We start from the raw sequence: 72,089 nt of genomic DNA, 5'->3' as shown, positions 1-72,089 counted from the left end.
GCTTATAGAATAGAAATACATTTTTTAAAATTAAAATAATTTAACTTTTTATACTTTGAAAATTTACTATAGCGCAATACATATAAAACTATAATACAGATAACGTTGTGTGTTGCTTCACATTGTCCGACAATGTTTTCTAGAAAATTATTTACAACTTGACTGCACTGTGACTTTTTCATATTTATTTGTCTGCAACTACGTATAATTGTTTCATTCGTTAGGCCCGTTAAAAAATATGTGCATGGAAATGAACGGCCCAATAGTTAGTTCAAGTAAAATTGAAATCCATAATTTCATATCCCCATGCATGGCAAAAAGACTAAAAGTTATGTAATCAACATTGCCAAATGTATCAATGGTTAACTTTAATCTATACTTTAGTCGCCTTTTCTGTCCCTTCGTCAAACAATTAATTATGTTTGTTACCCTTTCCCAGTAACTACTGAATGAATTCATATTTGGCTTTTTCACGATACAAAGACAACATTTTGTACTCGAGAGATGTTTCAACTTTATGTAGTCCCTTCTTATTTATTCTACGACACGAGCTGAGAAATGAAGCCTCTAATAGTTTTAGCCAAATTTTCAGTTGAAATTAAACTTCACCCTCCCTTTTTTTACAACCTACCTGTTCCGTTTACAAAGACTCTCTCTCTCTCACACTCTCTCGCCTCCTCTCTATATATAGTATCATTATACAATAGTGTTAAGAATGCTAATCAGAATACAGTATAAAAGATAATGTCAGATTTTAATGGGGATCCTCCCTCGATGTCGTTCAAGCATAAATCAAATACTCTTTGCTTTTGTTGCGATGATCAGTAAGATCTTTCATATTTGGGAATTCCTTACGAAATCATATGCTTGTCTGATATGAGTATATAATAGATATTATGAATACACGGTACACCCTTACATATTACATCTCTATCATCCTTTCATTAAAAGATTAGGTATATTAAAGACTTGGATATTTTCTCTGAAAGATGGCCTACAAATTGTTACCTACAGACAAAGACATACGCTGTGCTAAAGATTCCTTATTGTAAGTGTTTTATAAAGGGTATATTTAGGAAGTATAACATTTTCCCATTTTAAATACCCTGGTACACATAGTTTCTCTGTGATATATGTATCTATAAATTACTCCATTTTTTAAATACGAAAGGGACGTTGCGTTTGTTTAAACAAACTGTATTATTTATTATATTTCCCTAATAATAATTATATATAATCTTCACAGATGGTATTCTTTTCTTGTACATTTTTCAATATCAAGAATTTCTTTATAATTTTTAAAAATAACACACCCAATTCTATGCTATATTTGAGCTAGATAGACAGCTTTTTGAACAGGTGTTAATGAACAATGGCGAAGTACTGTACATAAAATTCATAATAATAATATCATTGATAACGATAAAAGCATTTAAAATGTTTCTAGTTTTATTAATGTGAATAGTTGTATTCATTTTTTATTTATTTTTGTTGACTATCTGTCAGGCTTATATCTAATCAAATATTTTTTGTTTGTTTATTTAAACATTCCAATGCTAGTTTGTGGATGGAATCAGGAGATTCATAAATACTGATTTTTTTAGCAGTGAACAGTAAAATAATTGCATTCTCCCTTCTCCTAAAAGCCCAATGAAAATGTATTTAAAAGCATGAACACACGAACCTCTGATACTTGAACTAAATCAATGGTTAATTCACAGCTTAGTTATACTTTTATTACTTTTTAGAAGTAGTTTTTAAACGACTTAAGTGTACTTAAAAAGATTATTTTTGGCGCGATGTCCATCATAAGTAAACATATACGGTATGACTTTAAAGAACTTTGTGTTGAGACGTCCCTTGGCCACTTCAAAGACACTTTCATTTCAATAGTTGACGTGTATACTTTATAAATTTCTGTATTTGTAAAACAATTACCATTGAAAAATATAGATAAAGGGTAGATCAGAGTAATACGTCACATTAGCCTCAGACATCAACAACACACTACTTTTTTTCATTTTTCTTTCTTTCTTATCATGATATACCTATTTACTAGAATCTAGTTGTTTATCCTTAATAATATGATTCAAATATATAATGGAGATCTAACTTCAAACGATAACAACAACAACAATACTTTATTTTAAGAGGGTTGCACAGTTAGCTATATAACTAATCTTCCCTGAGGCCCTCATGAGAAATCAAACAAAATGCAAACATAAACATTGCATACATTAGTATAAAAAGTCAAGTATGATAATAATGTTCGATACAACTTGATAAAATGTGATGAAAAAATAAACATGATGACATAATCAGTTTTTAATATTATTTATACAGCTAAGTAATAAAACAATAACAAAGAGATGAATTCGGGTTTTCATAATTGTAAACTTTCGGTTTCTAAAACTTTAAGATTCAAAGAGAAACTCTATATAGAGTATCTATTTCTGCGTAAGTATAATTTCATTTGTTATAACATAAGCAACACGACGGGTGCCAAATGTGACGCAGGATCTGCTTACCCTTTCGGAGCACCTGAGATCACCCCTAGTTTTTGGTGGGGTTCGTCTCGCTTATTCTTTAGTTTTCTATGTTGTGTCATGTGTTCTATTGTTTGTCTGTTTGTCTGTTTTTCTTTTTTTTTATTTTTAGCCAGGCGTTGTCAGTTTATTTTCGATTTATGAGTTTGACTGTCCCTCTGGTATATTTGGTCTATATGTTTTGTACAATGTTCAGGCTTCAACAAGGAGAAAACTGTATTAAATCTACAACAATAGTAGGTCAACAATAGTAGGTCAAGAACAGAATGCATCATAGTGTGCATACATAGTAAAATTACTTCATAGAAAATCATTGCCAACTTGATTGCGTGAACTTGGTGTTTATACAATGCTGGGTTAATGTCTCAATAACGTTTTCATAACGCATTTTATATGTATAGAAAGAGCTAAACTATATGCAACTCCTAAAAATCCTTATATTTATTTAGTCATCACGCGGCCTTCAACAATGAGTAAAACCCATCGGTATGCCTGTAGTAACCTACCCAATCCCCAGTCTGATAAATGTGAAACGGGCTTTATCCTAAACCAATGTACAAAAAACAAACGTGACATACAAACAACGATTATCACTGGATTACAGTTTCAATGGGACAATCACGTACAGAAAAAAGAATATGGGTATCAACAGATGTTAGGACCATTAGTATTAATCCCTGGAAAAAATGCATGTTAGTTATGTATTAATCAGATTAACTCAGAAGCCGAGTGGTCTAAGAAGTCTAATAACTGTCAACACTAAGGTTTAGAGTTGGAATCTCGCACGTGGCAGGTGTACTCGACTCCTATATAAATTAAAAAGAATTGCCAGTTTTTCTTAACGAAGGTAGGTGGTTCTCTCCGGGCACTCTGGCTTTATATACAATAAAAAATGGCCGCCACAAAATAGCCAATAGTTCTAAAAGTGACGTTAAAAAAAAAACCACCAAAGGATCAATTACCGTATTTTTCGCTTATTTTTGCGGATAGATCAAGCCGCCTAAATAAGTTCTATCAATTTAAAAGTGCACTTGCAAAGGTATTGGTAAAAGTTTTGAATCCGCCAAAATATTAACCGCCAAAATATTTCGTATACCATATTCATTGCCGAAATCGCGAAAGTTTACACCCGCGAAAATAAACCGATATACGGTATTATATGAGATAAAGAGATATTCCATCAAACCTTGTGTTCTGGTTTTAAGATTCCATATCGATCTATTTTAACCTATACAGTACATATATGTCGATCATTCCTATGGTATTTACCTTTCATTTTTCTGAAGATTAAATCCTTCAAATCTAATTGAAAGATGACACTGCATTCTTTATGGTCATTTGAAGGTCAAGGTATTGAATTGACGTGCGTACACACATACAAATGGTAATCTATTCTATCTAAAACTACCATTTATCGTATAAAAACACATTCCATCACCAGCTGGAAGTCTATCTATTGTTGAATATTTTTGTCAATATTTAAATCGTTACAAAATATTTATATATACAAGTGCTACACCTCCATCAACTGTGAGAATTGCCTTTCACATAAATGGATTTTCTTTGTTATCATAATTTTAGAAGATCAATCTCAGTGGATATGGAGTGTTCTACTTGACGATACTACTTCAAATGTTAAATGAATCAGCGAATTCCGTAAATTTTCAGTAGTCTGCTATGATAGTCTAATGAAGCAATTATGATATAATCCCTGTTTTGTGGCGTATTTCTTTATATGGTGTATACTTTAAGTTATATTTGTTCATAGTGTACATACATGTAGACCACACCAGCTAGTTAGTTTGATGATTTCTTTTGACACTGATACCTTAAATAGGAAATATTTCCTGCAAAAATGATTGATTGTTGCAGATTTAAACTATCCCCACAAATACACGTTGGTATCCTGACGAATTAATTCTTGTTTAAGGAAGACACAGCTTGTAAGATATAGCAGAGAAATTTGCCTCTAAATAGAATTTAAATTTAATTCAATTAATATTAATTATTAAGTTATTATTGGAAAACTGAAGTATAAAAATAATTAAGGACATATCGAAAATGAACTTCTGGACGAAAATGATATATTTACATAAAAGAACAATTGTAAGCAAATTTAGTGTTAAAATTTTTCAAATTATGAAACAATTACTTCGATTGCATCCATGGTATGTAAATGCAACATAAATATCATTTCCTTGTAAATGATCTATCGGAAATATAAATGAAAAGTTTGAACTTTGCTGCTTCAAAAAAAAGTATCATACGATAAGATATACTTTTAGTATTACCTGGATATAATTAGATACACGAACTCGGCTTCATATATAAGAATACAAAAAAGAGAAGAAATCGCCCAGAAAGGTGCACAAGTATGTGCTTTGCTCATTGTTAAAGGCGTATATAATTGTTTATTTCTGTGTCATGTTTTCTATTGTGAATATATATAGTTGTGTCATTGGCAATCTTCTTTTGTACAGGTAGTATTATATTTACAATTTAATATGGACTGGTTTTTTTTTATCGATATCGTTTCAACAAACTTGGTCTGATATACTAACACAGAACTACATGAAAACAAAAAAAATATTGTTTGAAAGCACGCGCAGTAACTTTAAAAGGCCAACTCAATATAGCGAGGTCTAATCTTCTCGCCCCAAATAAAGCCACCAGAAATAATAAGAGAACACCACAAAATTCGAAAGTCATACAAAAAAACTTGATATGGAATCGAAAAACCAACTAATTATAAGTAACAACTGGAAATACGAAAGACAAAATCACCAATATCTTTAAGTATTAAAATAGGTCAATGGATTTTTAGTTTAAACGTAAGACAACCACCAAGTCTAACTGGAACACTGCATATCGCCCATAACCGATACAGTTGTAAACAACATTCGACAATATTCTTAAATTTCTTAACTACCTCATTTAGAGGCGATATAAACAACTGACAAGATTTTTGAATTGTAATAGGCATATATATATACTTGGATGGAGAGTTGTCATATTGACACTCATACCACATCTTCTTATATCTGTATATCACCTTGTAGTGGTTTTACAGGTGTATGCCGTCTTGATACAAAAACAGGTTCTTCAGAGTTGTAAGAAAAAAACGACTGAACTCGACATTACACTATATAAAGTGCTACAGTCACTTTCACAAATTAATTAACCGATACGCTGTGTTTTTGTGTCGCAGTTCAATTCACGGGGCGTGGTTTCGCATGGCGGGGGATACTTACTCTAACGATGCATCCGGTATCGCTCTTATTAGAGTTCTTGCAATTCCCTTAGAAATGTTTTCTCTCGAATTGATTTGTGCTTATGAGATTTGAATTACGGTAAAGTACTGTTGCTTCTAATGAAACTTTAAATTAGTTCAAATTGATCTTAAGGATGTTTGCTGCTCAGTTTCAAAATAAATAACTTTCCATAAAACTAGTATATATTGATAGGGGATTAATATAAGAATCAAAAAAGCAAAAAAAATATAGGGGTCAATGTGCTTGTTTTCGAGATATTAGCCATTGGAACTTTGGCGGGAAAATGTTCTCTCTTGATTTTTCATAGCTTTATCATTGACCAGTTAAAGTTCTCAAAAACTATTTAAAAATAAATAAGATTTTATAAGACTTTTACAAATGGCTTATAATTATACATGTAAAAGATTTATAAAAAGAAAAATGGGGGTTCATGGGCAAAATTTTCTAAGGCATTCAAATGGATAAAACCAGAGGATTTCGAAAATCTGACAAAAGTTCCAAAACATGACAAGCAGACATCCTTAATATATTTTGTAATAACGATGAAATGATACATCAACTACCTACCTATATATCAACTGACAATGACATTCGATAGTGTTAAAAAGTTAATAAAGTCTACAACAATTTCGATACTCACCAAAATACAAGTTGTAATGATTGACAATCTTGCATATCTTTAGGCATTTCGATTCATTTTCAATATCAAAATATGTCCAGACAAGAAAAGCACTAAAAGATAAGTCGATTAACACAATTTATATATAGTCACATCGACCGAAATTCACCAGCATACGTTATTCTAAAGAAACATTCGTGTTCGACTTGAAGTTGTTCTTTATATAGTTATTATAAATAAATCTCCACTTGTTTTCGAAATCAAAAGGTTTTGCTATGGCTTATTTTAATGGGCGTCTACTCTGTTTAGCCATTTGTCTTTTTATTCATGTTTTTGCTGTCTCTGACGCATTCTTATCTCAATATTACTTGACCGTGTTCTGATTTACCGAATATACTTTGTAAATGTCAAATTTTACAAAAGTATCAGACAGCCAAGAAGCCATTTCAAAGTCAAGTCTTTAAATAGGGACAAACTAAGATGATTAAAGAATTAAAATCAAGTTGTATGGTTCAGCAAAATTTTTATTTCTTTGTTAACTTCCTAGTTTTCTTAATTTCTAATTATTAGCTACTTATAATAAAATCGTTGCTTGCGGAAACATACCAAAGCTAAAGGGTTCCCTATAGAATATAATACCAAACAGGGTCATTACTGGAATTTAATCCGAACCATATCATTACAACAGTGAATTATCATAGGTTGTATTGTTCAAATTGCCTTATATCTGTTTAGAAAAATACCGTGGACCATCTTTAACACAGTTTTCCTATTTAATTCAATGTAATTAAAATATCTGCTGTATCATGATACGGGAAAAGACTTTGGTTTAAACCCTAAGGACATGCGTCGTATTTTAACAAGAATTTAAATCCTATCAACAATTTATATTTATTGCTAATATTAAATAACACGAAAACAATATCCCACATACGGTAAAAAGTATGTTGTAAAATGCTACCTTCAACTGATGGTTTTCGAATACAAGACAAACATTCGCGTTTATTTTTAAAAACCTAAAGGGTTATGTAACACGTTTTAGTAGTTATGTGAAACACCACCCGCTTTAATCATAATTACCAAGTTGCATAGTGTCAGAATGTCAAGTGTTCTAAGGAGGAAAAGGTTTCATCTACAAAGAAATGTAGAAAAAGTTCAAAGCGATAGGTAGGCAAACATCACCTCAGTATGACGCAAATTTTTACATCTATATAAAACATCTAACCATACAACCACTACTATGGAATGTCTACATAATAAATGCATCTTCGTCATTATTATAAAGCAGGTTACAATAGATATATATATAACGTTAAGGATTAAAATTTATAAAGTGAAAAAAATGATAACAATATATTGCACTGCAATCGGTATTAAAATATCAGCGATAGTGGTCCCCTAGGGTGACATTTATTCAATATTCAAGGACGGGGTTGAATGACATTAATTTACTTTTGCATATTTCTAAATTGTAAAGAAACTATGATGAATTCTAATGGATGGTTGAAATCATGCCACTAGGTTTGATTTAACATAAAACTACTATTATACATAGTTTCTTGCATTTAAAATCTTTATGATCGTCTTTAAAATATTAAAACGTAAATTATCTAAGTTAGTTTTTATTTATCTTTATTTGGTTAGTGAAATCGTGACTGAAAGTTGTACATTTTCTGTACATCTCCATCTGTCTACTTATCAATATTGGCCTTTTAATCATAGTGATGTCTGTTAAATCTCTATTTGACTGTTAATTCATTTCTTTTGTGAATATCTAGTTATTAGTTAATTAATATAACGGTCTGTTAATTTCACTACATCATGATCTCATGTGATTTCGACGTGCTTGCACCGAGTGTTGCAGGTTATAGCATGGGTTCGACACCCGACCAAGCACTATAATTTTGTAATCATTTCTGCTTCGATGCTAAGCACGCGAAATTTAGAAGTAAGAATCGCGACTGGTCGGTTTAAAGTTAAAATAATGTGTCTGTTTAGGATGACATGTATCCCTATACGTTGTTACCTTGTGATAACCATGATATAACCCCCCTGTTTTTGGTAGGGCTTGAGTTGCCTAGTCTTTAGTTTTCTATGTTGAGTCTTGTCTACTATTATTTGTCTGTTTGTTTTTATCTTTTTTAGCCATGGCGTTGTCAGTTTAATTTTAATCGATGAGTTTGACTGTCCCTCTAATATATTTTGCCCTTCTCAGTTCTTATATAAACGTTAAACAATTTATCCATCTATTTAGTACACATCATTTTTTAACTTATCGTGATATTTGTTCATCAACATTTGTCTGTTAAAATGAAAATAAGGAGCTGTGGTGTGATTGCCAATGGGAAATGAAAATAGGGAGCTGTGGTGTGGTTGTCAATGGGAAATCAAAATAGGGAGCTGTGGTGTGATTGCCAATGGGAAATGAAAATAGGGAGCTGTGGTGTGATTGCCAATGGGAAATGAAAATAGGGAGCTGTGGTGTGATTGCCAATGAGAAATGAAAATAGGGAGATGTGGTGTGATTGCCAATGGGAAATGAAAATAAGGAGCTGTGGTGTGATCGCCAATGAGTCAACTACCCAGCAGAGTCCAAACTACGGTGGCTGTAGGCATTTATAGGTCACGTACGGTCTTCAATAATGAGCAAAACCCTTGATGTATAGTGATTTGTAAATAGCCCCATTTCAGTTTGTTCATCCCCTTATGAAATTAAGTATACAGTATGTTGATTTGTATGTTTCTGTTAATATATCACTTTCTGTCAAATAGAGTCTGTTAATTTACCCCTATCTTTTAACTGCAGTGTCTGTCAATCACTATCTGTTAGTTAATAAATACTACTTATTAACATAATGACTGTTAATTTCTATTCGCCGTCTACCTATAAGAATATCTGTTAATCTACACACGTATGTGTCTGTTAAACTCCATCTGTCTGTTTACCAGTATTAGTCTATTCATCAAAATGTCTGTTAAACTTAATTTGTGCGTAAATCTATATTTGTCTGCTAAACTCTATTTGTCTGTTAAACTCTATATGTCTGTATTGAGTTCAATGATTGTTAATCCCAACAGTATCTGTTCATCTCCATCTTCCAGTTAATCAACAGTTACTTATGATTCACAAAATTTCCATTCGTGTTTTTTTTTTGTCTTTGTCTTATAATCGCTATCTGCCTTTAAATCAACATGTGTCTTTTAATAGAATTGTCTGTTTATCTCTGTTTTATTGTTAACCTCAACTTTTCCATTTACGCAAATTTATGTTTAAGCCCCTACCCCCTTTTCCCCCAATGTGTCTGCTAATATCAATTTGTGTTAATCTGTTGCTCCATAAACATATGACGTTACGCTTGTCTGCAGTATTATCATTTTCTGGTTCATTTTTGTCAATTTCAACAACTAAGGCTAATTGGAGTATATAAATAATGACTTCGGCCCTCCTGTCGTAAATCTAATGCTAGTGGTAGTAATGGGAAGATTAAATTCGACCCCTTATAGAGGAAATGTGCCACGCTCAACTCACATTAATCAAGCAATTGCAACAACTCGTTGACTGGATCATGGAGGATCCGTTGCAAAATAAAAATGTTGCCTATTCAAACAGTAAAATAACAAAAATACCGAACTCCGCGGAAAATTCTAAACGGAAAGTATAAGCAAATGGCAAAATTAAAAGCTCAAACACATCAAACGAATGGATAACAACTGTCATATGCCTGACCTGGAACAGGTATTATTGCATGTAGAAAATGCAAAGCGATATCTATGATTAACCTGTTTTTATAGCTAGTTAAACCTCTGACTTGACTGTATGACATAATTTCATTTTATTGACAACGATGTGTGAACCAAAAAAATAAAATAAAAAATAATAAACTTTATTTTCACAGTAAGTCGTTATCATGATCGACATATTTTGAACCTATCTATTGCATAAATTGTTTATCGTTCTGAATGTGCATGAACTATTTACCACTGGATGGTTAGCAGACAACAATTTTATAAAGATGGCGTCGTGTAACAAATTGTTATATGCTATACAACAGGAATATGATTTCAAACACTATTTGCGTGAGTTTAATGAACTACTTGAAATAAAATGTCTTCAAGGAATTTATTTATTAAAAATTTAAATAAAGTATAGTAGTAGATACCTGTATAACTTGAAGCTAAGGGGTAAATTTGTAAATCAGTCCTGCGTGGTTGATAAAAATATTGATATAACTGAAAAGATATGAATGTGCATTGATAAACACATGCATATGTATTTTGCCTGCAGTTTTAATATATTTTAATCCTTTTAAGGAGTAATTGAAAACACTAAAAACGAAGCAGGTGATGGCAACGTACTGCTTATTAAACGATGAGCACGTCTGATTCAAAGAGGTAAAATAGAAGCCAGATTAAGGAAGTCGAAGGAGGTCCACTGTGCAAACAGTAGAAACAAAATGTTAAATATATATTCTAACCATGAAAAAGTTCCCTATTTCAACAAAAAATAAAGTGTAAATGAAAACTAAAATTACGCTGATAATCCTCTGTACTTAAAAGTTAGAAGTACAAGACCCACGCATTGGCTGGAATGATTTATTCTTCGTGAACCGAACATATTTTATATTTTATAGTAAACATTATACGCGTAATTAAGTTATATTTGAAGGCAATAACATCAATAACCATAAATTATTAAAAACATCGTTTAGATTTTGCAAGAATTCAAAGGAGTAAATGACAATGCTAAATCTTTACTTTATTAGTATTTTTTTTTCTTTCTGTTCACAAGATGTTCGGTTCCAGAACACAAAGCAATGACAAATGTTAAAGAAAACAAGCTCTTAACAATTAATCTGATGATTTTTCTCACTTACTCGTATCAAAATAAATTCCGATAAAAAGCGCACACTCATGGTTTTCACCACGAACATTGTAATGAGAATCAGGTGCAAATATAAGAAAATGACACCGTTAATGGCAAAACACCCAATGGGTCAATAACTTAGCTTGTGGAGTGAAAGTCCCGACTGAGGTTATCATCACTGTCAGCCTAGTAGCAAGTGTTTTGGTACTGCCACGAAATACAGATGTTATGTTATCAAAATTTGCTGTTGCTTAATATTTTGTATGATTTTAAGTTGAACGATTCTTATCCATGATGCAAAACTTCTACTATGGAATATCATAGCTACGATGTTATATGCAGATGTTACTAAACCTAGCCCTGGACGGTACTTTTCATGTGGCAATGCCTCGTAAATAAATACTAGCACTTATGTGTTGGCATGAATTGTCATTGATATGGTCATAATTGTGAATTGACTGTTTACAAAAAATTTAAATATTTGAAATAATACAGGAATAGATTTCAATGCATGCTTGTCCATTAGTTTTTGATGTGTTTTGTCATTTGATTTTGCCATGTGATTATGGACTTTCCGATTAGATTTTCCTCTGAGTTCAGTATTTTTGTGATTTTACTTTTTGCAATGCATATGTACCTTAGCTCTATTTGGCTAAGCTTTTGGGGTTTTTTGATCCTCGGAGCTCTTCAACTTCGTACTTTTTTTGGCCTTTTTAACAATTTTTTATTCAAGCGTCACTAATCAGTCTTTTGTAGAAGAATCGCGCGTATGGCGCAAACAAAAAAATTCAATCTTGGTTTCTATGATGAGTTTATTTATGTGATTGTTAAAGCAGCACATCAAGAACCTTTAATGACAATAATCAATATCAAATAATAACATCAGCATCGATCTTAAAATGTCCTTGTGGCTTTTATATTCCTTTCAGAGTCGTCAGTTTTGGTCTATTGACTAGATTGGAATGTTTTACAACTTAAATGTTACTTTTATGATAATATCAATATTATTACACTGCATTTTTATTTGGGTTATAGTCAATTGAGTGTGAAATTATATTGCAGGTCAAGGATTTTCTGTATATGCATTTAAAAAATCATCAGTATATTATCTTCTTTCCTTTCAAATTGTTTAGCCCGCCTTCCATTGACTTTAGTTTTTGAAGATCAATTTTATAAAGAAGAAATTAATTGATAGATGTGCATTTTTTTCCGCATCAGCCCAAAAAGGCGTTATCGTTGCGAATATAAATTAAGAAGGAATTATAGCTGATATTAGTTTCACAAATGTACCGATGAAGAGAGATCCTCCACCAGCAGTGATATCGACCCAGTGGCTGTAAATACATTCACCATAGATACATGGTTTAAAACTTGTTCAAATTTTTTTACGCCAGACGCGCGCTTTGTCTATAGAAGACTCATCAGTGACGCTTGTATCAAAAAGTCAAAATGCTAAATAAGGTACTAAAAAGTAAAATCACAAAAATACTGAACTCAGAGGAAAATCAATTCGGAAAGTCCATAATTACATGGCAAAATCAAATAACAAAACGCATCAAAAACGAATGGACAAGAACTGTCATATTCCTGACTTGGTACAGGCATTTTCAAATGTAGAAAATGGTGGATTGAACCTGGTTTTATAGCTAGCTAAACCTCTCACTTGTTACTAAGTTGAAGATCAAAGCTTTCTTCTCGATACCAGAACCAACTCAACAGGTCATCTTATTGTGTACGTTTCTAGAGTTTCAGGAATGTTACAACTAAGGGACTTCGCGGAAGGATGATGCATTGTTGGTGTTTATAAATTACTTTGCACGTATTTTTATTTCTATATTTTCACAATTTATAATTCATATCGACCCTAGATTTCACAGCGAAGTTTAACTTGTTTATCTTGTTTGTCATTCGCGTTGTCACCTTTTTTTTAAAGGTGTATCGTATCGTAATTGTGGTTAAAATTAACTGCCTTTGGTTATTATTGTTTTTGTGGGAGGTTTTCACTTCTCTTTGCAATAAGCTTTTAAGAACACATTGTTTAAGGCTGGTTCATTACATAAAAGACAAATTCATCAAGATTTTTATTAATTAACGATCATGTGCGTTACATTGGAAAAACAAATATTTGTACTTTTAGTTTTAGTGACTGAATTTTGCTTGTATGGGTTTCTAGCTATTCTTATAGGGAAAAATGTTCAACTATCTAAGTGCATTCATAATGTAGATAACTAGTTTGCCCTCCTGTATCATGTAGAATACCCTGAAATAGCTCCTGCAAATTTTGGTGCGTTTAAAAGTACAGGATGTATAGATTAGATACACAGTCACGACCTATCTATATATGAACGTTAAATCAAATACGTATATGTGTATGACTTTGCCATAGTCTTTATTTGCACAATAGCCCACTCAGACTTCTCCTGCTTCCAAGCCTCAACTTTGCTGCTCATTTTGTTTATGAATAAAACAGATTGTTGGTTGATTGTGAGGGTGTTTCGTTACAACATTACATCCGAATCGGGACATACATTTTCAAGGATTTTTTTTTTATTCCACCTGCTTGAGTCTTATAGGAATTGAGTGATTGCCATGGCTGTAGGTGTTTAACGCCACTTGCATCACTCATGACTATTTGATAGCAACAAGCTTTCTTTGGTGGGGGATGACGGAGTACCCCGAAAGAAACTGACCTTCAGTAGCAAAACTAACTAACGTATTGAACAAGGAACAGAGTCGAACACACCGTGACACTTGTATGATTCAAAATCAAAACCTTTAATAGTATTGAAAGGTTAGTGATCACTGTTAGATCACTCCGCTGTCGAGGTACCATTTAATGGGAGAGGGTTGAGATCCGACACATGTTTATATGTCTGTTATATTTAAACAAACAAATAGATGAATAAATTAAATAACATGATTAATGATTTTTGTCTGTTTATAAAAGTGAATACACATTATTCTTCCCAAAATATAGTAATAGAGCAAATTATAAAAAGTAACTATAACAAAATGCATCCACAACAACAAACTTGAAGTAAAACAATAATTAAACATAAAAAATGGGGGGAAATTTGTGAAAACCAATCACTAATCAGGATACCCACATAAAGTGAAATTATCACCCATTTCCTGAAATAATACTATCTGAGGAAAGGTGTTATCAAATAATCTATGTCTGCATTGCCTTTGTTCCTATTCGCATCCGATTTCAGTTATTGACTGGTATCTATACAACATTCTCGGATCTATATCCGTATTTATCCATATACCTTCTTCAATACTTTATTGTGTTTACAACCCAATTATGTATGTATTATAATTCGATCACGTGTCTGTATCCAGGAATAACTTTTCCAATATATATGATCTTGAAATCTATTTTTTTTTATGGGGATGATTTATTATTCATAAAATTAATCACCATTTTATTCATTTTTAATTTATATTTCTGAAATATCAGCTCATACATTTACTTTAATAGTAATTTTAAGTTTCAGAACATAACATTTCTTTACTTGTAGCGGTTGCTGCATTTATACCCATATATGATTTACTGAAATTAATAAGTTTAGTTCTTTCAAATATTTAAATAACAGTACTAAAAGCAAGCTGTATATGTATTTAATATTATATTTATCTAAATGTTAGACTTATAGGTAGTTTGCTAACTTTAAAATGAAGTAGTTTTTATCTGAAGACCTACATTAACAGGTAGTGCTAATCTACTAAATATCTTATTCACACCTTACATAGGTATATATCACCAGAGAGGAATTAATGTGATTGATATATTGCAGTATTTCGAACTGTATGTGCGTAACATTTCATTGAAGTCAGTATTTTTATCGGTAAAACGAATTCCGCTGGAATAGCAGTAAGATAAAATAAAGTGCATCGGTTAAAAAAATCGACTCGCACGTCAGAACTTTAAAATACATTCAGACAAGGGTTTAAGGGGGAAATTCCTTATTAATGTACCTGACAACCATATCTTTTGATCTTATGTCAAAGCATTACCAAGTGGAATGTGTATTGCATATAAATGTAACAAGTTTAATACTGTTTAGAAAACGATAATATTATAAGCTTTTAATATTTTAAAATGTGCACTGTTTTCTTAAGGATAATCTCTGCTGACTTTTTAAAACTAGATAAAACGCAACAAGGTCAAATTGTATTCTATATGGGCGGCTGTCCATCTATAGATATATTTTTAATCTGTTCCACACGTTTGGTGTCATTATCAAGATTAGGATGAGACTCTTCCGTCACTCCATCCGACAAAACAATGATATTGATGGAGAGTAACTGTTAATTTAATCTCGTCCCTGAGACTCTTCCGTCACTCCATCCGACAAAACAATGATTAGGATGAGACTCTTCCGTCACTCCATCCGACAAAACAATGATTAGGATGAGACTCTTCCGTCATTCAATCCGACAAAACAATGATTTTGATGGAGAGTAACTGTTAATTTGTTCTCGTCCCGAACATTCATGATATTAGGACGAGACTCTTCCGTCACTTCATCCGACAAAACAATGATTTTGATGGAGAGTAACTATTAATTTATTATCGTCCCGAACATTCATGATATTAGGATGAGACTCTTCCGTCACTCCATCCGACAAAACAATGATTTGTATGGAGAGTAACTGTTAATTTGTTCTCGTCCCGAACATGCATGATAATAGGATGAGACTCTTTTGTCACTTCATCCGACAAAACAATGATTGTATGGAGAGTAACTGTTAGTTTGTTCTCGTCCCGAACATTCATGATATTAGGATGAGACTCTTCCGTCATTCCATCCGACAAAACAATGATTGTATGGAGAGTATCTGTTAATTTGTTCTCGTCCCGAACATGCAGCTACATTTGCCACTGGAAGTAAAGTAAACAATTACCAAACAAACAAACAAAGCAATGTATTTTCATGCATAATTATAGTTGTTAATTTCTGTGTCATTTTGGTCTCTTGTTGAGAGTTGTCTCATTGGCAATCATACCACATCTTCTTTTTTTATAATTAATTTGATTAACTGTTATGAACATTGCAGAGGCAAACACCAAATAACCAAATCCATTGAGAAGTTACATGGTCTTCATCGATTAATAAGCGTTCACTGTATGTGGCAAGCCATAATTTGCCTCTCAACTGGACAAGATTACGACAATTGCTTACCGGATCATAACTTGCAATCAGACGTATGTTAATGATAGACAGTTAAATAAGTTTTGGCGCGAACTTGTCCTTTGTCAGTGAAAGAACAACATACACAACTTATACACAGCTGCATCTGAATCGCATGATATGCGCGTCTTCAACATACTAAAATTGTTGCAGGGAATACAATGAAATATTTTAGAAGGAATTTTATCAGAAAGAAGTCAGAAAAATCGCCTTGCCGATGAACTGCAGAAGAATAATGTAAGAGTTCCGTTACTCAGGATGACAAATAAGAAAAAAAAATCACTAAAAAAATATAGCAGGCTATCCTTAACTTCAATAATTGTTTCAAATTTATCAATCCAGGCGTGCACGAGTTTGTTTGCGACATGTGAAAATTGTCTAAAACAGACTGTTATAGTCATGTTACAGTCTGTAACGACATCCAAAAAATTTCAAAACTGAGAGGAAGCTTTCTTTCACCAAATCAAATATTCCTTATAAAATAAGTAGATGTCATGTGGAATGATTGCAAATTAGACAACTATCTACTCGGGACCAAATCACGTAGATGTTAGCAACTATAGGTCTTTGTAGGTGGTTCAACAACAAAAAACAACATTCAATACATGAAGTTAGATTTAAAAGGCATAGACATTACAGAATGTTAAACAATTCAAAAGAGAAAATAACAGCCTGATATATATCTTCAAAACAAATATGATATGAAAAACAGCAACAAAAGACAACCAATGATTCACAGTCTCTTAAATTGGGACAGGCACATACAGTGGCAGAGTTAAACAGCACAAATCCCACTAAGCTCGTAGTTACCGAAAGCTAGTTCCAACGCATGACATTATTTATAACAATACAGGTAAAAGTCTGTTTGGAGGTAGACAGGGGTCGTAATTAATAAATAAAAAGCAACAGTAGTATACCGGTGTTCAGAAATCATAAATCGATTGAGAGAAAACAAATCCTGGTTACAAACCAAAACTTACGAAAACACATGAACTATAAGAGGAAAACAAAGGAACAACAGGAACGCCGAACTGCAACAAAAACAAACGCCAACACACATAGAAACAAACTAGTTGATAACAACTGCAATATTCCTGCCTTGGTACTGGACATTTTCAGAAAAAAATGGTGGGTTGAACCTGATTTAATGGAATGCCAAAGCTCCCGCTTAATTACAATGTTAAAAAAATATTGCTAAAACACTACGTGACAGAAATACAACACAAACACACCCAAGAACATTAATAACAGAGAAACGCACAAACAAATAATTTACCGGTAATAGTCGACACAACATGCAAACTGCAGAACATCAACTTACATATTCCATCAACGACAAACACCACAGGATATTAAAAACAGTGACGCGATTACATAACTAACATAAAATCTCGAACTTGAAATTTAAAGAACATTTGCTTTAGGTTTTCCGATTTTGTATATATTATCTCTGACCCCCGGAGAATCTAATTATTGCGTCCCAAATAATGTTTGAGCACTAAGCATGAACCCTTTTCAACTGACTTTTTATTGTTTGTTCTAATGATGTACTGTATCTCCACCGTCCGAGGTTAGGGAAGAGTTTGCAACAGACAGATACTGTCTCAAGTCAGGAGTGTTTTGTACATAAGTCAGGACGTTGTTTTTATCGTTTAAATTGTTTGAGATTTGCCATTCTGGGACTATGCAGTATGAATTTGTCTCACTGTTCAAGGCCGTACGGTGAATTTTAGTTGTAAAATTCTATGTCAGTTGGGCTCTAGTGGAGAGTTGTCCAATTGGCTAATATAGTCAATCTTTTATTTTTTGTATAAAAAATTATACATGAAAAATCCTATTTTGTGTAAGAGAAAGAAAACGAATAGCTCTTAAAATGTGCTCTTAAAATGAAAACCGATAAGGTCAACCGAATCATGTTTTGCTACAAAACACAATATGTAAATTCATTACACATTCCTTTATTAAAGATATATTATCTGTGTTAGCTCCTATTATATGGCAAAGTTTTAAAAAAATTGAGTCAAACAAAACTATTCTGTTTTTTTTTTTGCATAATTCTAATAAAGAACATAAAACACATACTCTTCTTCATTCAAATGAAAATTCTTACAAATAAATAGCATTCCTCTATCAAAATTTGCACATTTCTTTAAAGATCTAGACCCATCGTGGTCTGCTTTTTTTTGCAATTCTAAGATGGAGGAAGACTTCCGATGTACCTTAAAGGATCTCAATTGGAATATGACAGTTGTTGTACATTCGTTTGATGTAATTGTGCTTTTGATTTTGTCATTGATTAGGGACTTTCCGTTTCGAATTTTCCTCGGAGTTCAGTATTTTTGTGATTTTACTTTTTGGTACACATAGGAATACATACAACCTTTCGATAAACTAAACTATTTTCGATATACAAAGGTTGTCCGTGAGAAAAAAAATACAACTTTAACCATATCATCACATATCCAGAAAGTAGATCTGGCATATTGACCTTTTGAATTAATGAAGAAAGGTTTAAACGAGTTACAATAAATGAATGTTTCATGTTTCATTAATTTGATCGAAAAATATTTTTTCGATACGACGCGTGGACAGACTGCAACAGTATACTATAAAATGATGGCCGTATAAAAGCACACAACAAAAATAATATTTTTTTTTTTTTATATCTGTGACGTTTGTATTTGCGTCAACATAACATGCATTTTATAAAAATAGAATAATGAGTTTTTCTGTAATTGACAAACACAATTAATTCCAATGTTGTAAATAAAAGCTAATCATATTTGCAACAAATCTCTATTTAAAGAAGCAAAGGATAAAATATATAGTATCTTTACTATTTAATTGGCAAAGTTTCAAAAATAAATGAATCTCCATTGCAATCAACTGTATACAATGTAGGTTGTATTTACTTTTTAAAGCAATGAACACAGTTTTATAGCTCAGACAAAACACACGTCTGGCGTATTTTAAAAATTATAAGCCTGGTACCTTTGATAACTATTAGCATGTACTATTGTATTGTTTATCTGTGTATTTCTCTGTCCTGAATGTTCTTGCATTTATTTACACTGTAGTCCTGTCATGTAATGTCATTTTAGTGTTATATTTAAAATTGCCATAAAAGCGCGAGGTTTGGCAAGCCACAAAACCAGGTTCTACCCACCTTTTTTTCTTAAATTTCATGTACCAAGTCAGGAAAATGGCATTTGTTATCTTATAGTTCGTCTGTGTGTGTGTGTGTGTGTGTGTGTTGCATTGTCTTCAGTGTTTCTGTTGTTTCGTTGTCTTCCTCATACAGTTGATGTAAAATTGAGAATTGAAATGAGGAATGAGTCAAAGAGACAACAATCCAACCAAAGAGAAAACATCAGTTTTAGTTTGTAACCCGAATCTGTTTTCTCTCAATCGATTTATGACTTTCGAACAGCGGTAAATTGCTGTTGCCTTTGTTTAAATAAGAAGCATTAAAAGACAAAAAATAAACCAAAAGTGAAAAAGTCAGAAGATAAAACGCCACTATTAAAATTGAATACGTATGCATTGATAACGAAAACGAATTTGATAATCTCATATGATCAACCTAGCTGATAGGAATTAACTGTTTTTGTTATAAAATGGTATATTCTTCCAACAAACATTTGCGTTTCCAGATTTAACATATATGCCTTTAAAAATGTATCCCCTAGCATCATACCATTCCTGTTAAAATCTTGACATTGAGATAAGGCATAAAGATATAATAACGAGACAATTTAGAAATATCAAATAAATTGTCGTCGATAGGCATATACCAATGGAAGTGGTCATACCATACTGCATGATGTAAAGATATAACGTTAATTTATATCTTATAGTATCATTGCAATAAGTTTAACAGCTTGTATAATTTTAGACCAAACAAGAATGTGTACATAGTACACGGATGCCCAACTAGCACAATCATTGTCTTTGTTCAGTGAAATTGGGGTAAAAACTATAATGTGACATTAAAATTAGAAAGATCATAACAGAGAGAACAAATGCTAATAAGTTTGCAAGTTGATTGGACTTCAACTTCATTAAAAACTGCCTTTAGCATTAAAAACTGCCTTTAGCAAAATTTTAACCTGAAGCAGTACAAACGGACGGACGAACAGACGAACGGCACAGACCGGAAAATCTAGGTGGGGCAAACAAATAATTAAAGTTATTTAACATCAATAGTCATGTAAAATCTGGATGATTTTCTGAATACCACTTAATGTTAAAAAAAAAGGTAGTATATGCATAAATAGACAATGAGTTGTCTATGTTTTCGAATGGAGGTAAGATAATAATACAGTGTGTGCATCCATGTAAAATTATTGCCTGTAGATACGGTTATTTATCTAGAATGCATGATCAATCTAGTGAAAGTGGTGTTTAAAATCACGATAATTATAAGTGAGATATGATTTAACATATTTTCAGTATATTGTTCGTGATTAGTTCACCTTCGTTTGAGTGTTCTCTGAGTAATTTCTAACTTGAGACTAAGAAATCAAAAAACACAAATAAAGCATCCCATACACTTCTGTCAAATAAGATCATTTAATTTCCTGAACGAATCGTGACTTAGTGTCTGGATTTCTGACTAGGTTAAAATAAAATTGATGATTAATCAGGACCTCTCTTTATTTCCGTCAATCGGATGTCAATTTTTTTTAGAAAAAAAAGGGAAGCATTTCAAATATTCTCTCAATGTTCTTAAATTCCTCGGAGTGTTACGATATATGTTGTGTTGAACATCTTATCGTTGTACAGTTAGGGTTATACACGTGAACAAGAAGTTTTCACTTGTATAAAGTCACAGGTAAAATGCCCTGCCAATCAAAGTATATGAACAGCGATTGGTAGCTGGTAAAAACGACTGGAAGATCAACCTGTTCAAAAAATTAAATCTTCAAAAACTATTATAAAGTTAAAGTACGATTAAGTGAATTGACGTTAAAAAATAAGACGAAATTAAAAATTCCACATTACGTATAAGATATATTTGGATTTTTATCTATATATAGATTTATATATCATTAAACAGTGGTTATTTGTGGTTTTTGGATGTATCATCGTTTTTTGTAATAGTAGAAAATTTGGTGCAAGGAATACGTGAATCTCTTAAAAGGATTATGTAACTGTTATAGTTTTCTGTTAATGGTTTTGAGGGAAGCAAAGAAAACTCAAGATTTTACAGGTAATTGTAAATTTTAATAAAATATTACTTATAAACACACATATATAACCATATCTCTTTATACCCTAAATTTATACCTATTTTGTGTAACATATCTTTCAAAATAAATCTTCGTGTAATTTATGCAGGAATTTAATCACATCAACTTATTCTAAATGACATAATATTTTTGCAACAGAAATCTTCTTTCATATTCTCATTATATTTCGTGAGGTGAATGCCACAAAGCCATAAATATAATTCGGTAAAGAAATAAACTACCCTATGGAGATGAAAAGTTAGAATAATTATTTAAAGCAAGCATGATATCTTTTTGTTTAACCAGTGATGCGTCGGTAGAATTTGGAAGAAGAGCAAATATTATCACATGCTTGGGTTTACGTTGAAGTATAGTTTCAAATTGATGCACATGAATGGTTCACACATTCGGTATTATCATTGGCGTTTTAATCCAAAGATATAATCTTTTGATTTTACACTATATCTACCTAACTATAAATGTTAAATGAAATGTAAACTCTCCTAAAATGCTTAACTTTTCATACTGAACATAAAACTACAATAAAAAAGAGGAAAACTAGTGGATAACCACAGAGTACTATATTTATGAATAAATCGTGGAAACTGAAAAGGGGTTACTCTATTGCTATCACCAAATGGACTGAACGTAAATGTATTTCAATGTTACTGAATACTAAAGAAAATAATGTCCCCAACTGATTTTGTGTTAATCAAACATTTGGGAAGGGGACATGCGATCAAAAGAAAATCGGGAACTGGACAACTGTATTTCAACATTTTGTTATACTGATGGAAATATTTACATAATTTTGGCTTTAAATCGAAAATTGCCATATTAGAACGTTTAAAGAAATTGCAGATTTTTTCCACGTTATTGCTAAATGCTGATTAAATATATTTCACATCTTGTGTACATTTTTGTACGTAATTTACATTTTTAAAGTCAGCCGTATACATAATGATAAAAAATCCGCCATCTAGTGACGAGTTTAACCATAAATTGAGCTTTAAATAAAGTACTTTCTTATAAGAAAGTAAGGTGAAATTACAGAAAAGAATTCAAAGAACGGCAAAATGCTGATATAAAATGGTCACATGTGCGACTCCTGGTTTTGTTTTAATGTTTTAACATAATATTAGCAATTTACAGTGAACTTGACCTGAGAAGAAGATAAATATTGTGTGTCCATGATTTAACTAGCGTATAAAAAAATGAATCTGAAAGCCACTTACTTCTTTTCAAGAAACTGTAGGGAAAAGTAGGATTTAACTAAATATGTATGTATTCATTATAAATTGGTGTATTTAAAACTTAATTTCAAATGAAACCGGAACTACAAAAGAATAATAATTTAACGAGTACATCAGTACCTCTATTAGCTCTTCAAATAAGACTATTTTGAGACCACTATTAATCACATTGTTCTGTCTTATGTACCGTCTAAGTAGAAGTATTTTATGGAGCTATTGTAAAATATATCGGGTCAAAGTTGTATGATCCCTGATTAGATATTCAGCAGTTCCAAGTAGGTCCGTTCTGCAGCTGCGTATGTACTGATTATCACTACTAATATCTCATATCTCGAAAACTTAATATGTAGTGCAGGCTTTCGATAAAATACATGATCATACGTATATTTTGAGGTTTAAAAAAGATAAAAGACAGGGTATAAAATTTACCTTAAGATTCATGTTCATATTACTTGCTGGCTATTTAGAACGTATAAAGTAAGATGCACAACAAAAGTTCTAGATAAGGGGCGTTTTCTTTCAATGCACAGCAGAAACATTAAACAAACTGTATATATTGTTCTATTATATATAGGTTTTTGGTTTTATGCGATGTTAATAATAATACTTAACGCTTAATTTTTCTTAATATTTACTTTTTTCCCATCTAAATAAAAGGATGATAAAACTCGCATCCTTTTATGGATCAGAGAGATATTTACAAAACATAAACACTAACTTGAAAGGAATATATGTAAATGCAAAACACTTGTAAAAAGTGATATCCATCTTTACAATAACAAGACAAGATTTTTTTGTTATTTTTGTTTTATGTTTATTTTTTGTGATCAAGAAAAAGTAAGAATAAATTGATATTTAAAGTCACTAGACGATTTTACGATATATGTAATAATTCTTCTTTTAAAGTTGTTTTCAGTTAAAATGCTGATCATACTCTACAACATTTCTTATGCGAGCATAGTATTAAGAAACAACTTTTATCAAAAGGTTTCGTTATGATGTCTGACAACATGGTCCCAGATGTGGTACAAAACGTAATTTTAAATATGACGTTGCAAAGTAAACATCGACGAGCACCTGCAAAATATTTGTTCGCTGCCCAATATTACTTCACTATTAAATGAAATAAGATTATTTTACCTCAAAATTGGCAAAACAATATTTTTTTCATTGCTTATTTTTCGCGCAAATAAAATACTGTATTTTAAAAGTTTTCGCGCAAATGTCGTGCGTCTCGCACAGTTTAACCCGATCCCAGACAACAGACGTACTGAAGTAAAAAAAAGTATAGAAAGCCACAGTGTTACTCTTTCCCTGGAATATAAATAACACGACATTGTAGTAATACATCAACTCATATATATATATATATATATATTTACGAGAAAATCGATAAGATTTGTGCAAATCTTCATCTTCCATCAAGCATAGTGCAATTGAAAAATATAACAAATATAGGCAAAGCTATGAGCTCTAACAACGTCCAGGCTCCCTCCTTATTATCAAAAAATGATTGCTTTCATGTTGTTAAATCTGCCAAAGAAAAGTACATGATAATATTGCGGAATCCATAAACAATTGAGTCATATTTGACTAAAAGTGCAAGTATATGGAATGTTTGTATGATTCAGATAATGGAGCGACAACCAAATCAGACAACATTTATCCGTTCAATGACCATTTTGTTTCTCATATTTCTGTAGACTTAAACAATAATTTAAATATTATATCTGATTGACCTTTTAAGATAACAGTAAGCAGATTTACGCAAAATTTAATACGTAAAATGATACGTCTGTTAAAACATTGCCGATATTTATAAATTAAAATTGTCCAGGGATATAGGTACATTCTGAACATAAGAAATCTGTTCAAATTAGTACTGCATTCATGATTTGTGCAATCGGTTGTGTGTTTTGTTGTTAACAACAATTAGTGTGTTGAAATTGCATACCTATATTTGTAAAATTACAAATTTCATGCATTTTGCCTATCAAAATACAATGGAGTTTATTAACACACGGATAGTAGGCTACCGTTTAGTATTTAAACCATTTAGAAAACATATTAATTATACTTGAACATATCTTCACCTTAAAGATTAAATGATAACGCTAAACGTGCGAAAATACCGCACACTTAGTTACGATCTTTAGATTAGTTCCTATAACTAGAACTTGAAAGAAAAAAACAAAGAAGACTTTCAGAACCAGTACTCTACATCCGATGATATACGTGTCTATAACCAGACAGCTTCTTATTTCAGCCTTCACCATTTGTAGACATGGTTTAAGTTGGCTGTGTAAAGATCAGCAGCCAGTATAATATGCTTGTAGATAAACTATTCCGTGTGTTTGGAAAGAGTCTAGTGAATGAATGCTGGAAGGGTTCTAGACAAAAAGAGCATATTTTGGATGTTCGTATATTAAATACGTTTTAAATAAAAGGGCTATCATGACTGTTTATCTATTTTAACGGACCTTTCATATACAATAAAACAAAAGTAGGAACAAGAGTAACAAAATAATACACAAGTCTACAACGGAAAGCTTTTTTTTATTAGACATAACGTGAAATTCATTATTGTAACTTGTCAAAGCGTATTCATACTATTGCACAATAAAGGGTATGCATATGAACCCTTTGTGCTGTTCTCGTAACATCAATTGGGAGAGGTAAGGGTTCAGCTAGCGCGATTCCAGGATTCCCTGGGGCCTGTTTATCGAAGCTCTCTTAGGATTCTGACGTGTCCTAAGACCAACTTAGGACACATCTTAGTCCTGAGTGGGTTTATCAAACATGTCTCAACTTAGGAAAATCCTAGGAATTATCCTAACTTTAGGATACCAATTTAGGTGTCTTAAGATGGTCTTAGGATGGTCCTAACTTTAGGATATATTCAATTTCGCCTTTTGATCATTTTCACACGTATTGTTGTTTTTAGCAGTAGTAAAATAGTTGAAATACTCCGGATTTATATGAAAAATGCACGAGATTTGTCTTTGGACTGTTAAATATTGAAACCTTGACACTTCGAATTCAACTCACTCAAAAACATGTAATGATTTTTACCGATGATATATCTAGTATACAATTAGTTCGTTAAATTTTTATATAATACGTAGTTATTATTATGCCCCACCTACGATAGTAGAGGGGCATTATGTTTTCTGGTCTGTGGCTCCGTTCGTCTGTGCCTCCGTTCGTCCGTCCGCTTCAGATTAAAGTTTTTGGTCAAGGTAGTTTTTGAAGAAGTTGAAGTCCAATCAACTTGAAACTTAATACACTTGTTTCCCATGATATGATCTTTCTAATTTTAATGCCAAATTATAGTTTTGACCCCAATTTTATGGTCCACTGAACATAGAAAATGATAGTGCGAAGTTCAGGTTAAAGTTTTTGGTCAGGGTAGTTTTTGATGAAGTTAAAGTTACATCGACTTGAAACTTAGTACACATGTTTCCTATGATATGATCTTTCTAATTTTAATTCCAAATTAAAGTTTTGACCCCAATATCACGGTCCACTGAACATAGAAAATGATAGTGCGAGTGGGGCATTCGTGTACTATGGACACATTCTTGTTTTTGTCTTATGTTTTGTTTTATACAATTTAAATGTACAAATATTATACAATTATCATTTATGATCTTTAATGTAACACTAATAATTATTTTCTAATTAACTATATTTGAAAAAACAAACTTATTGATAAAATATGATATCATATTGTATTTTTCATATCTAATTTGTATTTTCATTTCCGCCAATACTTAGGACATCGGTTAGGAGGTCCTAGCTAAGATATTCCTAAGATAGCGTCGATGTGCATGCTGAGACGTGTCGTAAGTCGGTCCTAACTTTATCCTAAATTCTGTCCTAAGAAATTCTTAGGACGGAACTTAAAACAGTTTCGATAAACAGGCCCCTGGTCTTTTTTTTAAGGGAGCGAGTGCCGTGTGCGCCCCGTTTGAACTAACATCTGAGGTTTACGCATTTGCTTATAATTTGACGGTTATTTTGATTTTCTCTCTCTTTAATTTTGATTCGAGCGCCAATGTTGATTCAAATGCTTCACGAAACGCACGTTTGGTGCTCTAAATCATAAGCCTGGCTCCTAACTTTTCGACCATGCTTTGCTTCTTTATAACAACTGTTTGGCAAGTTTTATTGCGCAGTATACCCAATGATTTTTTAGGTGCAAATATAGTATTGATTAGCATTAATCATGTTCAGATGATAACTTGTAATTGAAATATGTCGGCTTACTTATTCAAATATAGATAATAAGTAATAAAATTTCATAATCGATTGTAAATAAATGCTCACTTAAAATGAAAATGTACTGAAAGCATGCTAGTAACATTAGATAATGTATATTTCTTTTTAATCAAAGGATTGCTTTTCAAGAGAATGTGGTATTACGCAGCATTTGCGCCTCTTTAAAACAAGATTTATAATAGTTAAGTTTAATCTTATTTTTCTCGTTTATATGATAATAAAACATATTTTCGAACAATTCGCATTATTTAATACTGAACCAATTACACATATTTGCATGGCATTGTTTACCAGCCAGTCAAATTTATCATATAGGTAACAGGTTGCCATTTTAATTTTGATTACATTTTTTTTAAATATTGGTATGTATACCATCATACAAGAAACATCTTATTTATAACATTAAGATCGATCGACCTAGTTAATCATTGTTTTATGCAGATGACAACCTATACATGTGCTACATGAAGCCACAATATCTACTTCTTTTTCCGATATGGTCTCATTGTCGCGTGCTCGTCTCGCCTCGAATGCGGGTGTTTCGACTCAGGACGAGTCGTCACAAATACTGTCTAAATTGGCAAATGTAACTTCTCCGCTAAGCACGCAGGATTTAGGCGCAAGAGTAACGATAGGGTAACACGTCTCCCCATGGCATGCATTTTTATCTTTTCTCCGATTTCAATACTACCGAACAGATACTGCTAGAGAATCTGATCTAACCGCAGCGAAATTCAGTAGTTCTTCTTGTGTAAAATTTTGTGGACAGTTTGTAATTTTTTTTATCGACTTACGGATTTGGACTGACCGGTTGGATTTTGTCTCCATTTTCCACAACTGCAGATTTGGCAATACAAACCCCCTTCCACATTAAGTTCTAAATTCAAATAAGTTAAATAGAAATATGTAATCAAAGATAAATGCGTGATAGTTTTCCCATAGACAGTAACAACACATCGCATTTCATATATGAACAATTTCAATCATTTTTTTTAATGTCAACATTAAATTAATAGATAATACTAATGTTTACTCATCACAGTATGTATAATTATATTAAAAATGTTTTAAGTTCCATCTTAAAGTGTACCAATCGTGCCACGTGTGTTCAATTGTTCAATGATTAAATACAGAATCTTACGAATACATTTCATGCATGTTAATTTGATCGTTTTAATTGTAGTCCATCCACCCTTTATATAAACATAACTTGTACATAATGCATTTCTGTCAGATTTAGTTATACGAAATATTTTCATATTGGATGACACTATCAATGCCTTTTACGAAATAATGAAACCCAGGGCGTGGCATCAATGAACCTTTGTATAGTGTCAAGGACGGACACTTTAACTTGGAATGCAATTTGCATCTGCTTATTATCAGATTTAAAAAGACATCAGATTATATAATTACTGCATGCTATTTGACCTCACATTCTGCAGATAATGCATACCTTGTAGTAGTCAAGATTCCTTCACACGAATAAAATCAGTTTTTCATCGTGAAATTTCAGCAATTTTATAGAGCTTTTGTTGCATATTTTGAATACCGTGAAAGAACTGACTGTTTATTGACCGATTCGAACGTCTAATGCATCAGTTTAAGAATATCAATAAAAAGCAATATTTTATTTCCATACACGTATTAAATATAGGTAAAATAATTTGACTTTAAATAATATGAAAAATAATTTCCTCTGATATTAGGTTAATTGAAAAGGGTGTTTTTCTATCCGAAGAAGATTCAAAATTCCAGAATAAACTCTACAAATCCCTGGAGAGTAATTCCGTCTTCCGTTTTTAATATAAGGTATTTCACAAGTACTCGCAAAATTAACTCAGGTTTATCATGATATATTTAATATAATTTGATTTCTTGTAAAAATATTTTGAAAACCAACAGTGACCTTAACCATTGTTAAGAATAGTCCTTGTATTGACATATTTGCCAAAAAAATCGTAGCCTTGGAATTTCCTACCGCTAATTTTGCCCCCTCGGTTGTTTAATATTCAATTACTAGTAATTGGTCAATAAAATAAGTGTTTATACAATAAATTTACAACTAAGTAATTTAAATATAGTTTGGATCGAGGAAAGTGTGAGTGAGATTCCCGCCATATCCGCAGACGATTATTCAGATTTCAAAACAATTTGAAGTAAAGATCATTAAGAACTTGAATGTCAAAATTTGAAACCATCTTCATTCGTTTGACCTGTAATATAATATAAGATACAACGTGGATTTATGATGGAGTATCTGGGCGGAAATCGGTGCAACTAACGCACTTTGGTAAAAAAACGAATTCTGATCACCTCAGAAAACAAAACAGAATTTTGTATGAGTATGGGAGCTCCGTATGTATAAGGACTGCTAGAAATGATCATTATAAAATAATTGACTAGAGAGATATAACGTATGAAATTTATTCATAATCTGTTTCGCTTTAAAAAAGTCAATGTTTACTAAGTGTAAGGATACATTATAAATTCCGAAGCAATAAAATTCAATCGTAAACAAGTTATATGTTCCCCGCGGGTTAGCAATCAAAATCGTTTATTTTTCACAGTATTTAAATTTGGCTTTAACTGAAAATTCATCAGTATGAAATATCGAAAAGATTTTAAAATCCAGTACAATGCATCGTGAAACATATAATTATACACGGGGCAATGGGGTCGTTCACACTTGAACAATGGAAGTTGTCCTTAAGTGACCATACCAAATAATCGTATCAGTTTAAAGTAAATAAGGTATGATAAATATAACTGATCGTCGAAAAATCATGTATCCAATGGCTTAAGCAAACAAACTGTCGTTCAACTAAATTTCAAGACAAACATTTGAAAGACTATATGACAAAGATGAACAGATATTTGAAAAGGGCTTATTTGCTCATCATTTATGCGGATAATTCAATTTTATGCTACAAACCACTCGTTATTCTATACTAAAACAATCAAAATACCATAACATGTAGCATTATTGGCCTATTAAATCGGTATTTGGTTTTTAGTTAGAGCACTCCGTCCTCGGAATGTTTTCCTTAGAATTGACACGGTCACCCTATACTTTATACATTGACTATCTAATCAAACAAAAAGGTAAAGTTTTATATAAATATTCAAACAAACTTTCTACTTGACGTATTTACTTTGATGTTTGTTATGTTCTAAATAGTATTAAGATATTGCAATAGTTAAATAGTCTATAAAGTAACTCGTTCCCATCAAAAGTTTTTATTAAACAGTGTATTTTTAAAACATTTATCATTATAACCTAAACAAAAAGGGACATTCGAAAAAATGTTGAAGAAATATGCCGACATTCTGTCGGCAATGATAATCGATTTTAAGTTGTTGCGTCATCGAAGACCCTTGGTCAAATCATTTACATTTCTTATTTGACTAACGAATTAATCAAGTGCACCTTGCAGTCTGCTGGAATGTGTTTTCCCGCCGATTTTGCCATCGTTCATTAGCACTTGACCTAGAAAATTGAAAGTCGGATCTATTTGTTATGGTAACGACAACATTTAAGTTGCATACCCATCATAGTTTGGTCAGTGCAAGATCTAAACATTTACAAAAATCTCACATACAAGACAAATGCTTTTAAAAATTACACCGACCAACGTCATTTACAATCATAACTGTTTATACATAAAGATGACACAACTAAAGAAACACCCAAAGACCTCGTCGTAGGGTATTCGTTATCAGTGCAACGCGATCTAGCATGTAACATATTACTTAACAGTTTGGAACCTACTTGTGAAAACCACACCGGCGCACGTTTTGTATTTACCGCATCACCACTCTCCAGTGTTAATCCGTGCACATATGCAAATTACTGGTATACATATTAAATACCATAACATACTTTATGGTAATATTATGCTGGTATCTTATTGTTATGTGCTATATAATCGCCACGGATAATTAAGGCTTTCAATCCTCTAAAATACAAATTATTGTATCATATGTTGATAAATCATTCCAATAAATAAATAACATATTTGTGTCTTTACAAAAATGTAAATAATTGAGTATTGCAGTTCAGAAAAACAAAATGTTTAAGAATGGATTTTTTTTCAACATAACAACTCTTGTTACAATAAAAAAAACAGTGTGAAATTAAGATATATCATTAATCTCAAATAGAAAGGATAGGATCGTCTGGTTACAAGTAGGACAACCGATAGTCATAGTGTTGTCATATCCACAATGCAACAGTTTTAAAGTCATCATTTATGACACACTATAAAGCGAAACACATTTAATCGAGTACCAAATTTTAACCTCGCAATGCAACTAGTACTGCTGGTACTAATCTTTTTTACAAATCAAAACTATATTGAAAAGCCACATACATTCAAATAATTGGAAATATTTCAATATTTATAACTTATGCTAACGTTTAAATGTTCAAATATGAGGCAAGTTCGTTTTTAAAGTTTAACACGTATTTAAACTATTTCTAAATAAGGCTTGTGCGCAATATATCTATATTAAAATTAATTGAAAAAGCGAAAAAAAGTTGCTGTTAGTAACGTAGTTAAATTAATGTTAGGCTTGAAAGTGTTACGTAGGGGAACCCATGTATGTTTGTATTAACTAGTTTACAGTGTCTGCAGTGTTCAAGGTATCATATCCCGTCATGCAATAGTTGCAAGAGAATTCGTCAAAAGAACAAAAATATACGGCGGAGAACAGGTACTTGAAGCGAAGATGAAACAATACCTGAAGGTTTTTGTGCAAGTTATCTTGATAACACATGAAAAGAACCTTATTGTATATTATAATTATAAGTTGACCTGCGGCAGTGAGATATATTCTGATTGTCATCTTATTTACTCGTTATAAAATTAAACATATTATTCCTATGAATATCTGTGGATTGATTGATTGCAATTGCCGTGGAGTATCTTAAGTTTTGATAATAGCCACATAGTGGATCACTGTTCGTTTTCTTTTGTAAAATCTAATCATACTCTTCCTTCTTTCTACTCGACAAGAAACTTTTCCTAAGCATATGTAAGTATGTATACTTGAGTGTAGTATCCCAAAATATACATAAGAGGAAGAAACAGTTGACTTAATCGCATACTTCATACGCGGAAACAGGAATTGTGAAAAAATAAAGGAAAAACAATTATATGTTTTTCTCCCAAATAAGGTTTGTGTTATAGAATGACCATAAACAGTATGATGTTCTTGCTGGTAAAGACAGCAATGTCCGTATAAACTTCATTGAAAAAACTAAATTTCTTCAATTATTATGCAATCTTTGTAAGTTAACTGCTTCAGGGTTTGTAGGAGTGATTTGTCTGATTCTTCAAAGAATCTGTATACTTTTACAAGAATCTCAAGCAGAGCTTGCATTAAATTGTCATTCAAGAAAATGTTTACAGCTTCACGTTCATTGACATGTTGGCTGAGGGAAGTCTTACCGACATTTTGTAATTGATAAAAGAATATTACGGCCATATTTAGAATTGAAGGCGTGCTTCAACCTACTAGTTCTGTGATAATGGACGTCATACCAAACTATTTTTACGAGTCTTTTCAATTCATCGAAATTGTCTAGGAAGTTGTTTTCTAAGTGGATACCACACCAGTTACTTTCTATAACAATAAGTATTATTTTTTATTCATAGACATGCATATATAGCTCATTGACATATTCGGTAGTTCCGGTGTATCATACCAAACATTTTATAAATACCTCCGTTATTTTATCAATGTTTATAACAGTAATAAAAGCTTGGGCAACAAACTTCCGGTCAAATTCATCAATGTTAGACCTAAGGTATGTTAGAAAATTTTCTATCCTTTTTTCAAAGAAAACATGAGGTTCTTTTAAGTTGTAAAATACTTATTCTATTTTCAAAAATTAGAATTGGAGACAGACACGTGTTTTTAGTATATTCTGACATTGAAATCGGTTCTTCTAATTATTTTGAGGCAATTAGGTACATAGAATGAATCTAGTTTGTAGATTTTTTTGTGATTCTGGTCCAAATATTTTAACTTCAATCAAAAGACACCGGCATATAAACAAGTGTGAAACACAAATTCTCTTTAAAAGCGGAATAAATCGAATGGATTGTTTGCTTGACATCCAGTGAGAAATATATATTCCATGAATATTCAAGAAGAAACTAGAGAATACATGCATAAAAGCAAATGATGGATCATATAATACGCTCAATACCGAAAACCAAAAATGGAAAATGTTTCAACAAATACAAACAACCGTCATAGAAATTTCCAGATTTTTACATATACCTAAAAGAATCAAACTCTTTGAGATTTTGTTGATTGGTTGATTTTTTGCTTAGTTTGACAAAAAAATCGAAAATGAGTTAAAGAAATACATTGAAGGTGTTTTTACTTTTATAATAAATAGAGAAACAATATCCGGTGTATATGGGATAATAACTGCACTCACACTCCTTGCATAGCAAAACCTTCTCCCTATCTTAACCAATTAAAATCCCACATTATACTAAAAAATCCCCATCTTTACCAGTTAAAAAATATTTTCACTTAACTATAAAAAGATATGATAAAATCAGCCCCGATACTTTTAATCGGCATTTGCAGTACAGATAAAGTTAAAACTTTCGACCCATGGGCTAATATAGGATATTATGACTTCCGATTGCAAACTTTAGACGTACTTTAATGCACATGATACCCTTTAAATAGTCAAAATTACTTTAAATAATTGTTATGTTCCGTGCATAGTTAGGATTGAAACGGGGAAATTATGCAAACTTTCCATGTGGTATTTTCAATTATCAGTACCCAAATAAAGAGGTGTGGTATGTTTACTATCCACCAGAGACTTTAGGACATGGATGTCAGCAACAATATGTCACCTCACAGCCTTCAACAACGAGCAAATCCTAAGTCGCTAATCAAGTTATGAAAAAGTCAAGACCCGGCATGCCAAGTGTGAACAATTCAAACGAGAAAACCAACAGCCTGCACTTTGTTGTATTTGCTAAATAAAGTGAATTGCTTTAACATATATAAAGTTATTGGACGGCGAATCATAAATGACATCAGTATTGACAGACATGCATTGGACTGGGATATGATAAATTAATTTAAAATAAAAGAAACAATACAAAGATTCAGACACTTCTATTTGTGGGGAAATTCAAAAAACCACGATTATTTACCTTATACAAGGGAAAAAACACCTAACGAAGAATCTATGACCATATCAGGGACAATACACCTTACCATTGTACCCTATAAACAAGGGCCACTACACATAACCACGAATCTGAATCCTTTTCTAGGGCCAATACCATCAAAACGATAGTTTTGAAATCGGTTTTATAAAATAATTATCACATAGCAGATTATGCACTTATAAGAGGCTGCAGTAGTTACAAAGGTCTTCCGTGTCATTTGTCTTAGTCTCCTATTGACAAATTATGGCATACCATCCACATTTCTACCATCAGTCTTCCAAGTAATGTTTTAATCCATGTTTAGAAATAATGCGTTACTTCAAAAATAAAAATGAACTTTATTTAATAAAAAAAAGAAATCATTCATTATTACAATATTACAATGCAGTATTAGTTACTTTAAATTGTAAATTAGAAAATTCTTCAACGTAATAAAGACATAAGGTAGAAAGTGTTATCAGTGATTAAAACATTCGTACTGGGAGGTACAGTTCGGAAATCCCCTGGAATCCATAAGGTCAGATTATATCGGATATTCTTGTAGTGTCTGAGACCAAAGTGGCCTATAGATGTAATCATAAAATACTACACTGTAGGATGTGCATTACTTATGTACATTTTCTCATGAATCAAGTAATCCACTAAATGTGTTAACGTCACTTCTGTTTTTTTGTCAAAAGAAGTTTCAAAAAGAGTTTTAATCAGCCTTTTTATTGTTTGGTCTTTCTTTTTGTTAATATGCTTTTTTAAAGCATAAAATTGAGAATGGAAATGGGGAATGTGTCAAAGAGACAACAACCCGACCAAATAAAAAACAACAGCAGAGGGTCACCAACAGGTCTTCAATGAAGCGAGAAATTCCGGCACCCGGAGGCGTCCTTCAGCTGGCCCCTTAACAAATATATACTAGTCCAGTGATAATGAACGCCATACTAATTTCCAAATTGTACACAAGAAACTAAAATTAAAATAATACAAGACTAACAAAGGCCAGAGGCTCCTGACTTGGGACAGGCGCAAAAATGCGGCGGGGTTAAACATGTTTGTGAGATCTCAACCCTCCCCCTATACCTCTAACCAATGTAGAAAAGTAAACGCATAACAATACGCACATTTAAATTCAGTTCAAGAGAAGTCCGAGTTTTTTTAAAGCAGTATATCTTAATTTGTTTCCCCAACCACAATAACTTATCGCGCTATGTAATGTTATTATTTTTTGTAAATCGGTCTATTGACGCTTGTCTTGTTCGCTCTTTTCCCAAATATAAAACCGGTATGTACACAGATGAACTTTGTATTATATATATATATAAGACCACACCTAGCTGTGAAAACATTTTGAATGCAGTATCATGCAAATTTTATTAATTATGGAGCAATGCATTGTTTGTGATACAAATAATGCATTGTCCTTGATACAGAAATTGTACATTCTTAGCTGACCATTTATATTCATCCAATCATATACTTCCATGATCCAATCAATATGTTCTATTATGGGGGTCATTTATATAGCTCGTTCACCACAGTAATTATCATGTGTCATTTGGATGCTGTATCATCGGTATTGAACTGACGGTGAAATTGTTGTCCTTTTTTTTAACCATACTAGCAAGTGCACTTGGTTTCGTTTTTCAAATCCGTTGTTTACACTTATATTATATTGCTTAACATGAAATTTGACTGTCCCTTTGGTATCTTTCGTCCCTCTTTTAATGCAGATACATGCATAATTTACGCACATTGTCGGAATATGTAAAAGTTAATAACTTAAGTTTTGTGATTAAGATTAGAAGGAAAGTCGATATTTATAGATTATCGTTGGTCATCTCAACGAGATTGATTTTCTCGCTTGAGCTGGTACAGCGAAAGTGAGAAAAGAAATCGAGTTGAGATGACCAATGATAATCTGTTTATACTGCACTCGTTCTATTTGAGCAGTCAAAATGCGTTGACTGTATATTTCTATGCCATATACAGTCACTGACCTGATATCACTTTTCCTCATGAATATTTAAATAGAAATTGTCGAAATTATATTTAATTATTCATACGACCTCTTCAACCTGTTCTTGTTTCCAATGTAAACAACGATGCGTTTAACGACTCAAACTTGTTTCTTTTGCAATTTTTGGGAAAACATATTTCACTTATTAATATTTTTTTGTTTGCAACCTGTAAATCATTATGTTTTATGTTTATTGTTGATATTTTAGTCTGCAACGAATTCGTTCATCATTGATTGCGGTAATGATGTACATTTCATCGTGTTTTATATTTCTCCGTCTGTGTGATATGAGGCCTTTTTAAAGGGGGATTTTCCCCAATATTTAAATCAAATAAAAAACATGAACACAATAAACAACAATTGAAAATGTTTTTTTTAGATTGCAGTATAAAGACAATAATAGTGCATTGACTTGACATATCAACGATATAAGGATTCGGCCCGAAACGGGGAAAATGCTCGGCATAGCCTCGCATTTCCCCGTTTCTAAGCCTCATCCTTATATCGTTGATATGTCAAGTCAATGCACTATTATTGTCTATTTATCGCTATTTTACCTATGAGGACGTTGTCAATTTCATGTCAATTTCGTTAGCAACGCCACGTGGCCTCCTTAGTTTCTAGCGATAATTTTTCCATCTCAAGCGAGAAGCATGATATGAAAATAATCACAAAAAAAGATCAAAAGAAAAATGCACAAAATAGCGAAAATGTTTATTTGATGTTCTGCTGTTGTGAGCTGTCATATCATATACATTTAAAAGCATTTGGATTTTATACTACGTGGTTAATTTGCAAAAGTTTGGTTGATATGTGTCGCCTTTCGGTAACGTATCTTATTTATAAACAATTAATATTAACTACAATTGAACAGTGTCTAAAAAGTAGTAAAAAGTATGTTGTACCCAAAGGAGATGTCATGACAGTGTTTTACACATGTAAACATGTATACCGGACGTTTACAACTTGGTCAAGGGTAGGCGTTCTACATGTCAGGCCAATGTTAAACATATATAATGTGTTTACTATATAATGGTCAACAGTTACCATGATATGCGAAATATGTATACTAAACATTTAAAAGTTATATCAATGAAATCTCGGTTTCAAATATACGTCACACATACCTTCCATTGAAATAATACCAATTATGATTTTCGAGCAGGGTCTCCGATGCGCTTTCAATTGTTATAAGATAAAGATTGAAACACAAGTATTTTCGTTATCGGAGTACCATCATCTCTTCGTGGTGGTCTTTTAACGCGTATTTAGCACAAAAAGTAAAATACGGTAGGCATTTAAAACAATCTGTAGAATATTTCAACATAATAGTATTTACCTGAGGATTATCACGCAATGAAATGTCAAGAAAGATATTAAGATTATCAGTTTAATAGGATGAAAATAAAACAAACTACTATATTTATCTTTGTGGTAAAGTGTTGGTTCTCTATAACATGATCGAGGACATCGAGTTCGTCGACACTTCCAAGACGATGGGCACCCACAAATACCTCATTATCTATTTTACGTTACACTGTACAATGTGCATCCACACCCTAATTAACAACTTGAATAGTATGACCATAAAGATAACACCTTAGCGAGTGTCTCGTCAGCAAAACTTTTGATCCTGATGATTTATGTTATTTTACTGTTCAGTACCAAAAACCTAAATAGAACAGTCCAAACTATAATAACGTTAATTTTATCTGAGAGGGCCGCAACCTATGGTTGATTACAAATACAATATAATGTTATTTATTGAAAACCTGACAATTTGAGCCAAAGCCTCTACCGAAGCAATGCATAACTCTCCTTCCTATAACTGATAGCCAACCAGCAGAGATACCGAAACGAGTGTTCACAAATACATTATTCGTGTTTGTCTATTGCTTATACTGCGTAAATGCATGACCACATTACAATTGTGAATTAAACCCATGATTTGAAATTGAGTACTACACTGTAGTTTGAGAGACTGAATGAATCCCTCATGTACAGTGCATCAATTAGTTATAGTACAAAGAGACTGAATGAATCCCTGTCGTAAAATAGATCAAACCCTGATGTAAAGTAGGTCAATCCCTGATGTAAAATATGTCAATCCCTCGTGTAAATTAGATAGCTCTCTGATGTAAATTAGATCATTACCTGATGTAAAATAGATCAATCCCTGATGTAGAATAGGTCAATCCCTGATGTAAAATAGATCAATCCCTGATGTAAAATGGATCAATCCTTGATGTAAAATAGATCAATCCCTTATATAAAATAGATCAATCCCTGATGAATAATAGATCCCTGATGTAAATTGGATCAATCCCTCATGTAAAATAGATCAACCCCTGATGAAAAATGGATCTAATATAAAACAGAAAAGTACACATAGACACGAGATTCATGACTATGACCACGTAAAACATTATATAAGTTTGACGAAGGAGATTTGTGTAATATTTACTATATCTAAACAGATATCTTCAAAAAATCTCTACCACTTCTTTTTGCGATTATTCAATACCTTTAATGACAGGTTACGTAATATAAGGTTTTAATATGAAGACGGGTATGCATATAGAAAGTACAATCAAATACGTACCGTCGCATACCACCCGTTAGAAATTGAACCCTGGGTCAAGTTTTAAGGAGATAATGATCGAAGTATTGATATGTTTATAGGTAGAAATCAAATGGTACCGTGCAACCGGTATTGTTACAAATATTTTAAACGAAATACTTGAAAACGAATGGAATTTGAAAAATGTGTTTCTTGTATAATTTTCTATCATTATATATGTTTCCTGCTGTTTAATTTTAATCTCTCTGCAATATGTTTTCGAAATGGACAGTTATTTCTTTATTTTTTTTTAAATCACTTGTTAGGAATTTGTATATGTTTTTCTTCAATAATCAACTGTATAAATCAGTGTTACTTGCTAAACATTTATATTCCTCCTACAAGTTTTTTTATCAGAGCAAAAAAATACATGCATATATTACGAAATAGTTAAAAGTAATACCTTTTGTTTTTGAGATATAATCTAACAATGTCCGTAAGCATAGAGATAGTACAACTAAGAACTTCGGCTTATCACTGAATATTTAGTCGCTGGTCTTGATTTATCAACAGAAATCCAAAGTTATGAAATCAGCTTATTAATGCAAAATGATATAACAGCGGGATTACCTTAACACCAACCCACGTTGTTCGTGTTACTCATTCGAACTGCATTTGTGGTAGAAGATACTTCTTTTTTTTTGGTGTTATAAAAGTTCAAAAAGTGCGCTTGAACTTCCCAGTTGTATACTATACTACAAAACAAAAAACATCATTTCACCGTTTCACTATCTTAAGTGTGTTAAGGTTATTTTCACTTTCAACATTAAAATTGTTGTTCATCAAAGGCGATTATATCAACTGGGTGATCTTTTAGCCGGTAAAATAATACTGACATAATATATAATGAGTTTCGTAGTATAATGTTAAAATCATTTTCACTAAAACACAGTTTTTATTTATAGCCCTATAGGGGAGATAACTTTCTTATATTCAATGGTTGGAACACGCGCGCGAACAGACAACAACCGCATAATGATAAAGATGCATAATTCCTAACTTAACTATGAAATGTTTTGGAAATACTACAAAATTACTACATACATAAATATTCGTTAGTATACGACAAATCAAAACTGGTCAATATCAGTATTAGTAGTCTTTTAGTTCGATAGTATAGAATTTGTGAGATACTAATTATCAAAATTGGCAAACTATAGAAACAGGTGAATAAACTTGAATTTGTACTATTTCCAAGCCAAACCATTTCACAGGTAACATCATCAGTTTTTAATAAAGCATTTCAGATATGAAAATAAAGGCCAAAAGGTTGGTGACATTGATAGTAGTTATTTATATTTGTTTACGTGCCTAGTTCTATCAATTAGTATCATTACACGTGTCAAAGTTGTATTTTTCCATACCCAAAGGAAACCTGTCAATGTACTCAGATAATGGGACCTTACTAAGCCATTGCATAAAATTAAGGATACAGTAAAGTTGGTTTAACCTTTGAAACAATGTCACGATCTGCAATTGTTATCGTGTGAGTCGGTAAATATATATAATTGTACCAGGAATAATATGGTTGAAGGCCATTTACATATTGTTCGTTGTATTGTGTTTGTATGAAAACTGAAACGAAGCAAATAATTTCGAGCTTCTGAATCGCTTTTCTGGTTTGACCTTCTTCAAAAACGTTCTAACCAAATCATTTGAAAACCAAATTAGATGTAATATCCTCTTTTTGAAAATGTTTGTTGCAGGACATTGGACACTATTATTGTATTTATATTTTTAATGCGAAAACCATTTGTTCTCTATAAAATGCAGTTAGTTTTACCACAGACCATATCCACACGAAATCAAAGTGAAAAAGTGAACTATTTATGGAATATAATATCAAGTTTAAAAACCGATATCAAATTGAAATAAGAATTAATTAAAAAACAGTCGTCAAAAAGATTTGTTGGTGTACTTGTAAAATGTATTTATTATCAAGTGGTCCTATACAAAATCTAAATATAATAAAACACTTTTGATCAGTGTATGTTTTTGGTTAAAGTACATACGATGTTCATGTTGGCAATATCAAATGTTAAATAAATCTTTTCACAGTACGACTTACATTATAATAGATGAAAGAATTGAAAAACAAAAAATGTATTTGGTTGTTTGTAGTGAATAAATACTCATTTTGAAGGTAGAAAGACTATGAAGTGTGTTTCAACGCCCGTATCACTTGCTTGTATTTATCAAGTACCCAAATTAGAATAGCATTTATTTAATGCACTTAAAATATTTAACTTAATTTTTCAATTTCATCTTTTGAGGGTTTCCCAAATGGTGTCATACAACGTTTGATGTTACTTTGGGGTTACTTCACGAATGATATTTAAAATTTTTGTGGGTAAAATAAAATAAAAATGTATTTACTTATTCTTGTACAAACCCAAGATTCCTTCATCTATCTATAAATCACGATCATTGCTGAAGTGCATTCGCCTATGTAATACTCTGCTTGTAGTTTTCCGGGTATATAAATCATTTAATTTTTTGCATAAAAACCATTGACGACATCATTCTATGACTGTTGGCTAAAATTTTTAAACAAAATGAAAAAAGTTACCATAAACTTCAAAGGGAAATTAAGGTTAAGATTTAAATCTTGAGAAAAACAAAACTACACTATGAATTTTAATGTAAACAAGTAGAACTTCTTACATGCATATCTTTAGCCATGTCATTTTTAAACAAATTTATTGATTCCCACACAAAGGAATAGTTTGTGATACAATCAAGGATAAATATCCTTTAGGGTAAATGTTAACATAAGACAATTGTTTTTAAAAGAATGGCTTGTTATCAAATTGGTTCATTCTCAATGCATATGTATACAGGTTCACACCTTCGGTATAAATCATACCTAAATTGTGTCGTTCTCGCTGACAATTGACAGGTAAATACACACACAGAATTCATTACTGTTCGTGCTTCCACATTCCGACAGCTATCTGACACTCTGTATACAACTATTACTTACCAAACTAAGGAGAATGAAAATTTAATATGATTTGAACAAGATTTGAAGAGTTAGCTTTATAATTGTAATAGAGTTCATATTTCATTGATTATCCTACTGTAATGTCAGACGTGAAATCTAACACCATTCTAATCATAAAAAAAAAATAATTATCCGGTCACCCATTTCAAACAGTATGGAAGTTCAAGGATTACTATCATACAGTGAGCTCATCAGTTCTCACATACTATACTTATACTGACTTGTTGCCTTTTATGTTTTAAACTTTGAATGTTTATTATCATAATCTATATCTCGTTTAACAACTCATCATTGAAGTCCAGTCATTAGGGTAAAGTTCAACAAATAAATATGTAACACAATTAAAAAAAGGTACTAGAGGGACTTTCAAACTCATGTTTCGAAAAATTGATCGATTGATTGTTGGTTGCTTAACGTTCAGTGGCAAATATTTCATGCATGTTCAGGACGAGAACAAAGTTCACAAAAATACATTAGGTAGGTATTGTAATAATAGAGGCTATCGAAAAGACACAGACAACTGGGTGGCTAAAAAAGAAAAAGACCTATAAAACTTAAATAATTAAAATGAGAACTTTTAAGAACTTTTCAGAACTCATGCACATTAAAAACTCAAAATTCTTTAAATTTATTTTATAGACGTTTATATTCTATAAACATGCAAATGCACTTGTTATATTCTATACTATCCTACCAGATACATTTGTAAAATAGTGATATTTATATCCTACCAAATACATCTGTAAGGTGAAGATATTCTATCCTTTCCTTTTAGACCCATCTGCATAAATCAATCGAAAGTTGTATAATGATATCTACAATATAAACGGATACCCTACCTATGACGAGACACTTTTTATTGTCATAAATCAACACTTTACTAAAAATATTGCACGCGATCTTGTTACATTGCATATGCTTTTAAAGGCATTTAAGATGTTTTTATTTACCCTTTGTTCCCTTACCCGACATTAAGCAGGTGGCCCTGATAAATTACCGAATTCAGTTCTACTTTTTTATTATTATTAAATTGGACAAAAATTATGAATGAGTAGCTAGCTTTCTTGAAATACAGTTTGAAAAATGAAAGAAGTATATTATTGATATCATGAAACTGGGAACAGTTTATCAATATATAAGTTCCTGGTGTAGATAAGTTAAATCTCAAACAGAGAAACTATTTTGGCAAACATGGTTTTAGAGTCGCATAGCCTATACAAACTTAAAGTGCAGTCAATTGGGCCTTCCATGCCAGATTAGCTAACGGTACTCTTAATCGATGAAAGTCATTATATATATAGTAGGCTGTTCTTATCGTTAAGTCCGTTTCTTATAATAACTACAGCTCTCAATTTACAAATACGAGAGATATATAGTAAACTCATAAATTTAAAGTAATAATATACACAAATATGATGAATTAAAGACGTCGACATAAAAGTATAGATTACAACTGTTATTTTCTTCGTGAAATAAATGTTTATAAATCGCTTTCAGACATACAACTTGAAAAGACAGTAATTTATGGATTATAATTTTTCTAACTGTTTGATAGATTAACGATGTCTAGTTAAACGAGGTTAACAAGGTCAACACTTAGGTTGATTTGTAATAATCATCGTTATCAGGCAATTCTCTTTGTTCAACGAGACTTGTAAGACAACGCACGCGACTTCTTGTTTGACATTATATATGGTGTTAAACACTCTATATTTGTTTTGTACATAAAGTCTTTGACCTTTAATTACAGATACAAACTAATTTCTTGATAATAATGTGAAGCATTACACAATATTAACCCTGGCTATAGGATATCACATTGTTTAACCTAGATATTAATGAAGTTCAAGTTAACGGTCGTTTGACTTTCTAACAGTGTTATAACAGAAAAACTTTCTATACAAGTATGGACAATCTTTTATAGAGTACTGCGTGCCTTCTATAGTTTTCATTTTTAATGTAATGTTTTATGAAGCATTGCATGCCTTCTCCTGTTTAGTTTAAGTTAAATGTTTTATCGAGCACGCAGCACTGTCACAGTGTGTCTTCTTGTGTTTAGTGTTCATGACATGTTTGATGGAGAATTACATGTCTTCTCGTGTTTAGTTTCAATATAATGTTGTATGAAGCCCTGTATACCTTCTCGCGTTTATTTTTAATATAATGTTAAATGGAGCATTGTGTGCTTTTTCGTGTTAAGTTTTAATGTAATGTTTTATGGAGCTCTGTATGCCTTCTCGTGTTTAGTTTCAATGTAATGTTATGGAGCTCTGTATGCCTTCTCGTGTTTAGTTTTAATGTAATGTTTATGGAGCTCTGTATGCCTTCTCGTGTTTAATTCTAATGCATTTTTTTTTATAGACACTGCTTTCGCGCGTTTAGTTTTAATTTAATGTTTATGGAGCATTTTTCTCATTCTCGTGTTTAGTTAATATGTTATGTTGTTATGTTTTATGGAGCATTGTATGCCTTCTTGTGTTTAGTTAATATGTTACTTTTTATGGCGTAGTCTATGCCTTCTCGTGTTTAGTTTTAATGTTATATTTTAAGGAGCATTGTATCCCCTCTCATGTTTAATTTTATTGTAATGTTTTAGAAGTGGTGCATGTTTTTTCATCGCATTGTCTGTCATTTTTCGAGTTTCTATATGTTTAACACCTCATTTGATTATTTCATATTTCTCTCCGTACTAAGTTTTACCATTACCTAAAATCCCTGACGTTTTTTCTCAACAATATAACTTGAAAATCAGTGATTTTAAAGCAGATTTTTAAGAGCCTGTAGTTTAAATAAATGTAACACGCTCAATTGTGCTTCACATTAAGGGCATACTATGCAAATATTTATTGACAAAGAATTTTGAATAGACTGTAATTAAAATGCATTGCTGTTGTTGGACATCTTTAATTGTATACTTTGATTGTTCAAACCATGTATTATTCATTAGACATACATTAAATACCAAACTAAGTACTTGAATTGGTCCTGCTCACTGATGCAGCTAAATAAAACACCTTGTACTCAAATAAAGGTAAACCACAGCTTGCTCATTTAGAAAACTAAACACGTATTCAGGAATGAAATAACTGGTCGTGGAATTTCAATGTTTAAATAGCTTTGAAGCAAGAACCACGAAAGGAAATCTTCTTACTTTTATACCTGCTTGATTTTTAAAGCTTTTTTGTATATCTATTTGAAATTGGTATGAATAGAATTAATATGTTTTGCATTCCTTGTTTAAATAATAAAGTCATAAAGAGATAGATCTTCACTCTCTATCGTCATATCTTCCTCAAATATTTGTAAACATTTAACCAATAAATAGGAAATTTAAAACCGATTTATTTATACACTGTTTAAGCGTATTTTTACTGCTTAGTTTTTAACATGAATTTTTATTGAAATGGCTTATATGGTTATGAGATTGTATATTTTACCTGAGAAAAAAACTGCACACGTTGAAGTAGGGGTGTAATTTCCTTTGCATATATTTGATATGACAGGTTGTTAGAGCACGTGTGAAAGGTCGTGAAATTAAAAACATATTTAGCTTTTGATTTGGTGTTTGAAATTATAAGGAGAAATTTATCTTGAAAACTACTGGTATCAAATTATAGATATATTAAAGACCTTAAGACATGCCTCTTCCACTGTACTATAGGTACCTTTGACTGAACTTCATTTATCACTGTCAACCAAAATTACTTTGAAATTTTAAGACCTACATTTTTATGTGCATAATATGTTTGAAATTACATGTAGGGTAAATATCTGTATTGTATGTGCATATTTTTCAAATGATTTAAAACTTAGGTCTAAATTCTTTACTGTCGAAGATGCAAGTGAAACTTTCGGTGCTATGAAAGACAAAGTGTGACATCTCTGATTCGTACACGAGCACGGAAATACTTAAAGGTATATATCTGAAAGAAGTGCAAGATTATACCTTTTGTAAGTTAACACAAAGTACATACTTGCTGATCGGTTTAATAAATAAACAAACTTCTTGTACTTAACCAGGTCGAAGGTTACTGGAAGGAGCAATACAGCCATAAGCACTAGAACGAGACAGCTCAAATAGTTCAATAATTTGTTGATTTTGTTTTACATTCAGCGGAAACTATTTCATGCAAACATTTTTCATGAAACAAGAATAAGCAAATTTTAAGTTCATTTATATATTATGGAGTTTAATATGACGTCCGTTATCAATGAAGTAGTACACATTTTTGTTAAGGGGCCAGCTGAAGCCCGCCCGCAGGTGCGTGGATTTTCTCGCTTTGTTGAAGACGCATTGGTGGCCTTCGGCTGTTTTCTGCTGTTTGGTCTTGTTGTAGTCTCTTTGACACATTCACCATTTTCATTCTCAATTTTAAACAATATAAAAAATTAAACTCTCTGAAAACAATAATGAATGCAGACAGACTATACAATGTGTACTACTTATCCTTTTGTTGGTTGTTGACCGCATTTTTTAACGTACAATGAGTGCTGTGTTCTTTTAATGTGCGCATTGGAATTATGGCCCCAGTCATGTATACAGACATACAACCAAGTGTACGAAACTCGAATAAAATATATAAGCAACTTCAAAACATGGCATGTTGACGGGAACATATATTGGTTAGTAACTCCCTCAAAAAGTAATATCATGAATTCCAGAAGGATTCACATATTCAGGTCGCATGTCATGTTTTCTAGAAGGGTTCACATATTCCTGTCGCACATGGCATCTCGTCTTTCTATCATTTGCATACGAACTTTGTGAGTCATATGATTTTTGCGGTTTTATAGGGCTGAATATTTGAGTATCATGATGAAGATGTTTTCAAAGATATAGTATGCCCAAAATAAAACTATGCTCAACTTATGATAGGAAAATATTTACTCTAAAATGACATGCCGGTTACTTTGATTAATGTGCCAAAAGAGGGAGTATATGGTTACTCTTATTGTATGAGTTATTTTTAAATGTAGTCGATTTAGTTTATGTCCACTCAAGACAAGTAAGATGACATATGCAACGTTTTCACAGAATAAAATCTTTCTAGCTTGTTAATTTCAAATACATGCGCTTCCATGTACAAGTGTAATTTTCAACGGATCCGTAGGTAATGGATTTCGCTATATAATAAACAAAAATATTTACCGTGACATATATGTATAAAAGGGGCGAATAAATGGAATGTATAAAAACAATCTCCCATGTAAACGTAGTATTTAAATCATGTATTTTGAATCAAAGTGGTCTTTTTGTAATATTATCATCAAAAAGAAAATGTATTTATCGTATAAAAAAGGAGCAAGCGGGTGCGAAATATTTCAACTTCCTTACGTCCTTGGTTTAACACTCTATTTGACTTTGTTGTGAAGTGATTTTTACCACACGTAGTTCATTATGACTTTACAAAGTATCAAATCAAAACAAATACATGTCTTTGAATAGATTCTCTTTTTTCTCAACCTGGTGTTATATTTCCATGTGTAAATATTCTTATGAAGTCACACACAAATAAGATGCAACAAGGTATTTTAAAAATTTCTGATAAAGCAAAATCAGCTGTTTTAAAAAACTTTGTCATTCACACAAGCTATTAAAGGGTTTGATTATGCGAGGAGTCTAAAGTATAAAATTATTGCCGCTCATACTTGCGTGAAATACTTGTGACACGGATTACAAGAAGACGTTCAGTTATATATATAATTTGTCACCGAGAATGACATGTAAATATAAGGGAATATACTGATACCGATTTATGCATGTCTTTGTAATGTGTTTTTGAAAGTTAATATAAGTTGAATACATATATTAGATATATACCTATACAGACAAAGGGATAGAAATTTACTTATTTATGTGAGTTGGAATTAATATCACTTTATTTGGTGGAGAAATTTAGTTATGAAGTTGCTGAAATACAATCATTAATACGCATAAGTTCTAGTGAAAGATGGAAATGTGCTAAAAAAAACATCAAAAGGAGTTTAATATAACTTGGAATTAAAACAGATCTTAAGTACGTTTAGTTTTGGATAAACGTACATTTCAGTACAAACAGAAAATTCATCTGTTGATTTATGATAAATGTATTTTGGAATTTTGGAATGCACATTTTGAAAAGAATTCAGATCGTTGGTTTCATAATCAGGTAAATATTTAGGAATTTTGTCACATGTAGTTTTCTTTGTTATGTGTATACCCGCCTTCTCATTGCAGTGAATTGCAAAGGAAGTGCATGTGTGTAAAAATGCATACCTATGAATCAAATAAAAAGACACATTATCTTAAGTATGGCTATATAAATATCGTAAGTAAAAAGTTTCCTTTCATGTATAATACATATATATTTCATATACTTATTTCATGTTTTTCTTTATTTAAAACACATCCTTCTTAAAAGTAAATATATGATTGTACAGGGGTTATAAATTATGATAACGAGCATATTACTAAAATTATATTTTGGTAACACTTTATTTTGGATAGAAAATTGAAGTATGCGAAGTAGTTAAAATGTTCTGGTATTTAAAATGAAGATGAATTGATATATAAGAAAAAGTCTACATTTATATCCTGATTTTTGATAACCCATATAAATCACAACAGAAGTACACACTGTTGTATAACATATGATATAATGATGATCATCAATCTCAGTTAAATGACATTGTCTAATTGATTTTGGCAGCTACTGGATTCATCTTGTTCTTGTGCAGGGAAAGGGAGTGAACTCGTAACACTCGCGTGTCATATGTATACAGTTAAAATTAAAAGTATATTATATCAACATTTTTTAAATCGATAATCCGTATATTACAATTATAATCTTGTCTTTTATTAATTTTTATTTAGTTTTTAATGATAATCCAATACTCAGACAGATATTTTTGCTTTCTCTGTTAATTAAAATGTCTGCATATGGATTAAAAAGAAAACAAAAAAGTATGAACTAAAACACCGTGAGAACGTACAACAAACAACAATGGAAAAACCTTATTAAAAACCAAAATTATCATATACAATAGGGTACAAACGAAATGAAAATGTTAAAGCAATTCGAGATAAACAGAAAGTAGAATTTTTACTTTTAAAGGATTCCTCTTATAGGTAAGGTAAGACATTATGTTCAATTTTTACACTTTAATTGTAAAAGTTAAAAAAGTATCATAATGCAATGTATTCGTTTATTACGTTTGCCAAAGAAATTTTATATATAAATCATTTTAAAAGTGAATACGTCATATACCATGTTATAAGATGTCAGTGTTTTTAAACTATCAATATGCAACCTTTTAAAAAAAGGTATGTATGGTCTTTTAAAGACAGTGTTCCCATGCTGGCACAATTTCTTGTTGAACCAAAGTTTTACTTTTTGAAATTTTCTTAGTCTAGAACTTTATTCAAGAGTCTTAAGATACTTTAAGTTATATTCGATTTCGATTTCCATGTTTCTTTAAGAAACTTTGGTACAATTTTATAACGATTTTAATTTATTCAGAGTCACGAAAATCATGAAATAATTTATTATTTGTATGAGAAAATGGAAAATATATATATTTAATACCTTTATCGAATATAAGTGTGTGTATTTTTTACTAATGTTTTTCTACTAGGTACAAAACATCTCTACTCTTAGCTTTTTAATTAAAGTAAAAAGTTATATACTTCAAATTATGAGATCAAATGTTCATTACATTTTATCAACAGCTCGTGAATTTACTTTAACTAGGTGTTTTGACTATACATATCAAAGTTATGTGATCCAATATTTTGACAACATACTTTTTAACCTACCAAACTACTTTTAGAAAGAAAAAAAATGAGTCTTAAATGTGTACAGTTATATTTCAGAACGTGTTTGATATTAAACTATGTTTCAATTTGTTATAAACGGATGACTTCTGGTTTTTTTTAATAATTCGTCATCACAAATAGTTTAAATAATTCTAAATTGCAAGATAAAATCTTTAATCATTTATATGAAAGTTTTTTTATTACGTAAATTAAAGAATAAGAGATACATGAAGAGTAATTGATTTTCACATTACACTTTTGAAATTGAGACGCGACTTGAAGAGCAGTGTAGTATTTCCTAACTATTTGTACATATTCGATATAGATTTCCCCGCCTTTGTAAACATCGTGGCTTAGAATACGTAACCAAAATAACAAACAACTCTATTTATTCTATTTTTTACTCTATGGTACTTGATCAAAAACTAAAATTCCGATCTAAAACCTCATTAGTTCATTTAAGGTCTAATGTTTGTCCGTCACATCCAGAAATAAGAAAAATGCACCGTAACTGTGACGGGTTTAGAATGTATAACCAAACAATATGGGAAAAAATGTCTTATAAGGCGTCATGAGTTAAATTGTTCACTGCTTCGTCAATATTGAATTTTATTTACGCCTATTTTAGCGTGGTGATAGATTGTGACACCAGCGTTACTATTTTGTCGTTCTAATTAGAGACCGTTAATCAATTTAAATCTTTAACTAATTATTTGATATTGACAAGTTATGCTATTTTTATGATTTTTAGTCATCTATTTTGATGGGACTAATTATTCGAATGTATTCATACCTGTCGTAGTAAGGAAATAACAAACACGTGGATATTGAAACATCTCAAGACCTTGTAGTTACCTTGTAAGTTAAATAATACTAAAACGTACGTTATATTAATGTTTTGAAAAATAGAGAATAGGTATTCAAACTGATAAAATACATTTGGATTTTAAAATGAAAAGTTATCAAGGACAAACGTGTAGAAGTTAAAAATTTAAGTGAGTCTTAATGTAGAAATAAACAACAAAGAAAACATATTTTATAATGATGTACATTCGTTTGATTTGAATTCGGTGAAGTAAAATTTATGACTAACCTCTTAAATTATACTTATAACTCAATCAAGTGTTTTCCTGAAAAAATTTAAGTGGTCACTTATCCATATCATATAAAATAACTATAAACCGGCTTATTTATCGGTAATCCTATCACTTTGATATTAACTCCAACTAAAGACAGACCTCTCGAAGAACGATATTATCAATTATTGGAAACCCAACTTTCTGTCGTAAATGTAACAGGATTTTACCTTTTGTTAATTTGAAGAATGTAAATGACTGCGGGGGATGAAGAAGTCATGAATTAGTGTAATTTTGAGGTTTTTAAGAAAAAGACAAAAATGAACCACCTCCAAGGGCGTGCTTACATTTGTTGAAGGTTTGTTTTGACCACTAACATTTCTGTCCTCATAAGTTAATGCATCATATATTTCCTTTATATTGTATCGATGAATTATCTATCACGAATTTATATTGGAAAATGCTATAAATATTCGACAAATTTATTTATTTTCATTTATTGATATCTTTCAGCATCAAGAATTATTGTGTCTGAGAAGTGTTGCGTGGGAGTCTGCTGCCCTTATGACCCATTCGGATGTGTTATAAAAGTCAGCTCTAGCCGAAAGTTGAAATGGTATTTCCCGTCAGACTGCTAATTCATATATAGTGAACTTATCTGGATATCTCTATGAATACAATGAATGGAATATAATATTATTTAATATGAGAGTGAATGAAACGCGTCAACTAAGTGGACGGTAGCAGTATACAGCTTTAGATCTTATAGTTGCAGAGAACAACCAACGAGTGAAGAAGTTGAAACATCTATAAACCAAACTGAGAAGTTTTTGTTTTAAAGCATAAGACAATAATGTTCCTGACAAAGTTTCCTCGGTTAAGAGGAGACTGATATGGTTTCATTGATATTTCTGCAAGGAGAAAAGACGAAAAAGTACCGTACAAATGTTCGTGAAATGTGTTCTTCGTCAACATTACTAAAGGTTGGTATATATATTTTATAGTTGAATGCATAAGAGCATATTTAATCGTTTATTAACTTTCAGACAACTTTTTTGGAGAGTACGACTTTAAAAAAGTTTGATGAAGAATTCTTCGAAAAGATGTTGTTCTTGGGAAAGTTATAAAGCCGAATTTAGTATCTTATAGGCTTCTTTTTATAATAAGTCCATGCTTATTTTTCACAAATACACACATATACGATAAATTAACCCTTTCTTCATCATTACAAAAAAACTAAACGGTAGACATTGAATAATTCCATATCCACAAAATGCTTATTTTGAACGTAAAGGAATTTTTCGTCGGCTATATTCTTTTAACAACAATATATAACACCAAATTCAAGTCGAACCTTCATCAGGTGTTGTTTGAAAGTTAGATAAAAACAGGAACAGTTTTGGACCAATAATCAAAAGGTCACTTACATAAAAAATGATAATGCAAGGAACAAAGTCTTTGTATGTGTTCTATATGTATAGTGCTTTTGTCCTTGGTGGTCGGTGGCAGAGTTTGTGTTTTATTTCGGTTTGTTGATGTCAACTGACAGATTATCCGTTATCTCCTTAGATCAACTTTGCATGGAAACTGCATGAATCCGAGTTTAAATACAAATCACTCTATAAATTGAAATTGTTTAAATGGCGTTAGTGTTAGAAGCCAGTGGCATACTTGATGCATGATACCTTTGATACTAAATATTACCTACAAATGAAACAATATCTTACCGAATGACCAAGGCGGTATGGTATGCATATCTTACCGAATGACCAAGGCGGTATGGTATGCATATCTTTAAAACGAACTGCACTCTAAAACATTGTTTCTTTGAAGAGGATTATCTAAACGACTTACGTTAGCAAATGGCTGACAAGTTCGTAAATTCATTTTGAACACAAAATTATCGTATTTTTAAGATGTTGTACATTTAAACAAACGTGTTACACGGACTACATAGTATACCATATAGCACAGACAAAACTCTCTAAAACTATCTTACACGATTATAGACATTTAAAGCGTAATTTATGTAATGAGGCTAACATTACGCTTTCAAATAATGTTGCATTCATGTTGACCTGAATTCTGGAACATTGTCTCCAAACGATTGCCCCAGGCACGCGCGCCAATTACCGTTCTGTCAAATACATGTACTTTAAATACACAGAAAATAGCAAAAACTTACAATACGATTAAAGTTTATAAATGTTCACAAATTTATTTCTTTAAAAGTAAATTACAAAGAGACAGTTAGGCTTTAACCACAAACATTTATTACAGAATGGATGTATAATGTGTTCATGTCAACTAAGACACAAGGTCACTATTAGTAGCCTATTATGTAACACTGCTTGTTACTTTAGTAGTCAAACCTGAATACAAGATAATATAAAATATTAGCTGTTGGTTTTCAATGGTTAAACAAGTCAAATAAAGTAGTATTCATTTTTTTCTCTTCTGAAAACACAGATTTAAGAATGGCGACATTAGATTCAAATATGCATGATAGTAAGCTTCGCTGGGGGTAACTGTTTTTGTATTCGGAAAATGTTTAGGGTCGTTTTCCCCTTTTCTTAAATATTTTTAAACATTACTCTATTTTTTTTATTATTAATTTTTACCCTTCATTATTCTCCATACTTGATAGTTTTTGGTCTATTTTTCATTTTTAGACCCTGCATTCCGTATTGTTTTTTGAACTTTATTCTCTATTCTGTGTAAACCCCAGCCAGACCCTCTTGATGCTAAAATATTTCAATAACTATGCAACTTAAAAAAAATACGCACCTTTTATGCATGGTATCAAATAGAGTCCGGACTTTTAATTTTTTGTTATTTCCCTGATACTTTACGTTGCTCGAGTATTTATAGGTTTATATCAATAAAATATCACGACTTTTTACATCGTTTTACTTGACTCTTATTCAATTCAACGGCTACTTTTCATTTTAGTCTTTATTTATTTTTTTGTTGTGTTTTGTTACCTTGCCTTCTTATACCACATGAAAGATAGCGCTTTCAAATTAATCTATTTAAACTGGTTGTAAAATATACGTGTTAACTTTTCTTGTAAATTACCCTTTTTAAACTCAAAGAAACAGTCCTAAACAGTAGAGATTGGAATAGTTTGACCTTGGATAGTATTATAAGTTATAATAAACCACTTAATAAGTGTCTATCTTAGATATGAATTCATTGATTTTTCAGACAAATGAAATGCAATAGGAATGTCCACCGACGCATTTTATGTAAACATATCTACAAGCAAAAACAAACTAAAATAAATCTGATTTTGTCCAATTCATTTTCTCCTATGCAGTATAATAAACAAGTTGTCAGAAAAGCAAACGTTGAAGAGTCTGAGAAAATCAAATCAGAGCTGACTCTATCTGATTTTTGATTGGAAGCATTGAGTCCAAAAACTGGTAATCAAAACGATTACGAAATCCCACGTGCCGTTTTGATATCATTAACTATGTAACTTTCCCCAGTTAGTGTCTAGATGCTTTTAACCTATAGCGAGCTGAAAGGCAAACAGAAAACATGAATGAAATAATTCAATAATTGCAAATAGCATCAAATGGTAATAAAAAGACGTTTTGTATGAAATATTTATTGAAATCGTGATACAAAATCTAGACAAATTTTTCCAGTTGAGCAAAATACTAAAAGGTTTTAAAAATTAAATGAGAAACAAAAAAATCTTGATTTGAAAATTCTTGTGTAGTACGTTGATCCTTTGATTCAACAACAAAACTTAATTTTTGCATGCCAAAAAGTTCGATGTCATTGTATCGATATTCAATGGCCATATAAGAAATTAATAAGTTAAACTTGAACGTCCTGTCATCGTCTTAATTTGCATAGAAATCTCATTTGAAAGTTAAAAATTGCAGTTCCAAACACTGAATTTTAATGTTTTACTTATCTTTATCTACAAAATACAACACAGTTGTCATAAACAGGGACAGAGAGACAATCCGACATAAATTCAATACTTACACTACTATTTGCTCATTACAAGTTAATCTTTAATTGTGAACTATTAAATAAAATAAATCTTGAAAGTTGCTGAAAAAAATGCAATGACCAGAACGGACCGACATCAATTGAATCGATTGTTTTGTTATTTATCGATGATTGATTGTTCCGTGCTTAACGTCCGGTGGTGAATATTTCATGCAAATTCAGAACGAATTATAAATCGATATCCCTTTTATATTTTGTTACATACTTATTTTAAATAGTGCAATTTTTGCATCGTTATGAGTTGTATAGGTTTAAATAGTCTTAAAATTACATAACATAATTACAAATGATCATAACGTACTTCTAGTTAATAAAATTCCGTTCGCCATTAGCTTATTAATAAAATCTAACTTTCATAACAGTACTTTGATAAAAATAAACAATATATATATAATACTTTTAATCATCAACGACTGTTATAAATTACAACAATCAAATAATTTGTGTTTATTTTCGAATCATTTTAGAGTTATGTTACCCAAACCACAGAACATTTAAAATCTTGTTTCTTGTGAAACATATGTATAAATTCGTTTTCCTATACTTCATAAGAAAGTTTGTGTGATTGTCTATGCCTTTGTTTTCTCAAGCTTGAGATTAAAACAACTCAATACGAGAATATATATAACGTATTTGTCTATTGATTACAACTATATTTGCTAGCGTTGAGAATTTTGGAGGAAACCTGACGCTGACCAAAAGACGTGTCCTTGTACAAGTTATGATTCATCCCGCGATGTCTTACTCATAGTTCTGATCAATACAGTTATAATATAAGTGTCAAACACAATCAAATCTTGACAAATGTTTGAAGAGTAAATTGGAAGTATTATGTATAGTCTACATTAACTGAATGATTCTATCAAAGTTTTCCTAATAGAACAGTGATATATACCAGACTTGGTATACGTCGTGCCTAACTGTTCCCATTGGGTGAAAGTCAAGGGGAAAACAATGACGGAAAACTGTTTTGTTGATTCTAAAGTTACCCAAGAGATTATTATCGTTATAGGCTTTCAACTCTAGATAAATATCAGAAGATCAAATGAAAAAAAATCAAATATACACTTCCATATATAGACTATTTTATTATTTGTTTTCTCGCCTTCAACCTCTGGTCTGGAATGTGTAGTCATTTAATTACAATTTCTGCACATTAAAGTCAAATAAGATAGATTATGCGACGGAGCATTATTACAAGTGTCATAACTTGCGCTTTTTAGTTTTTAAAGTAATTGAAAACCGCAATTCAAAACACCCACAACCAATGTTAAGTTGTTGAAGTGGGGGTACTTAAAGAGACAAACGCTGATACTATATCCCTATCACTGAGTCAACATTGATTCATTTAATAACTGATTCACGGACTTAAACTTTTTGCGTCGAAAAATTCAAAAATGAAGATTAATAAATTCAATTTTTTGAGATTTTCATTGCCGATTAAGGTCATATATTCGTTTGACTACCGCACAAGTTTTATGCTGGCAACTTGCGATTGAAGGTGTCGTTTTTAGAATTTTACAGTAAAATTCAGAAAATACCGGGATAAAGCTGAATACAATCAGAGATATAGTCCAGAGAATGGTGACCAGTCGATATTAAAAGAAAATCTATCGTTATATAGATACGAAGATTTGTATCATATGCATATAAATACTCTTCATTACAATATATAATTGTAATGATTGTATTGAAACATAAACCGTCGAGGTTAGAAATTACATTTTTGATTGTTTGTTGAAAATAATCTTTTACCAGGCGGAAAAAAAATGTTCATTTTATATTCTTTATCATTAACCATGCATATGTAGTAAATCGTTTTTTCATGAATAGACTCTTACTCTATAATTCAATAATCACTAATCAATGTTCTTCTTTTCCAGATCAAGGGAATCAAAGAGCTTGCTTATTTCGTATTGTTATCCGTGATGCTGACGAGCTCATCGCTGGCCGCCCCAAATCGAGGCTATACGAATATTGATGCTGGTGGTCAACAAGGAATATTATTTCACAATTGTAGAGAAGTGGACTTCGAACATTTACAATATCTAATGGGCAGTTCGTTCGACTCGAAAAGAATGGCAATAGATAAGAAAAACATAGATCATAATTCATTCACTGAAAGATCAATTTCAAATGCATTAGACAATGAAATAGACGATGATAATTCAGACTATTTAAATGATATGCCATATTCAAACACAGACGACGATGAATTCGGAGACTTTTCTGATTTAGAACGTTCTGAAAATGGACTAGATGCACAAGATGATGAAGGCTCAAAGCCGGATCAAAATTCAATAAATTATATGCGCCGGAAGCGACAAACAAAAAGTAACTATGTTAACGAAGACAATGAAATAGATAGAATTAGATCATCACGTAAAAATTCAGGTGAAAAACCTCAAAAGAAATTATTTAGTGATTTAAAAAAGTTTATTCGAAAGTCTAAAAAAGGCCGAAAGGTGAAAAAATTGCCATGGGCTTGTCATTTGCAACAACAGTGGGTTAAAAGGAAAGACACTTATCCACCATTCCTTTTATCAGGATCATGTCAAAGTCAAAAAAAGTGTTTCTATAATTTGTATGACTGTAAACCAGTACTATATGGTGTCAAAATATTACGAAGAGATCCTTCTAGGTGTAATCCTATTCCGGCATTGGGAAATAGCACAGTGTACGAGGAGGTATGGATCAAAGAACAAGTTGACGTCACGACGGGGTGTGAATGTGGCATAGGAAAGAACCGTAAGTCACGACGGAGGAAGAATAAAGGACGACCATAATATTTTCACATTCCCTTCATGCGAAATATAGATTTTAATTCCAGTATATGTGATGCCGACGAGAAATCCACACAGTGGAAGTTAAGAAAACTCACCGGAGTAAACTATTTTTATATACATAACCAGTGCAATGTATTTCCCAAGTGTTACTGTTGTGATATTCAAATGTTATTTCGCATTTACTTCCATATTTACTGCCAAAGTTAAGACATTCCTTAATGCTCTGTTGGACTAGAGGCTACAACACTTAATTTCAGAAATCCAAAATCCGTAGCGATAGGGATTGAACTGTGATCGTGTGTTCAGCAAATATCATTTGTTATTTATACATTTAAACTTTTGCGGGTAAACTGGACCTTATATCGTTGTAATACATCCGATTCGGCAGACCGGAAGTGTACAAACATTTGATATAAGTTTTGTTAAATAAACCGACATCGGCAGTGTTTGCTGAATATAAAAGACATTCCTGTTTATAGTTGTTAATTAGGAATGGGTTCATAATGAAAGCACTATTGGTGCTGAGAAAGATTTAAGGCCAGCAAAGAAACTCGTGTTTCTCAAAGTATTTATCCAATGGCGTGAATGAGAGAATGTTTGTTGATGAATGTTTGTCCTTGTTAATACTTATTTAAATTATTGTTGTATATTTCTACAAAGTAAAATACAGTTATAAAACTATAATTTTGTGTTTGAAGTTACTTTGACTGTAAGGCATACCAAAGAACGAACGTAATATTTCCCTAAAGTACAAACACGCAAATTATAGGTGTAAATCTTAAATTAGCCACAAAAATAACCATATTTATATATGATTTGATATCTTAATTTTAAACCAAATATTATCGTCTCGAGCAATTAGGTGCTTATTTGGATATTTAAGTTTTCTAAGCACGAGTTCCTCATTTAATATAGGTCGAAATGAAATGTGTATATGGAACTGCTGCATACCAAATACAACTAAGAAAGAAAAAAAAATCAAGAATGTTATTTTCACTACTATAACCTATCTTGATACTCCAATAACACTTACTTTTGAAGATCAAGTAATTAAAATGTTCTTGCATCATACTTGTAGCTGTAATACAAAATACTTTTATCTGCAGTGTTTCAGTATTCTTGAAAGAATGCTCTGTGAAGGACATATTCTCACACACCATGTATGCTGTCCACAAAGCCAAAGTAAAACAATAGAACTACCGGGATATGTGTGTAAAATACACTCTTTGTATAAAGATATGTGTGTAAAATACACTCTTTGTATAAGATGAGATTGATTGATTTTAGATTTATTATGCTGCATCAGCTCATTGATTGGTTCATTGTTTTACGCTGCAACAGCACAAAACGGTAAATCGCGACAAGACGTGGTGCGATTGGAACTTTCAATCAGGGAACAAATGTCATAGAACTTATCACCAATTAATCACTGTACGACCTTCAACAATGACCATAACCAATGTTGTACTCAGCTGTACAAGTTTTCCCTCGAAGTATTTGAGTAGAATGATTTGATGTGATACTTAATACGACACGGACAGAAAGACTGCAAAACAAAAAACACATACACGAGACGCATTATATGAAAGACATGGAATAAAAAAACATTACTACTAAAAATGTTTTACTTCTTTCGCATTTTTTCCGGTTTGAATCCCGATGTTAATAGTTTGAAGGGTTTGGGGTATTGATTTTTATTCCATGTGATTTTTTGTAAGTCTGTTGAATCTCGTTGTAACAGTTTAAGACTCGTATCGTTGGTCTGTTGGGTATTTGTGTCGTTGGTTGTTATATTTTGGTTATTTGCGTGGTTATGTTATTGCCTGTTGGCTATTTGTGACGTAGATTTGTTGTCTTTTGGTTATTTTGTGTCGATGGGTTGTTGTCCTTTGGTTATTTGTTGTCTGTTGGTTCCTTATGTCGTTGGTTTGTTGTCTTTTGGTTATTCGTGTCGTTGGTTTGTTGTCTGTTGGTTATTTAAGTCGTTGGATTGTTATCTGTCGTTGGGTTGTTGTCTTTTGGTTATTTGTGCCATTCATTTGTTGTCTGCTGGGTTGTTGTCTTTTGGTTATTCGTGTCGTTGGTTTGTTGTCTGTTGATTATTTGTCTCTTTGAATTGTTGACTGTTGGTTATTTATGTCGTTGGATTGTTGTCTGTAGTTATTTGTGTCGTTGGGTTGTTGTCTTTTGGTATTTGGGTCGTTGCATGGTTGTCTCCTTGTCAGTTATCCTGCATCTTCTTATTCCTACTAATCTAGACGTCTTTTAACTATACACATTCTTTACTGAATAAATTGTGCATTACAAATTTAAAACTTTACAAACCATTACAATAACTTTGAAACACAGACACAATACCAGCTTACCTCGCTTACAGAGTGAACATATTAATTAAGAATTCCACATAAACACAGTGTCTTATAGAATGCTAATATCAATTTAGAACGCACACTAGCACATTGTCTTATAGGAGGAACACATAAAGTTGGGAACCCACATTAACACATTGTCTTATAGGAGGAACATATTGATTTAAAAACCCACATTAACACATTTTCTTATAGAAAGAACATATTAATTTAGAAACCCACATTAATACATTGTCTTATACATATAGATGGAACATATCAATTTAGAACCCACATTAACACATTGTCTAATAGGAGGAACACATAAAGTTGGGAACCCACATTAACACCTTGTCTAATAGAAGGAACATATTAAATGGAAAAGCACATTAACACCTTGTCTTATAGAAGGAACATATTGATTTCTAAACGCACATTAAAACCTTGTCTATACATATAGATGGACCATATTAATTTAACACGTGGTTTTATAGGAGGAACATATTAAGTTGGAAACGCACATTAACACCTTGTCTTATAGAAGGAACATATTGCTTTCTAAACGCACATTAAAACCTTGTCTATACATATAGATGGACCATATTAATTTAACACGTGGTTTTATAGGAGGAACATATTAAGTTGGAAACGCACATTAAAACCTTGTCTATACATATAGATGGACCATATTAATTTAACACGTGGTTTTATAGGAGGAACATATTAAGTTGGAAACGCACATTAACACCTTGTCTTATAGGATGAACATATTAGTTTGGAAAGATACATGAACACCTTGTCTTAAAGCTAAATATAAAAATAAGGAGATGTATTTAGTTGTCAATGAGACAACTATCAAAATGCCGTGAATGCAAGTAGAGAATAGTCATCATACAGCCTTCAAAAACGAGCAAAACCCATACCGTTATGCTAGTTACTAAAGGCACCAACATAACAAAATGTGAAATAATTCAAACGAGGAAACAAACGGCCTGATCTATAACATAATAAAAACACACTCCAAAAACCAAATATGACAAACAAACCAACGACAACCATTGAATTACAGCTCCTGACTTGGAACAGGCACTCTAAAAATGGGGCGGAGTTAATCATGTTTGTGATAGCTCAGCATTCCTCCCCTAAGCTGGGACATTGTGATATCACAAGGACGAACGGTAAAAATCAGTTACAAATAGCTAAACTCAATAGAAATAGATCGGTACGATGTACTGGCTTAACTCAATAGATCGGTACGATGTACTGGATTAACTCAATAGATCGGTACGATGTACTGGATTAACTCAATAGATCGGTACAATGTACATACAAAAAATAAAACCCACATACAAATGAAATCAATAGACACAACGCACTAATAGAAGAGTACTTGCAGATACTGGAAGCTAGTTCAAAGGCAATTACAACTAATAAATAAATCATGTTCTCCCAGACTGTAGTATCAGTCAGTACATATTCAACGGATAGTACAAATGGATCGTTTCTTAATTTACAGTCTGGCTCTATAGACAACATCAGCGTAAACATTAGCATGTGCTATCCCGTTACAAAAAGAATTCTATGATTACAGCCAAACTTCAAAACTAAATATTTGTATCTCTAAAAGAATTTAGTAAATGTATTAAGTCATGTGCATAAATCCCTGATTTAACAATTTAGAAGTTATACATTCATTCCTTTCTATATTTATTATGTCTGTTTTGTTCACGCATCGTTGTAAATATAACGGAATTTGATGAGACTGTCGTACAAGTGAGAGGTTAAGCGCTATACAACCAGGTTCAATCCACCATTTTCTACATTTGAAAATGCCTGTACTAAGTCAGGAATATGAAAGTTGTTGTCCATTCGTTTGATGTGTTTTGTCATTGATTTTGCCATGTGATTAGGGACTTTCTGATTAAATTTTCCTCAGAGTACAGTATTTTTGTGATTCTACTTTTCCCAGTGGTAGTCAAATTTCCCACTTTCCATCCTGGTCCATCCACTTCGCAGTACCTAATGTTGTAATGCTTATTTTGATTACCGTCGTGAAAATTTGTCCCGGACGTTAAGCAAATCGGAGTATCAATCAAGCAATTGCCTAAGTAGTAGTTCATGTGATTCCGCTGTTTTTTTCTCCATGTTTTATCTGATCTTTGGAACATACGTACATTTTATTTTAGAAATTCGACAAATTATCTATGTTCTATGGCGAACACTGAGTTTTCATTTTCTCCTTTCAAGTCTTAAAAAGTTAAATCTGACCCAAAAGCTGACCCATATTCTGATGATTACTCATATCAGTCTACACGTCATTTCTAAGCAGGTTTCATAGACGTGTGTACTTCTCCTTAAAACTATCCCCATCAAGTATTGAAGATAAAACCCTTACTTTACAACCCCTGCAGTTTTCATCAACGCCTCAGATCCTTTATTAATGTAATTTTCTATCCTTTTCATTCCGTTATTTTACTAAACTATTTATTTTAGTTTCAGTTTATACTATGCAAATGAAAGATAACGCATGCGAAGCAAGAAATCTTATGCTACAGACGTTCTAATCTTGGCATCAGTTTACCTTAACTCCCCGGAAGTTCCAGGTTCCTATCTAAATACTACGCAACGCTACTGTGATGCAATAAAGAAAAACAGTTCCGGAACGGAATCGATCAATGAATTGAGTTTGCAGTATTTCCTTATAGGGAAGACAAGAAAGGTCCTCAGAAGAATGTTGTGATATAAATCACATCACAACTGTGTGTGTATTGGAAAGGTAACTACTTGTACATAGGTTTCTGTTTGATATGATACGTGAAGTCATTAACTCTCAATTCTATTGTTGACAATGTTACGTCATTTTAGACCTCTGCAGATGGTATGCAGGTAAACAACATTAACTTTACCATTGATAAAAACATTATCGGATTGAACCTATGCATCTTTTAACCATAACATGAAATAGATGTTTCAAATCGTGCAAAATCGTCAGGGGGAATATTATATTTTAAATTAAAACTGGCTGGATTGTAATTATTTATACAAAACTCTGAAAAATATTCAAATCTTTGAGATAAAGTAACTTGTAACAATAAAACCAGTATCATATTTCAGATCCCACTATACATGTAACACATCAGCGATACCTCGTGCTGAATAAGAAAGGTCACATTCAGCACACAGTCGAGGTGTTGCCCTTCAAGCGGTGTCTGCATTTTTCGAATTAATGTGAACCTCCAAAAAGACAAATGGACAAGAGTCGCATTGCAATTGTAGGGAAGTATTCAGTTTAAGTCATTAAATTGAATAATGATACAGGAACATGTAACAGAGGTAACTTGTATCACATTGAACGCTGATATAAAATTACGATCTTATAAAATCCGATCTTATTTTCTAGTTTGTAAATGTTCCTGTTGTCGAAAAAATATTTGGAAGATCTGTATCAAATCATGCTTGATCACGTTTAGTCACTGAGTAAAAATTAGACATCTTGCTGAAAAGCCGTTTACTCAAAGAAAATTACGAATATAAAAAATAGAAGATGTGGTACGATGGTCAAATAAGACAAATATCCATCAAATTTCAAATGAAGTGGATGTAAGCAATTATAGGCAACTGCATGGCCTTCAACAATGAAAAACATCATATCTTAAAGTCGGCTATAAAAGTCCCCGTCATAAAAGAAATAAGAAAAATTCAAATGAGAAAACTTATGACCTAATGTATAACAAAATAATTTACAAAAATCAAATATGACAGGCAAGAACCAATGACAAGCATTAGACTACAGATTCCTCACTTGGAACATATATAATGTGAATTGGTTAAACATGTTTGTCACTGCTCAACCCTGCCTCTAACCTTGGATAGTTATACTATAACACGGCATAAAAACAAACTATTAAAATGAATTGAAAACAGTTCAACTAATTAGATCGATAAAAAGCAGCAAAAACATCTAACAAAAACACAAGCCGGACGTGACAGGATATATATACATCCATGCCAACAAAAAAAAATACACAAAGTACAGATCTGAGTGTACTAGCATTACTGACAACTAGTCCAAGGCCAATAACAACTAATAAGAAAGCATGTATCTAAGACAAAAATATCTCAGGACACATCCAACATCTAAATGATTTTGGATAAAGACATCATTAACAGACATAGAAAAACATAATCCTGTGAAATGCCAAAACATCGGTAACGCATATTGTAGTGCCGTGAAAGTGCATATGTGCATAACAACAATATGTAGAAGTATTTGTCACAAAATCCCTGACTTAAGAAATGAGCTTTTATAGTTTTATACATAGATAACGCTCATTCTAATGCAATTATTTTGTATCAATGGTTCTGATTGGATGACAGTAAGCGTAAAATTCTCTATCTCCTTGTCTGTAACTATTAAGGAAGCCGACATTTTTAATTGCTGAATGTATTGACATGTAATTTCTACAATAATAAGCCAAAAAACTCACATGTTGCACCTAAAAATCTTCTTTTTATCAAATTTTATTACATTCTGAAGCGGCACAGAAGCCAGAAAACGCCCGGTGTTTATGTTTGACACCGGAAGCATACCTACGACGTCACCTAGTGTAGGAACCAAAGAAGATAACATCTTTTCGCGGAATTTTCTTTAATGAAGATTTTATACTGAAATAATGATAGAAATTTAATTATGAACTTGTTTTGCATTAGAATAGAGATAACCGTATTGTATTTGAAGCTTTGCGGACGTCCATCGGTAGTTTTACTGTCGAAAATACCCGTTTACCTGTCTCCGCTACGCGTCGCCAGGTTAACTAAATTTGCGACAGTAAAACTACCGATGGACGTCCTTAAAGCTTCAAATACAATACAGTTATCTCTTAATTGAAATCCAAAATGTCACTTCAGACATGGGCATAGTGAACGAGTTGGGATATATAAACAACGTAAGACGACGCCAAAGGAACATCACCGTCCAAAATGCAAGGGAAAGAAAAAAAACTTCCCTTTTGTCGTATTTTTTTGTGTAGAGTTTCTGGTATAAAACTGTAATATCTAAATCTCGAAAAGGACAGTTATTGCTGTTAATGTTTGATTTATTTACAGTAAATTCCTCTGTGTAAGTTTCGGCATATATTTTTCATTACTGTAGAAAGTTTTATATTTCTATTAAATTTATTTGCAATCAGATTTATAAAAGAACAATTTGATTAGATATAAAAACTATTTTGAGTTAGAATTTGAAATGTGTATGTAATGACCATAATAACAATGAATCATTGTTTAAAGAAAGAATAGATAGCAATAGGTCTTACGTTTGAAAATAAGCATACATTTCAACTTCCTACAAAATTCAATAAAAAATCAGTCTACTTTCCATTGGTTTCTCAGATCGGAAACAAACAGTCGATGCGTCGACAAGTAAGATAAATAGACAATATGTTTGTTGTTTGTTATTACAAATGAATACATGTATATGTGACATATATATTAAGTGCGGGAGGCCTCAATGTGGTTCATTTGAAGACGATTATGTAATGTTGTACCACGATCTTCAATTGATGTCAATTTGTATGTGACTGTCATACTAGTGAGCGGTTTAGCTAGCTATGAAAAAAGGTTTAATCCACAATTTTCTACATAAGAAAATGCCTGTACCAAGTCAGGAATATGACAGTTGTTATCCGTTCATTTGATGTGTTTGAGCTTTTCATTTTGCAAATTCCATAGGGACTTCCCGTTTAGAATTTTTCTCGGCGTTCGGTAGTTTTGTTATATTTAATAACCTTTAGTGTACATGTTTAAACATCAACTATTTTTCAAAAGCTCGACAAGAGTTGATTCATTTTCTTTTCTTACACAGTTATTCAAACTAGAAGTTCTTTCAATACATCATGAGAATAAAGATTTATTATTGGGGTCAAAATAGGACCCTTACCGAATTACTCATTTTCCTGACAACAACAGGTTGATTTCGAAAAAAATTATTATGTGAATCTATGTTACTAGAGTGAACATGAAAATATAATGATGACATTGAAAATCGCATTTCGTCGTTTTTTATGTATATTCTTACAAATAGTCAAATGAAAAAATATACTGTTGACATATATGTAATGTTCGTTGACCTGATTTACGCCGATTTAATCTGTACATACTACTTTTTTTCACATTGTAGACTCTTTAATTATAAGAAAAAGCTTTCCACCGAGAAAACTAATACGTCATTACATTTTTTACCTCATGACTTATGATCACTTTATTTAATAAAGTCATTTTCGTACAATAAAGACTTCATCTACATGTAACTTTAAATTTCCATTTTCTAAATTTCTAAACTAAAATCTATGCATCTTTTCTAAACTGAAAAATTCCTTTCCGCAATGTTGGCTAGATGTCAACTGTCACAGTGTAATATTTTAACTCTAATTGTCTTATTAAAAGCTCGGAATCTCGTTTTCATCTCAATCTCAGTATCTTCCATTTATTGTCAGTAAATGAGGCATGACGGGAATGGCCGCTTGCATCAGTGCTCCTCCATGGTATACAGCACAAGGTCGTAAGGGTATAGAATCATCACTCATATCATTCTAATCTTTCTGGTAACTCAACCAGTACTGAATCAGTTCTATAATATACATCATATGTATCATTATTATAGTTTTAGAAGTTGTACAGTGGGGAATTTACTATTTCATCCATTTTATAATCCAATATATTAATAAAATAAAAATAAATTTTGTAAATATGATAGTTTATATATTATAATTGGAAAATCTCGAAAGGTAAGAATAAAAAGTCTGTTGAAAGTTGATGCCCCGCCCTCAATTACTTTATAGATGTTTACCTAAAGAGGCATAACCCAAGTACAAACAGTATTTTAGATAAATTCATACGTCTGAAGAAAATTTTAAAAAGCGGTATAGTTAGAATTTACATTAGGGTATAAATTTTAGATACATTTTCGTAGTGCAGTATATATTTAAAGAAATTCATCATTGTATGTATTAAAAAAACAAAAACGAAAAAACTTTGAATGAAGAATACGTTACCAGTATTGACAAAAACAAAACATTTGAAACACACTACAACTTTTATTGTACCCACATATCTTTAAAAAAAAAATGCGTATTGTTTAGTAAAACAAGATAAAATAAATGACAGACTATATATAGAATAACCATACATTGTCTCGAAATATCAATGTTATTTGTACAAGGCTTAGAAACAGGTAGAAAGCGAGGCTGTGCCGAGCATTTCTACCTGTTTCGAGCCGAGTACAAATAACCGATTGATATTTCGAGACAATGCATGGTTATTCTTTATATACTGCAACTCTTATAAGTGTTCTAAATGAAGTATTTAGGGTAAAAACCATCATTTTTTAATTTGAAGCGGACGACGTAAAATTTCCGCGAACCTGTATGTTTTATTGACGTCATAAATAAAACTCTACGGAAACGCATTGTCAACGTCATAGACAAGGTGATATACGGTCAGTGACTGTATATCACATATGAATATACAGTCAATGCAATTTGACTGCTCAAATAGGACAGCTGCAGTATATAATAAACTAAGTTGCCGAAACCTAGCTGTGATTGCATTGTTATATCACAGAATGGTTATGCCAGTAAAAACTTATCAATTTCCAATAAATATATAATTGTACAGATAGAAATTTGGTTCAAATGGACCAACTTTTTTTTAAAGTACGTTAGGCTAAAACACATAATAGCCAAGATTACAAAAATGGAAACAACCTTTGAGGATAATAGCGTAAACAGTTTTCTCTCATAAACCTGTATCTTTAAGTTGGTTTTAATTGCACTAGTGGGTTTCTTTCCTTATTTTTAAACGGTAGGGCGCTTTTCTTCACCATGCAAAAGATGGGCGAAAAATATCAAAGGAACATTCAAACTCATAAATCGAAAACAAAATGACAGCGTCAGGTCTAAAAAAGAAAAAGGCAAACACAAAAACGATAGCACACAAAACAAATCATAAAAAATAAAGACTAAACAACACGAACTCCACCAAAAATTGGGGATAATCTTAATCTCAGCCAATATCACACGATTATTTTTTCTTCAATAGTTTTCACAGTTTTCCAATGTAAGGAGGTCGTTTTTCTACCAGTATATTGTTGTGTACTGAGAATTAATGCTTTAAGGTGGTATGGGAGTCTAAAAATAAAAATAATCGAATTTGTTCATGATACTACTTTGCCAAAACATAGTATCTATTGATACATGTTCAAAAATATAATAAAACTGATAGGTCACCGCGCATTTTCTCAAGCTACAGGTTGTGACAAAATGACATTTTGTTTGGATTATACAGGAAAAAACACCACTTTGTGATTAGAAACTAAACAAAATGATAGAATTGTGAAATAAATTAGGAAGAGAAAGCTTTCAGACAATGCTTTGAGAATATCAAAAGAAAAGATAGGGTCACCGTACGGTTTTTCCAGCTAAAATACAAAATACGAAAATTCCATGTAGATTCCTTCAGAAAATGCATTGTTTAAGAGATACCTCCCCTTAAAATACCATTTTTTTTGTTAATAAAAAACAACCAAAAAAAATCTACACTTATAAAAATATTAATATTTATAAGTTCTTATAAATTGGTTCTTTAAAATAGAAATTCACATTAAATATCTGCATTCCTGCATCAAATTTTGCCAACTTGATAGAAAAAAATTGGATTTAGGTTCTCTGTTTTTTTACAATCCAAGATGGCGGAAGACACCCATACCACCTTAAGTTGTATCGTTCATCATTGAACTCATTGGTACTTAGCTCATAAAATGTTTACTGTCATACAATTTGGTTGCATATCTACTGCTGAATACCATATTGTTACCTTTAACTGTAGTATTTGGCTAACAAGTGTTGCTCGATTGTTGTCTCATTGTTGTTTCTAATCTCAGTTCTGTATGAATATTGCAACCAGACACACCTCATTTGTTCTAGATCTCTGGTGGAGAAGTTGTCGCATTGACAATAATAGATTACCACATACTCTTATTTAATCATAATTTAATCCTGGTATCTATGATGAGTTAATTCACAGCCACTGGGTCGATGCCACTGCTGGTGGAGTTTTAATTCCCCGAGGGTATCACCAGCCAAGTAGTCAGCACTGTTGTGCTGACATGAATTACAAACGACATGGTCTTATTTATAAATTAATTGTTTACAAAACTTTAGAATTTTTTTTAAATATTTAGGCTTTTCTACCTCAGGAATAGATAACTTTAGCTGTATTTGGCAAAACTTTAAGGAATTTTGGTCCTTAATATTTTCAACTTCGTATTTTTAAAATCTTTTTTGGATTCGAGCGTCACTGATGAGTCTTTTGTAGACGAAACACGCGTCTGGCGTAAATACAAAATTTTATCCTGGTATCTATGATGAGTTTATAGCAAGCTAGGGCTAGGGATATAACCACATTTAGATTCTTAGTGTTTCAGCCATATATGATAACTATGATTTCCGTCATATAGTAAAGTCTTTCAGAAGAACTACAACCCCTCCCCCCATAAATAACAAATAAAAGAAACACGCTTTTTCGACACTTTAGAATAAAGAAAACTGTGAAGGTTTGTAAAGAACCCGATTTATGTTATGTTAAATAATACAATATTAAAACTGAATTGACAGTTTATCCTTTACAGCTGTGATATAAATGATGAAATTAATTCATAATTTTTGTTTGTATGAGATATAAGGGATTTGTTTAAAATATAGAACACACTACTGAAAATACTCGATTCGTGAAACATGATTTGAAAGTTACACGAACCATCACGGAAGTGACTGGAATTAATATTTATTCCAATTCATATTAATTTTGAGAAATATGATAACATCAATCGTCTCATGCAGAACATTGTCGATCGGTTCTCCAATGTTAAAAAGATGAGAAATATGTATAAATTTACAGGAGTTTCAAAACAATAACAACACACCAATCTTAAAGCAGAATACTGCGCGTGCTTTATAGACTCAACTGCGTTTCAGTTGTAACAAAGACATTTGTCAAACAAACTTTATTTTCATACTGTTGGTAAATAAAACTGTCATAAAGCTATGATAATGTCATTTTTATAAATTAGCTTGACAGGTTGAAGAGAACTGATGATTGCACAATCTAATTATGGAGTAGAATTCGAATTGTCACAGTTTTATTACATTGTTAGTAACTTCAAAAGTAACTAAACTAAAACTAGAATAATTATAGTCATGATTATGGTTTTCTGATCCAATATAAAGTTTGTCCTACATGAAATATAAAGGTAGTATACCGTTGCTATTGAGTGAAAATGACAGGATTAAATAGGTGAAGAGCAAAAGTGACAGGTTTAAACAGGAGAAGACCAAAAGTGACAGGTTTGAACAGGAAAAGACGGACGGAACTGAAATAAATATAATCGCTTGAATTCCAAATAAAAAGAGATCCAGTAAGTCGTCAGGATAGGTATCTTTTACTATAGATGCATCATCCTTCGATGTTTCCGACTGTAATTTCCAGAAACAAATATCAGAGCCATGACGTGACACGACAAAACTGGTGTCAATGTAACTAAAAGTTGACATATAAAACACGTAAGCTCTATAAAAAATGAAAGATACAAGGGGACAATTACACAACTATTTCAATAAAACAGAGAGAAAAGCTTCTAAAAGACAAGGGAGTGACTTCAAATATTCAATTAAGAACCCATGGTTCAATAGCTTTATTTGTAAGCACTTTCCAAAAAAAAATATCAAGGAAATGCCAATTCTGGAATCCTTTATATCAACACGATGCTGGAAGATGACCATCACTTTCAAGTTCAAGTAAGTAAAAATTATATGCTTTAACAAAATGACAATGAAAATATTCTGGACGGCAAAAGTCGAATTGATCACGTTTACCAATGGAAAAAAAAGTCACATTAAATAATCTCCTTAGAATCCTAGTAACTTATAAAGTCAATCTTTTGAGCTGGTCTTTTGGAAATACGATTGTATCGTTCAATGTAGTAATATGCTCTCTGTGTTCATTTCTATTTATGACTATGCATAACGAAAATTAAAAAAAATGATTAAGAAAAAGCGCTATAGTGTAGATTTCCGATAGTCGAACAGGAATAAAGAATTTTCACCTTTACTGTAAAGATTACCCAATTGTTAAGTGTCTAAAATTATCTAATGGAACAATTTTCAAAGATATCAAATATTCTACAATTTAACGTAATGTTTTTGCGTTATCTGATATTGCTCAAGTAGTGTAAAACTATATGTGTTAGTGAACTAACATATAATGATTTAATAATAGTAAGAAAAGTCTCCATTTTGAAAATCGTAATCGATTTGTAACAGGAAACATTCCAGATGAAAATTGATCTCAATTTTTGTAGTTTGACAATTGAGATAACCGTAGAAAGAAAACGAATTAAGCATATAATATGCACTGCAAAAATGGTGTAGGTTTTTAAATACTTTGATCATGGCCACATGTACTTTAAAGTCTGCAAAATTGGGTTCAAACATTTGTACTTTTAAGAGCTAGTTCGTCTTTGTTAAAAAAGCTAAGTACATACGTTCAAAAACGTCATTTATCGTGTAATTGTTCTGATGTATTTATATAGGGAATTGAAATAATGAATGAAAAATGCAACTAATGGATTCAATGTTGTTATATGAATAATTATAAGTGCAGTTTCATTATATTGATACGACCCAACAGTAAAGAAAGAAATCAAAACATTCACAGCATCTGTATAGAGTGTCAAATACAGAAGAATGATGGTCTTGTGCATGATCTGCAATCTGTGCTGGCAAAAATTTAAGTAATTTTTTATCCTCAATGCTCTTCAACTTTGTCCTTTATCTTGCCTTTTTAAAAATTTTGTTATTCGAGTGTCAGTGATGAATCTCTGGTAGACGAAACGC

At 31.7% G+C, this 72,089-nt stretch overlaps 1 protein-coding gene across 2 annotated transcripts; it reads left to right on the top strand.

Moving 5' to 3' along the window:
• The first annotated feature begins 21,220 nt into the window (after positions 1-21,220).
• Positions 21,221-58,477, top strand: LOC139529924 (uncharacterized). Of its 2 annotated transcripts, none has more exons than XM_071325909.1 (3): positions 21,221-21,711; positions 51,492-51,961; positions 56,891-58,477. In XM_071325909.1, exons 2-3 carry the CDS (start codon positions 51,872-51,874, stop codon positions 57,791-57,793), a joined length of 993 nt encoding a protein of 330 aa, XP_071182010.1. In that variant the 5' UTR covers positions 21,221-21,711; positions 51,492-51,871; the 3' UTR covers positions 57,794-58,477. The 2 variants fall into 2 exon arrangements, with proteins under 2 accessions (XP_071182010.1, XP_071182016.1); XM_071325915.1 differs by lacking the exon at positions 21,221-21,711 and adding an exon at positions 47,587-48,256.
• The last annotated feature ends 13,612 nt before the right edge of the window (positions 58,478-72,089 follow it).

The sequence above is a fragment of the Mytilus edulis genome, chromosome 1 (genome assembly GCF_963676685.1).
Source record: "Mytilus edulis chromosome 1, xbMytEdul2.2, whole genome shotgun sequence".
In the NCBI taxonomy this organism is placed as follows: Eukaryota; Metazoa; Mollusca; class Bivalvia; order Mytilida; family Mytilidae; genus Mytilus; species Mytilus edulis.
The sequence above is the reverse complement of the archived record's forward strand: the minus strand, read 5'-3'. Positions and strand labels throughout refer to the sequence as shown.

Coding starts and splice junctions, on each gene's coding strand:
- LOC139529924 (XM_071325909.1), top strand. CDS start 51,872: ATGGTTTCATTGATATTTCTGCAAGGAGAAAAGACGAAAAAGTACCGT. Junction 51,962..56,890: donor CTTCGTCAACATTACTAAAG/GTTGGTATATAT, acceptor CTTCTTTTCCAG/ATCAAGGGAATCAAAGAGCT.